This window comes from Erinaceus europaeus, unplaced genomic scaffold (assembly GCF_950295315.1).
Source record: "Erinaceus europaeus unplaced genomic scaffold, mEriEur2.1 scaffold_834, whole genome shotgun sequence".
In the NCBI taxonomy this organism is placed as follows: domain Eukaryota; kingdom Metazoa; phylum Chordata; class Mammalia; order Eulipotyphla; family Erinaceidae; genus Erinaceus; species Erinaceus europaeus.
Genome location: NW_026648057.1, coordinates 1 through 56660, shown reverse-complemented (window position 1 = coordinate 56660; position 56660 = coordinate 1). Strand labels below are relative to the sequence as shown.

At 42.1% G+C, this 56660-nt stretch overlaps 1 protein-coding gene and 1 pseudogene across 2 annotated transcripts; both read right to left on the bottom strand.

The window, feature by feature from the left end:
• Nucleotides 1–14800: 14800 nt before the first annotated feature.
• Nucleotides 14801–43133, bottom strand: LOC103110315 (glycine N-acyltransferase-like). Of its 2 annotated transcripts, none has more exons than XM_016186641.2 (5): nucleotides 43005–43133; nucleotides 23910–24017; nucleotides 21637–21763; nucleotides 16696–16867; nucleotides 14801–15305 (listed from the first exon to the last, which is right to left on the bottom strand). In XM_016186641.2, exons 2-5 carry the CDS (start codon nucleotides 23994–23996, stop codon nucleotides 14903–14905), a joined length of 789 nt encoding a protein of 262 aa, XP_016042127.1. In that variant the 5' UTR covers nucleotides 23997–24017; nucleotides 43005–43133; the 3' UTR covers nucleotides 14801–14902. The 2 variants fall into 2 exon arrangements, with proteins under 2 accessions (XP_016042127.1, XP_060040670.1); XM_060184687.1 differs by lacking the exon at nucleotides 43005–43133 and adding an exon at nucleotides 26477–26561.
• A 3658-nt stretch (nucleotides 43134–46791) lies between these two features.
• Nucleotides 46792–52844, bottom strand: LOC103110423 (glycine N-acyltransferase-like; annotated as a pseudogene).
• Nucleotides 52845–56660: the final 3816 nt, after the last annotated feature.

Here is a 56660-nt window from a genome sequence, read left to right as displayed (position 1 = left end):
CATTATATATATATGGGGAGAGAGAGAGAGAGAGTGTTTAGAGGAAGAGGAAGATTCAGTTCTGGCATATATGGTCTTAGAGATGGAATTAAAGTTTCAGGCATGCAAGCCCTGTGCTCTCGCCCTGAGCTATCTCCCTGACATACAGTCTATTAGACTGGATATTCTTTTTTTTATTTAAAGATTTTACTTATTAATGAGAAAGATAGGAAGAGAGAGAAAGAACCAGACATCACTCTGGCACATGTGCTGCCAGGGATCGAACTCGGAACCTTATGCTTGAGAGTCCAAAGCTTTATCACTGCGCCCCACCCCCTGGGGCATTAGACTGGATATTCTAAGGGTTCAGAAATGATTTGTCAAGATCTAAAGGTCATGGGCCAGCCTTGTGCTTGGACTGGGTAGGGTTCGAACAGCCCAGGATTACTGAGTGAATGAATCCTCTACTGTCCAGGCATGTTTAAGAACAGAGTAAAAGGTGAACAGAAACCACCCCCCCCCACAACATCCCATAGAAAGGAGCTAAAGATGAAACATTCCTGGAAATGTCCAAAGAAAAGAAAATCCATTCTTAGTCAGACTTTGAGGTCTGTGAGACGTCTTCTCCCAGTGAAGGGCTTTTCCTGCGGTGACCACAGACAGGTTTCCTTCCGGAAGTGGGCTTGGCAGACAGCCATGTTCTTCCGGTGTTTGAACCGCGTGTGGGCTCCTGGAGGGAGGTGGGTGCTGCAGGCAGAGTCCCGAACAGTAACAGAGGAACACTAGGGTCCGCCGCAGAGAGAGAGGCCTGAGAGTGAGCCACAGGGAGGCAGCGACGCCTGAACAACGGTCAGAGAGGATGGTGTCCAGATGCAGCCTGGGAGCAAAATAGTTGAGAACAGTCGGCTTCCAGACAGGTGTGGGACTCGAACCTGGGAGAGAGTGTCACCTCCCATCTCACCCATTACTCTGGCCCTGATATATATTTTTCTTTTTTTTTTTTTAATTTCTTTTTTTTATTTAAGAAAGGATAAATTAACAAAACCATAGGGTAGGAGGGGTACAATTCCACACAATTCCCACCACCCAATCTCCATATCCCATCCCCTCCCCAACAGCTTTCCCATTCTCTATCTCTCTGGGAGCATGGACCCAGGGTCATTGAGGGTTGCAGAAGGTGGAAGGTCTGGCTTCTGTAACTGCTTCCCCGCTGAACATGGGCGTTGACTGGTCGGTCCATACTCCCAGTCTGCCTCTCTCTTTCCCTAGTAGGGTGGGTCTCTGGGGAAGCAGAGCTCCAGGACACATTGGTGGGGTCTTCAGTCCAGGGAAGCCTGGCTGGCATCCTGATGGCATCTGGAACCTGGTGGCTGAAAAGAGAGTTAACATACAAAGCCAAACAAATTGTAGAGCAATCATGGACCCAAATGTTGGAATAGTGGAGAGGAAGTGTTAGAGGGGGGTACTCACTGCAAACTCTGGTGTACTTCTGCTTTCAGGTATATATTTTGCAGTAGTTTATGGATACGTGTGAACATATGCTCTCTCTCACAGAACCTGGTGTAAATCTAGGTTTTGGGACTTTGTTAGAAAGTGAACCACCTGAGATGGAATTAGAGTATACTATGAAAGGAAAGGTCTCACCCGAGTAATGAAGCTGAAGGGTTGTGATTCCACACCTGAAGTCTCTGGACACTGTCTGCGCTGAAGCTTGTTGAGGTGGCAGTCATTGCATTGATTAGGTTGTGATCGGCTGATGCAATATTATTTGATATGGATTGGGAGAGGCATGCGGGAAAGTGGGCCCTATCCTAAGGTTCCAGGACTGGGAGAAATATAGGCTCTATAGTGGAGATGTGAGGTTCCTGCTGTCTTAGGGTTCAAAAAGACAATGGATAGTTAATGTTATCATCACATTATTTGGTAGTTGGGTTAACTTTGAAAAGTCCTTTTGTTAGGGTTTGCTGTATACTACCCAGTATCTTGTAAATAGCTGTGCCACTGGTTGCCTCTGATCTACTTAGTCTAGGCTTTTGAGAGAGTCCGCATATCAAATACACAGCCTATATATTAAGAAGACTCAGTCTGTGTTTTAAAACTTTGAGGCATACTATTAATTTCCCCCCTCTCATATTAATTAGCTAGTGATTTATATGACTACACTTTACTAGGAGTGTACATAAACACCATTCCCACCACCAAAAGACTGTGTCCCATCCCACCCACCCCCCCCACCCCCCACCGGCCCAGGAAGCTGCATGTCTACCCCTCACCACAGTGTTTTTACTTTGGTGCTCTACTTTCAATTTAGTCAGATCCTGCTTTTAGTTTCCCTTTCAGATATTCTTTCTCAACTTCTGTTGAGTGGGATCATTCCATACTCATCTTTATCTTTCTGACTTAGCTCACTTAACATAATTCCTTCTAGCTCTGTCCAAGATGGGTCAGAGAAGGTGGGTTCATTGTTCTTGATAGCTGTATAGTATTCCATTGTGTATATATACCACAGCTTTCTCAGCCACTCATCTGTTGTTGGGCACCTGGGTTGCTTCCAGGTTTTAGCTATTATGAATTGTGCTGCTATGAACATAGGAGTACATATCTCTTTTTGGTTGGGCATTATGGAGTCCTTGGGGTATATCCCCAGGAGAGGAATTACTGGATCACATAGAAGGTCCATGTCTAGCCTTCTGAGAGTTTTCCAGACTGCTCTCCACAGAGGCTGTACCAATTTATATTCCCACCAGCAATGCAAAAGGGTTCCTCTGTCCCCACATCCTCTCCAGCATTTGTTGCTGCTGTCCTTTTTGATGTATGCCATTCTTATAGGAGTGAGGTGGTATCTCAATGTTGTCTTAATTTGCATTTCTCTGACAATCAGTGACCTGGAGCAGTTTTTCATCTGTTTTTTAGCCTTTTGGATCTCCTCTGAGGTGAATGTTTTGTTCATATCCTCTGCCCATTTTTGGATGGGGTCATTTGCTTTTTTGGTTATATTTTTCTTTTTTGTCATCTTATTAAAAAATTAGTGATTTAATATTGATTTTAAAAATTATGACATAACAGGGGTATAAATTCCACACTGTTCTCACCACCAGAGTTCTGTGCCCCCATTTCCTCCACTGGAAATTGCAGTAGTTCTCCCAAGGTCACAGACATGGGTTGGCTTTCTCTCCCTCTCTCTCTCTCTCTCTTGCCCATTTCCCCCTAAGGTCCTACTTTTACTTCCTTTCTAAATCACACCTATATCTGTTGTTATTACTTTCAAGTGTCTTTCCTTTTTCTGCTCTTCAATCTCAGATAAAAGAAGCAGTGCCTGGCTTCCTCTGTTGTTTTCCAGATCTGCTTCCATTTCAGTGATGGTCTAACACTAACAACAAGATTCCTGGTGACAGACACTTTGGGTCCTGGTGGACTTCTGGCTCAGAGCCCTCTGGTCATCTTTCTCTATCAGTCACGTCTCTGGGAGTATGGACCAAGATCCTTTATGGGGTGCAGAAGGGGGGATTTCTGGCTTCTGTAATTGCTTTGCTGGTGAACACAGACATTGGCATATCAATCTATATTACCCTGGTATTTTTTGAAAAATTTTCTTAAATTATCTTTATTTATTGAATAGAGACAGCCAGAAATTGAGAGGGTAGGGGAGATATCTATCTATCTATATATATAGAGAGAGAGAGAAAGAGAGAGAGAGACACACACCTGCAGACCTGCTTCACCACTTGTGAAGCTTTCCCCCTGCAGATGGGTACTAGGGGCTCGAACCTGGGTCCTTGAGTACTGTAATATGTGTGCTCAACCAGGTGCGTCACTACCCGACCCTATATATATATATATATATATAAATTATATATTGTATTTATTTTATGAGAGAGAGTTGCTGAGACTCCAGAACCCTATTCAGCTTGGCTTATCGTGGTGCTGGGGATTGAACCTGGGACCTCAGAGTCTCAGGCATGAAAGTCTTTTGCAGAAACATTATGCTGTCTCCCCCCTGGTTCTGATTTTTAATCAGAACAGTCACCAGACACTCCAATCTGCTTAACTGACAGTGTAACATCATCATGTCTATTGATCCTGCAATGACCCTGACAAATCAAAAAATTATGGGCACTGATATTATTTTTTTTAATTAAAATTTATTTATTTATTTTTACCAGATCACTGCTCAACTCTGTCTAGGGATTGAACCTGGGACCTTGGGACCTCAGACATGAACGCTGCTACTACTAGGCATTGGGTGGTGGCACACCTGACTGTATGAACATCTTGCCTTGTGAAAAGACCCAGGTTTAAGCCCCCCCCACCTGCGGGGGGGAAGCTTCAGAAATGGTGAAGCAGGTTGGCAGATGTCTGTCTTTCTCTTTCCATATATATATATCTCCTTCTCTCCTCCCAATTTCTCTCTGTCTTGTCAAATAAAGTCAAAGGGAAGAAATCAATCAATCAATCAACCAATCAATCAGTAAAAAGGAAAAAAATGCTACAGGGAGTGGTGGATTCATACTGTCGGCACCAAGCCACTGCCGTAACCTTGATGGCAATTAAAAAGAGGAAGGAAAAGAAGGAAAAGAAAAAGAAAAAGAAAAAACAAGAGAGAAAGAATTGCTACTAATTCTGAAAGAAGACCCCAGTGTGCATAGTGGTCCATCTGAGGAAACAGGAAGAACAAACATGACTGATGTACAATGAACAGTCTGCATCTCAGGGGGTGAAAACTACTCAGACCATCTGGGAAGATTATTAGTTGCAAAAAGGCAAATACTTTAGGCTTCCTCAGATATTTCAGAGCAACCCTCGGTGTTGGAAATGAAGGAAGTGATCTACCCAGCTCAGAGGGGAAAGGATGTACTCTATAGATATCGCAACGAGTCAGACCACTGTTTAGACGTCAGGTCTGCAGGAAGGCCCTCTGAGATCTGTACCCACTCAGGAAGTGCATCTCGTGCAGGCATTGTAGCTGACAGAGAGGGTGAAGGCACAATTTGGTTCGATGAGAAATCAATCAAATTCAAGAAAGAGGGCTGGGTGGTGATACACCTGGCTCAGGCGGACTTGCTACAGTGCGTAGTGACTCAAGTTCAAGCCCTCAGTCTCCACTTGCACGTGAACGTTGAAACAGTGCTGCAGGCCTCTCTCTCTCTCTCTCCCTCTTTCCCCCTTCACCTCCCCTCTCTTACCTCCCCTCTCTTTTCAGTTTCTCTGTCTTTATCAAAGATACATAAACTAATATTGAAAAAAATCAAGAAAGCAAGAATTGGTAAACCATAGTGAAGAGATGAGAACTGAAACGGAGAAAATGCAGAATTAAACTTAATCACGTGTCTTAGAGAAGATAATAAAACAGCATGTGGGCACCAAGAAGTTATTCTCAGAAAATGGACCCAAGTATGCGATATAGATAAACTTGCAGTAATAATTTAATCCAAACTCTCATATTTCAATTTTAGAAAAAAAACAACAACAAGGTTATTAAATTGGTATAAATTGTGTTGGATTTTTATTTCCCCAGTACGGGGTGTCAGGTGTTCTTTTATTCTTTATTTTGGTGATTGAATAATATGTATATTTAATATTTATTTATTTACTGTGGATAGAGACAGAGAGAAGTTGAGAGAGAAGGGGTAGATAAAGCAGGGAAGAGAAGTACCTGCCGTACTATTTCACTGCTTGTGAAGCTTCCCTCCTGCAGGTGGGGACCAGGGGCTTGAACCTGGGTCCTTGTGCACTGTAATGTGTGCACCCAATCAGGTATGCTCCTGCCTGGCCCCAGCACTAGTGCAGTGCTTTGCATCTGTGCAACCTAGGTTTGGGCCCAGTCCCTACTGCATTGGATGAAACTTTCAGTGCTACTGTCGCTTTCATATTATCTCCATCTTTGTCTCTATCTCTCTAGCTACAAAAAAGTCACTACAGAGCATTGAAACCCCAGTGATGATAAACAAACTAAAACAAAAGCAGAAAAAAAAAAAAAAGGCGAATACTCACGGAACCCAAAACAGAATCTTCAATTTTGAAATTGCTTTGAAGACAGAAAACAGCTTTGGTGGGGAGGTGACCTGAGGGGGGAGGGGAGAGTGGAGAACTTGCATGTGTGAGGCCCTGGGTTCCATCCCCAGCACCACAGATACGAGAGCTGTACACTGGCTCCCTCCCTCTCTCTCATATATAAATAAATAAACAAACAAACAAACAAACAAAGAAAGAAGACATCTTTGAATTGAGGGAAAGAAACAAGACCACAGCCAGTAACACAGAGAGAAAACACAGTGTATTTCCTCCTTCATTTCTTGCTACCACTGAGGTCTTTACATGCTCTCCCCCCCCCCCCCCGCTAAATTTTATTTAATTAAAACCTGCCTACCAGCAATCCACCAAACTACCTCTTCATCTAAAACAAAGTATTTAACCTGCTTTGGATGGCGAACTATTTGCAGTCTGGGAAGTCTTTGGGAACCCCTTTGGATCATGGATCAGAGCTGCATTAAGTGAATAAAAGAATGTACAAAGATTATGAAGGAAGCACAATTAAACCCAATATAGTCATCTAAATATTCCTAAAACGGTGATTAAGTCATTGACTCGAGTTCTTGCCGCATGCCGAGTAATAGATGCAATTATCCAATGTGTAATTATGCATTCTATAATTACTTTCAATAGGATAATAAATATGTCAAGTTTTCCTTAACAACTGTAATCAGAGAGATTATCTGATTGCTATCCATGAAAAAGTCAGAGGCAATACACATCTGCTTTAACCTATGTCTTAATGAAAGGAAATGAGAAATTATGTCTGGTACTCCAAGAAAATTAAGATGCAATTGTTTCTCTTGATGTTCAGAGAAATAAAAAGAATTTAAGGGAGTTGGGCGGTAGTGCAGAGGGTTAAGCACAGGTGGCTCAAAGCCCAAGGACTGGCGGAAGGATCCCGGTTCCAGCCCCCGGCTCCCCACCTACAGGGGAATCGCTTCACAAGCAGTGCAGCAGGTGTGCAGGTGTCTATCTTTCTCTTCCCCTCTCTGTCTCCCTCCCCCTCTCCATTTCTCTCTGTCCTATCCAACAACAATGACATCAATAACTACAACAATAAAGCAACAAGGAAAACAAAAGCAATAAATACATAAATAAATAAAAGAATTTAAAAAAACATATAGGCTAGAAACAGTGAAATTACCCATTAACACACTAAAAATAGGTAAATAAATGAATACATCCTGTTTTGATATATATATTTTTTTCTTCTTTTTTTTCTTAGCAAATCATAGCTCAACTCTGGTGTTTGGTGGTGTGAGAGATTAAACCTGGAGCTTTGGAGCCTCAGGCATGAAAATCTTCTTGCACAACCATTATACTATCTTTCCCACAATAAGTCTAGTGTTGTAAAGTTACTTTCTGAAGCAAAAGATGTCTCGTTGGTGTATGTCTAGTCTGCAGGAAAGAGCTTCCTGCAAGACCTGACTTCTGCAGCCTGCTTTCTTAGAAAATGTGTATTGAGCACTGAGCCATATGCTCAGCAGATCTGGCCTGGACTGATAGCTTCTGGAGGGAGTACAGTTATTCTGCTGTCATAGCAGAGGACTTGGCTTGCCACAGGCAAAAAGAGAGCATATTGGATAAAGGCAGAAAGGCCTGCTTATTGTGGGCCCCTATAGGACCTTGCCCTCAATGTGAATCCACAATGGTAGGGAATGTTCCATTCTCCAAAGGGAGGTTGGGCAACATGCTCTACCTACTACCCGAGGAAGATGGGTCCTGAAATTTGTGCAGCCTGGTATGTTCTTAGCCATGACCACAGAATGCAAGCTCAGACCTACAGGGATGCAGAGGTTACACAGGCTCCTGTGCTGACTATGGGCCCCAGATCAAATCGATGGGGTTTACAGTTAACAATAACAATATTTATATACTTTTCTCATATTTGGGAGCTACTCTCTTCCCTGATTCAGATTTCTAGTTCATTTTCCAAATATGACACCATCTCCTCAGACAATAACCTGAGTCCACCTGAATGTTAGATGTAAGGCTCAGGCAAAAACTAGTAAAGTCATGGGCCTTTTGAATATACCTGAAATAAACCTACTAGCTTTTTCCAAAATGGAGACCTCAAATCTTCATCTGCAATGTTCTTGCTTTTAGGTTCATGGTTAGTCAACAATTTGCTCTGCTTTCTATCTTAACTATTTTTCAGCCACCAGGTTCCAGATGATACCATGATGCCAACCTGACTTCCCTGGGCAGTCAACCACACCAATGTGTCCTGGAGCCCTGCTTTCCCAGAGCCCCACCCCACTAGGGAAATAGAAAGACAGGCTGGGAGTATGGATCGACCTGTCAACACCCATGTTTAGTGGAGAAACAATTACAGAAGCCAGACCTTCTACTTTCTGCATCCCACAATGACCTTGGGTCCATACTCCCAGAAGGTTAAAGAATAAGAAAGCTATCAGGGGAGGGGATGGGATACAGAATTTTCTGGTGGTAGGAGTTGTGTGAAGTTGTATCCCTCTTATCCTATAGCCTTGTCAATATTTCCATTTTATAAATAAATATTTTAAAAAAGAAGATAATTAAAAATGAAGAAAGGCCTATTTAGGGAGTAACAACAACAACACAGTCATTGAAATGCATTTTAAAATGAGGAGAGGGATTCACAGGTGTGTGTGTGTGTGTGTGTGTGTGTGTGTGTGTGTGTGTAGGCAGGTTGAAGATTCCTATCTGCATAAGGATTTCCTTCCAGGACAGAAGTGGAAACACATTTAATTTATTTTAGAATTCTTTATTTGAGAGGGGAAGAGAGAGAGAGAGAGAGAGAAAGAGAGCAAGAGTCAGAGCATCACCCTGGCACAGGGTGGTACTGCTGGGATCAGACTAGGGACCTCATGCCTGCCAGTCCAATGCAATATCCACTGCATCAGCTTCTGGAACCACAAAACTCATATTCTTTTTTAAAAAATATTTATTAATTTATTCCCTTTTGTTGCCCTTGTCTTATTATTGTAGTTATTACTGATGTCATTGTTGGATAGGACAGAGAGAAATGGAGAGACAGAGAAATGGGAAGACAGAGAGGGGGAGAGAAAGACAGACACCTGCAGACCTGCTTCACTGCCTGTGAAGTGACTCCCCTGCAGGTGAGGCACTGGAGGCTTGAACCAGGATCCTTATTCCAGTCCTTGTGCTTTGCGCCACCTGCACTTAACCCACTAGGCTACCGCCCAACTCTCCAAAATTCATATTCTTACTGACAGTAAACAGTATGGACTCGCTTCCCCTCCATGGCTCTGGGGGGCCCCTAGTGAGCAGCTATTGCCACTGACTTTTGCTTGTGTCTGGTGAGAACAGAGCTTTCAAGAGAACCAAGGCAATTATATATTGAAATGACCTAGTTTGTTGTTGTTAAACACGGGCAATGAACCAGTCACCTTTTAAAACACCAAATGTGCAGCCTTCCATAGCCATGTTGAGAGCTTGGGAGAGGAGTGCTAGAAGAAGGCACACTTCCTCTCCATGTCCTCCCAGGTACTCATTCAGTGGACATTTGGTCAACCTATCTGCTAAGCATCTTCCCTTCACGTGTTCCTGCCTAGAATGCCACATTACCCCTGGGGTGTGGTTGCAGGAGTGGAGCAAACACCAGCAGGAACAAGAGGGCTTGATGATTTCAAAGAACTCATGGTATCGTCATAAAAGAATTATGGACATTACTAAAAGTTGAACAGATGGACAAGTTCTCTCCCAAACACTCCAAAAACTTTCAAAGAGGAGAGATTCTTAGAAGAATTATTGTACTGTTTCTACAAGTGATTTCTTTATCCTTTTTATCCTTTACTTATTTATTGGATAAAGACAGAAAGGAAATCGAGAGGGAAGGGGTGATAGAGACGAAGAGAAACAGAGAGACACCTGCAGCCTTGCTTCACCACTTGTGAAGCTTTCCCCTTGTAGGTGGACTGGGGTCTAGAACCTTGGTCCTTGTGCATTGTGACATGTGTGCTCCATCAGGTACACCACCACCTGCTCCCAACACTTTTTTCTTTTCTAATTGAGTTACTCAAAAGCTTTTGACAAGACAGCATGGTGGGACTTGAATTAGTGATAAAGAAGATGCACTTTTCTCTGCAGGGTAGATGAAGATTTGTTGTTATATAGTAGAGGAAGAAGAGCAAAGTGAGGGAAAAAAGTGACAGTAGACGAGGGGCACTGAATGTGTGACACATGCAGCTAGTAAGGCTACTAAACGAAGACAAGGGAGGGCACTTGTTCAGTCACTTGGTGTTCTTCGTTACTGCAAATATTTAGACATTCAAAAACAGAATTCTTGTGTAATTTTAAATATTTAATATTTGCCAATGAGGAAAGGAGCTGAGCTCGCAAGAAGTCCTGCAGGATAGGGAGACTATGGAAGGACAGTGAGAAAGTACAATTTGCATGAATTCAGGGAGGCAGAGCTTGGTGCTTATTTCCATGAAGTACTTGGAGAATCTTGGCCTAGCAAGATATTGTAGCTCACCCTAACCCTAACCCTAACCCTAACCCTAACCCTAACCCTAACCCTAACCCTAACCCTAACCTTAACCCTAACAACGTTTGAACACCAGCTCCCATGGTACTAGAGGAAACTTCAGTGCTGTTCTCTCTCTCTCTCTCTCTCTCTCTCTCTCTCTCTCTCTCTGCCTCCAGGGTTATGGCTGGGGTTTGGTGCCAGCACTACAAACCCACTGTGCCTGGTGACCATTTTTTTAAAAATTGGATATGACAGAGAGAAATTGAGAGAGGAGAGGAGATAATGAGGGAGAGAGATAGACATCTGCAGACCGGCTTCACTGTTTGTGAAGTGACCACACTGCAGGTGGGGAAACAGGGGGCCTGAACCAGGGGGCTTGAACTGGGGGCTTGAACCAGGATCCTTGTGTGGGTCCTTGCATTTTGTGCTATGTGTGTTTAATCTGGCGAGCTACTATCTGACCCCCCTTCACCCTCTGTCTTTCTATTGACATAGACTATAAAAATAATTGCAAATATTTGTTCCAGGTCTAAAGGACATCTGTTAATTAAACGTTTATTTCCCTTCCATTTCTAGTGTTTGCCTGGTCTTGAGGGCTTTTAAGCTGTTAACATTTAAAAAAAAAGATTTTTTAATTTATATTTAATTTATATTTTAATTACTGGATAGAGAAAGAAAGAAATTGAGAGAGGTGGGGAGATAGAAAGGGTGAGAGACAGACACCTGCAGCCCTGCTTCACCACTCATAAAACTCTTTCTCTCACTTCCCCTCTCTTCTTAAAATGAAATAAATAAAATATTAAAAACTTGGTGTGTGTCCTATCTGAGGAGTTGATATGAGAGAATCATACATTCATGTCCATAACAAAGGTTCTATGTGTCTTTCTTGGTGTGTTTTCCACTAGAGTAGGGAGATTATGTTTCTTAACCTTGCTGATATCTTTTTTTTTTTAATTTTTACCAGAGCACTGACGAGCTCTGTCTTATGGTGGTGCAGGGGAATGAACCTGGGACTTTGGTGCCTGGTGCCTGAGCATGAGAGTCGCCTTGCATAATCATTATGCTATCCAAAAGAAATGCACTCAAAAGGGATTATGAACTAATTCCAGATAGAGTTCCCTTGTCTCCTGCTTCTACCATCTAGTATGGGAAGAATATGGAAGGTATGTGGGGATTGAATGTAAACCTTATCCCTGGACCGGAGCAGAATCAACCCACAGAGCTTAAGAAAGACACAGCAATGAATGGTGTAGTCATCCCATTTTTTTCCCCATGCTTTGTCAGAAAGCATTAATATAGCAAAACCTAACACATAGATGAAATGAATCTGAGATCAAAAGGGGAGTTCAGACAATGAATGAAGAAAAGTTCCAATATTTCAGTGAGGAAGACCTACCTATTTTAGATCAAGGTAGAATCCATGGAGCCTTAAGTTGACATACAGAAAAGTCCCAGAACCATCCATTCTGTGAATATCCCCAAATTTTCCTGGCTTACAATTGGGAAAATACCCCAAAACTTGATTTTTTTTTCTTATTCACCAGTGTTATTGAAACAATAGAATATGAACATATTTCTGAATTGTGCTTCTTCAAATCCATGTCAAACCCACTTCACCACATGTTGATAGATATATAAACAGTTGTGCAAGATGCAGTGGTGTAATACTGTAGTTTTCTTAGCCATTTTTTTCTTTTTATATGAGCTCATTTATCATTGGCTTACAACACTGCAGAATTTCAGAGGAATGCTCTTATGTCTTTACATAGCCATATTTTATTATTATTTTTTTGCCTTCAGGGTTATTGTTGGGGCTCAGTGCCTGCACTATGAATCCATTGCTCCTGAGGCCATTTCCCCCCCTTTTGTTGCCCTTGTTGTTGTAGCCTTGTTGTGGCTATTATTGTTATTGTTGATGTCGTTCGTTGTTGGATAGGACAGAGAAAAATGGAGAGAGGAAGGGAAGACAGAGAGCGGGAGAGAAAGATATATACCTGCAGACCTGCTTCACCGCCTGTGAAGCGACTCCCCTGGAGGTGGGGAGCCGGGGGCTCCAATGGGGATCCTTACTCGGGTCCTTGAGCTTTGTGCCACGTGTGCTTAACCCGCTGCATTACCGCCCAACCCCCCATAACCATGTTTTAAGGAGAGTGACAACAATAAAGACACAAAACCGCCTGCAGGAAAACAAAAGACAGGGGCTGGGTGGTGACGCACATGGTTAAATGCACATAGTACAAAGCACAAGGATCCCGGTTTGAGCACCTGGCACCCCACCTGCAGGGGGTCGCTTCACAAGTGGTAAAGCAGGTCTAAGGGGGTCTCTATCTTTCTTTCTCCCTTACTATCCCCCCCCCTTCCTCTCAATTTCTCTCTGTCCTGTTCAATAAAAATGGAAAAAATGGCAGCCAGGAGCAGTGAATCTGTAGTGCTGGCACCGAGCCCCAGAGATAACACTAGAGGCAAAAAACAACAAACAAACAAACAAACTAGAATTTTAAGCAGAAAATATTCAATAGGCAACTACTGTGAAACTAAGCTGGAGTTCCATGAATAAAATAATAAGGTTCCAGAATAGAAATACAAGACACAGAATTGGAAAGCCTAGCCAAACGTTTAGAAGAGCCATCATAATGAAGCTAAACAAAGTTAGATAATTACTAAGAAACACAGAAAAGTATGTCCAGTGCGGGGGTGGCTGGGTGGGGAGAACTACAAGAGCAAAGGAAATGGTCAGAAAAGAGAAAGGAGATATTAAAAAATTCCCAGTAGAGGCAAATAGCACATCAGTTTAGGTGACAGACTGCCACACATCTGGACAAGGTTTCTACAAAGATTGCTAGCTTAATGCGTGGAATGTGGACCTTGCTCTTCTAAACATTGGAGTATGGGATCCAGAGGCAACTAGCCCTTGGGGTTACATCTTAAGGGTGTTGCTGATGCAAGTTTGAGAGTCAGGAAGTGTCCCCGAGTTTGATCCCTGATCCTCCCACTCACAAGTTGTGTGTCTTCGGTCTAGTTATCTGATCTCCTTGTGCCTCAGTTTCTTCACCTATAAGTAAGTTGTATAGTACTGAAGACTATTGCTGATTTATTTATTTATTATTGTTGTAGTTATTATTGTTGTTGTCATTGATGTCATTGTTGTTGGATAGGACAGAGAGAAATGGAGAGAGAAGGGAAGACAGAGAGAAAGACGTGACACCTGCAGACCTGCTTCACTACCTGTGAAGTGGGGACAAAGGGCTCAAACTGGCATCCCTAACGCCTGTCCTTGCGCTTTGTGCCACCTGTGCTTAACCCGCTGGCTAATTTATTTTTAAAGTTAAATGGACTAACATGTTATAATTTTTAATGCTTAGACAGGCACTCGAAAAGCAGAATATTCCTCTCCTTTCTTCTTTCCCCCTTCCCCTCCTCCTCCTTGTCCTTCTCCTCCATCTTCTTTTCCTTTCTCCTCCTCTTTCTTCTTTTCCCTTCTCCTTCTTCTCCATCATCATAATCATCAATCTTCTTCTACTCCTCCTCCTCCTTCTTCTTCTCCTTCTCCTCCTCCTCCTTCTTCTTTGCCTTCAGGATTCTTGCTGGGTCTTGGTGCCTGCACTACAAACGCACTGCTCCTGGAAGCTATTTTTCCCTTTTGTTGTACTTGTTTATTATTGTCATTGTTATTATTGTTTAGTTATTGCTGTCATTATTGTTGCATAGGATAGAGAGAAATGGAGCAAGGAGGGGAAGACAGAGAGGGGGAGAGAAAGATAGACACCTGAAGATCTGCTTCACCACTTGTGAAGTGACTCCCCTGCAGGTGGGGAGCCGGGGGCTGGAACCTGGATCCTTATACAGGTCCTTGAGCTTTAAGCCACCTGTGCTTAACCCAATGTGCTACCACTCGGCCACCCCTCCCTCCCTCTTCCTCCTCTTCTCCATCATCATCTTTTTTTGCCACTAGAATTATCACTGGGGCTTTCTACCTGCATTACTCAACATTCCTAGTGACCATATCCTTCTTTCCTTCCTCCATTCCTTCCTCTTTCCCTCCCTCTCTCCCTTCCTTCATTCCTTCCTTCATTCTTCACACACACACACACACACACACACACACACACACACACACGGAGGGAGAGAGGGACAAATAGCAGAGACACACCACAGGTGGGGACTGGAGCTTTGAATCTGGGTCCTCTGAATGTTAACGTGTGCGCTCTACTGGGTGAACTACCATACATTTCCACTGCCACATCTTAAAACAAGGAAACCTGGTGGTCCTGGGAATCATTCACACTGCTTCCCCAGAGTCCACACACTGCTCGGTTTTTCACTGAGGATCAGAATTTATTATTTCTCTCTGCCCACCCATTTGCACCTTTAGCCACATGTCCAGACTCATCCACTCAGCCTCGAGTTCAAGGTACTTCACACGGGGACACAGAGCCACTGGCTCCAGTCAGAGGGCATGCGGAGGTGATGTAAGTTGTGACTCATCTTCTGCATGATTTCATTACTCTTGCTGGTATGGGAATAGACAGGGAAGCCGAGCTTGTGTAGAGCTTGGGTCTGGGAATAGATGACATAGGAGACAAGGCCCTGGGCCCGGTACTCAGGCACAGTGCCAGCCATCCGCACCTCTCCTGTCTGGTCCATCAGGTCCCAAGACACAGGGGTTCCCTCGGGTCCCAGCAGACAGAACGTGGGGAAGGATCTGATACAGCGCTCGATGAATCGCAAGCTTCTCTCATTGCCTCCAAAAAGCCAGAACTGGTTCACCAAGGCGGCATGGCTGACATCCAGAGAGGAGAGTTTAAATATGGCATGGTTGCTATGGAAGGCCCAAGACAAAAACACAGTCCGTGAGCGTGAAGGTTCACATCCATCTTTTTCTTTTTTAAAAATATCGGATGCATATATTTTAAGACTGATAAAATAATGGGGGAGTCGGGCGGTAGCACAGCGGGTTAAGTGCACATGGCGCAAAGCGCAAGGACCGGCGGAAGGATCCTGGTTCTAGTCCCCGGCTCCCCACCTGCAGGGGAGTCGCTTCACAAGCAGTGAAGCAGGTCTGCAGGTGTCTATCTTTCTCTCCCCCCTCTGTCTTCCCCTCCTCTCTCCATTTCTCTCTGTCCTGTCCAACAACAATGACATCAATAACAACAACAATAACTTCAAAAACAATAAAACAACAAGGGCAACAAAAGGGAAAGATAAACAACATTAAAATTTTTTTTAAATATTGGAAAATAGGGAAGCAAATTGTGCAATGATCAAGGTATTAATCAGCCAAAGAGATACAACACTCATTAATAGCTTAGCACCAAATCAAAAAAATATATCAGTCATCTATTAATCGAATTGAAGAGGTACATCAATAACAATACAGTAACACATTTTAGCACTCCACTCCCAAAACTGACCCATCAAGCAACAATGAAAATTAATAACAAGGGCCTTAAATGAGGAGAAAGGTGGGTGAAAGATACTTAGGAAACTATTTTCAGAGCTCTTCAGCACCGTGAATGTTGAATAAGCACACTTCTCATGTCCTCATGGAACACTATAAGGATAGATTGTATGCTAGGTTACAGATAGTGTCCATAAATTCAGGGGCATTGCAGTAAGTCACTGCATTTTCTTATTCTTCAGCCATAGTGGAATTAAACTTAAGTGATTAACTGGGATATCTCTCCCAAATATCTTCAATACAATGTGCTGATAAAAACTATTTTTTTATTGCCAAGTATGTAAGATTGGAAAAAATAAATTTCCAAGTATTAAACATAAAACATAAAATAAAAAGGGGGAAACTTTGAAATTAGGAATGACATATATAGTTTTCTCATAAATTAGTTCCCAGTACCGAGACACCGAGAGAACAGAGGAAATAACTAATGTCAAGGCCTTGAGTCTGGGTGAACATGTGATGACAGACAAAAGGCGACAAAAGGCCAGTGTGGCTGGAGAAAGTGAAGGGGGAAAGAAGGACAACACAGGTTGAAGAAGTCAACAAATGTCAAAGAGATTCCAGATAAGACAGGAAATGGTGTTGGTGCTGAAACTGGGAAAAACCTGGTGGGATTTCCATTCTAAATATTATCCTGGCTGCTTTGAGATTATGACTCTGGGGAGGTGACAAAGAAAGGAGGGAGAGAGGCTGGGAGGCCAGTGCAGTGCTGAGAATGTGATTAGAGCAGAATGGCTTTGATCCAACTCACATGTCCTTAGGTTTGCCACCACCAGGGGCTAATTTCTTTCCTTCCAGCAGAGGAGGAGCCAGTTTCCTCGCTGTCTCTGCCATCATGAAGAGGTAGTTTTGTGTCAGCTCAGCTTTGAAGGATTTAGTGGCTGCAAGTTTCTGGATCACTTCATCAAGGCCAGACTGCGAGCCTAGAATGAAATCACAAAGAGATAGGGGCCAGGCGGTGGCATACTTGGTTGAGTGTACATAGCACTAAGCATAATAACCCACTCAGCATATGGACCCACTCAGCATACAGGCACACTCTAGGATCCAGGTTCAAGTCCCCAGCCTTCCACTTGCAGGGGGGACACTTCAAAAGCCGTGAAGCAGGTCTGCAGGTGTCTTACTCCCTCTCTATCTCCCCATTGTCACTCAATTTTTCCAATAAAATGGAACAAATGGCTGCCAGGAGCAGTGAATTCATAGTGCCAGCACTGAGCCCCAGTGATAACCCTGTTCTCAAGAGAGGGAGAGAGAGATGAGAGAGAGAGAGAGTGGGAAAGAAAGAAGGAAGAGGAAGAGGAGAAGGTGGCTGAGGAGGAAGAGGAGGAAAGGGAATACTTTACCAAACTTCTAGAGGAGAATTCTGTAGTGAAATAAGAAATGTCTGTGTGGGGGTGTGTGTGTGTGGAGCCAAGATGGCGACTTGGAGACAACACCTGGTGTGAACTCCAGAATAAAGCAGCTTCAACCTGGGACTCTCTTGAGAGAGAAGGATTTCTGATCATCAGTGATAAGGGAGAGCAAGGGGTAGTCAGAGTGACACCAAAAAAGAGTCCTATAACCCATTGTTGGGCTGGCAAACAGAGGCCAAAAGGACAAAAGAAAGGAAGATGTGGTATGTTTCATACTGATTTGCCCCCCTTCCCCCTACCTCTGAGAGAAATGGTTTGGCCCTTGCTAGTTTCCCGCCCCTCTTTCTCCCCGCCCCATATGCTAAGGACGGGCAGAGTCCCAGCAGCAGCAGCAGCTGAGGAAGAATGATTGGGGAGCACATGGTGTGGTGATTTGCCCATTTGTGAATAAAGATTAAACTGCAGCTTCTCAGCCCAGCCGTGTGTCTCTGGTCGTCTCTGTTACCCGCCCATGAAGCTAGCCCGGCCAGCTGGAGCCCCCGAAATTTTAACAACAGAAAGATCTTTGACTTGGCTATTTCTGAATTCACCCTGCCCTCTCACCCCAAAACCAGCCCCCACAGGCTGGCCAGCTGCTCCTAGCAGGCTTCCAGTGGAGATTCTTCCTTTCTTTCTTTCTTTCTTTCTTTCTTTCTTTCTTTCTTTCTTTCTTTCTTTCTTTTTTAAAGATTTTATATATTTTTTAATGAGAAACATAGGAGGAGAGAGAAAGAACCAGGCATCACCCTGGTACATGTGCTGCCAGGGATCGAACTGAGGACCTCGTGCTTGAGAGTCTGATGCTTTATCCACTGCACCATCTCCCGGATCACTAGAGATATTTTCTTTACCAAGATTCTTAGCCCAGCAGGGGTGGGGTGTCATTTCAATCCTTGTTTTTTCTTTTTGAAGGGGGCTGGAGCTATTTGAGTGACAGGATACTTGACTAATCGGGGCCTCAGCCCTGCCTAGGAAAGACCAGCTGGAGTTTTTTTTTTTTTTTGATAATTCTTACAATTGGTTGTCTTTGCTTTTTTTTTTTGTTTTGTTTTGGTTTTTTTTGTTTTTTTTTAAGTAAGGGGACCAGGCTGTCTGCAGCCAGTCTGGAGGGGTCCAACCTGCAGACTGACTTTTAGGGTTTTTTTTTTTTTACTCTATTTGATTTTATTATTACTCTCACACTTAGACAAATAAACTAAGCAGAGAATCAACAAAGAAATAAGAGAATTAAACAAAGAGGTGGGTAGACTAGATCTCCTTTAAATTTTCAGAGTTCTTCACCCCCAAAAGTGGAAAACACATTCCTTTCAAATCCACACAGCACATCCTCAAGTATAGACCACATATTAGGCCACAAAGACAGTATCAACAAATTCAAGAGCATTGAATTCATCTCAAGTATCTTCTCAGACCACAGTGGAATAAGGCTAACATTCAACAACAAACAAAAAATTACTAAATGTCACCAACTTTGGAAACTCAACAACATGCTGTTTAATAACTGCTGGGTCAAAGTGGCACTCAAGCAAGAAATTCAAATTTTCCTGGAAACAAATGAAAATGAAGATAAAATCTACCAAAATATTTGGGACACAGCTAAAGCAGTACTGAGAGGAAAACTCATAGCCATACAAGCATACTTTAGCGAACAAGAAAAAGCTCAAATAAATTACCTTCCTGTACACACTAAGGACTTAGAGGAAGAGAAACAAAATAAGCCTAAAGCAACCAGATGGATGGAAATCACTAAAATTAGAGCAGAAATAAACAACATATAAAATAAGAGAACCATGCAAAAGATCAATGAAGCCAAATGTTGGTTCTTTGAGAAATTAAACAAAATTGACAAACCTCTAGTCAGACTCACTGAAAAAAAGGGAGAAGACTCAAATAAATAGAATTATAAACAATAGAGGAGATATCACAACAGACACCACAGAAATCCAGAAAATCATGCTAAACTTTTATGAAGAACTATATGCCATTAAGCTGAGAATCTGGAAGAAATGGAAGAATTCCTAGAAACATATACCCTTCCAAAACTGAACCAGGAAGAACTAAAAACCTAAATGCACCAGTCACAGACAAAGAAATTGAAACATTTATTTATTTATTTATTTTTAATTTCCTTATTGGGGAATTAATGTTTCACATTCGACAGTAAATACAATAGTTTGTACATGCATAATATTTCCTAGTTTTCCATATAATAATACAACCCCCACTAGGTCCTCTGTCATCCGTTTTGGACCTGTATTTCTCCCCACCCACCCCAGAGACTTTTACTTTGGTACAATTCGCCAATTCCATTTCAGGTTCTACTTGTGTTTTCTCTTCTGATCTTGTTTTTCATCTTTTGCCTGAGAGTGAGATCATCCCATATTCATCCTTCTGTTGAAACTGAAAGTTATTAAAAGCCTTCCTGTCAACTAAAGTCCTGGATCAGATGGCTTTACAAATTAATTCTACAAATCTTTCAGGAAACAGATAATACCTATACTTCTAAAGCTCTTCCAAAAGATCAAAGAAACAGGAACACTCCCTTCCACCTTCTTTCATGAAGTCAATATCACCCTGATAACCAAAGCAGATAGGGGCACAACAAAAAAGGAAAACTACAGACCAATATCTCTGATGAACATAGATGTCAAAATATTGAACAAGATCCTGGCCAACTGGATACAGCAGTATATCAAAAAGACTGTTCATCACGACTAACTAGAATTTATCCCAGTAATGCAAGGCTAGTTCAATATACATAAGTGAATAAATATCATTCACCACATCAGTAAAACCAAAACCAAAAACCACATGATTATCTCAGTGGATGCAGAGAAAGCCTTTGAAAAAATCCAACACCCATTCATGCTCAAAACACTACAAAAATGGGAATAGATGGGAAATTCCTCAAGATAGTGGAGTCCATATATAGCAAACCTACAGCTAACTTCATCCTTAACAGACAGAAGCTGAAAACATTCACCCTCAGATTGGGGACTAGACAGGGCTGTCCATTATCACCACTAGTCTTCAACATAGTGTTGGAAGTTCTTGCCATATTAATCAGGCAAGAGAAAGGAATCAAAGAAATACAGATTGGAAAGGAAGAAGTCAAGCTCTCACTATTTGCAGATGATATGATAGTATACATAGAAAAACCTAAAGAATCCAGCAGAGAGCTACTGAAAGTTATAAAGTAATATAGCAAGGTGTCAGGCTACAAAATTAATGTACAAAAATCAATGGCATTTCTTTATGCAAACACTAAATCTGAAGTAGAGAATATCAAGGAATGTCTGGGTTTGAAGTCAAGAAGTCTTTGTTCTGGACTTGGAGCAACCAAGCCTTGTTGCGACCAGTTTGCAGAGTCAACATTTGAGCCACTGTCCCTGTGTTATATAACTGAAACACACTGCCACATGAGTAAACCCAGGTGAGACCAGCCCTAAAACTGCCTGGGGAAGTCTAGTCCAAATGGTGGAATCATGCCCAGAACTTTGAGGTTTGTTGTGCATTAAAATTTCCATGACACATTCAAATATTGTGTGCAGTAATTCCTGTTCAAGATTTCATTTGATCTTCTCAGTGACCCTATGTTTAAAGATTTTAATATATTTATTTATTATTGAATAGACAGTGAGAAATTGAGGGGGGAAGAGGGAAAGAGATAGAGAGACACCTGCAGCCTTCCTTCACCACTTGTGGAGCTTTCCCCTGCAGGTGGGGACCAAGGTCTTGAACCTGAGTCCTTGCACACTGGAATGTGAGCATTTAACCAGGTGTGCCACTGCCTGGCTCCACTCAATGACTCTACGTTTAGATGCTATGATTACTCTCAGTTTTATTTATGGAAATCTTGGAGAGAATAGGGCATATGACTAGGTTCACAGAGCAAGTCATAGGCAGATGACATCATAGGGAGTCTTACTGTGGAGGGTAGGCTGGTAACAACAGTTGTTCTTCATTCCTTTCTGACTTGGGAAGTGCTCCTGTACAAGTTGGTATTCTAATCATGGAAGTTACCAGAAGTCCTGCCCCTGGTACTCAGAGATCCTAGGGGATCCTGGATACATTGGCAAAAGAAATCCTTGCCAATCAAGGAATTGTGCTATGATTTTTTTTTTAATGAAATGTGTTTTCTGTAAAGTTTTGAAAGTGTTCCCCTTTTCAAATCCATTATAGAGCTATAGCTTCACTTGAGTCAAAGCATGACAGTTGACTAAAGCTCACAGGAAAGAGACCTGAGTTGTAGACTTTTTCGGGGTAGAGAGGTCAGAGAGATTATATCCCATTTATCTTACTTTGAATCTGCAAATTTTGTTTCCAGTTGATGACTTCTGGTAGGCTAAGGAATTCCTCACAATTCTTGAGGTCCTTGGAGTAGATTTGGTAAGTATTTGTGTAGTGATCTAGATCATCTGTCATCTCCTGGTATCAACAGAAGAGGGGATTTAAACATTCTTTCATATTTCATCATAAAAATATTTTTTTCTATAGCCTATTATGTTGTGACAATACCAAGACACTGAGACATTGCTATATTTGTTGGTGCAGTACATTTCTGAGCTCTCAAAATCAGAATGAGACTCATGTACTTAATTAATGTTGGGGAATTGTAGATTAATACTATATTCATATATGGCATTAAAATTTGAACTAGTAAACACAACTGTTATGAACTATTCTTTTATTTATCATCAGGGTTATAATTAAGGCTGAGTACCTGTATGATCAATTCAGTACTCCTGGAAGCCAGTTTTCTCTCTCTCTTTTTTTTATAGAGACAGAGAAATTTAAGGTGAAGGGGGAAATAGAGAGGGAGAGATAAAGAGAGACATTTGTAATACTGCTTTACCACTCATGAAGCTTCTACCCTGAGGGTAGGCACCAGAGGCTTGGACCTGGGTCTTTGCATATGGTAATATGTACACTCTATTGCGTGTGCCACTGCCCAACCTGAAGTATTATACTATACCTCCATCAGTATCAATATGAAGAGAGAAGGAAATAGGGGCCAGAGATAAATATAAATATGTATTTACATATGGGCCCTGGAGCAGGTGGGTGGAAGTAAATAGTTAATTTTAGCCATATATATTTTAAATAAGTGTAGGAGCTACTTCCTGTCCTAATCCAACTTTCTAGCCCTTTTCTCTATTCTGAACCATTGTCTCAGACAATATTCTCATCTAACCTCAGGCTAGCTACCAAAGTCAAGCAAAACTACTATAGTAGTTTTGCCCCTAGGAAGATGCCTAAAATGGTTCTCCTAGCTTTCTTCTACCCTAAAATCCCTAATCTCATCTACTCTGATCTTACTTTTTGGTTCCTGTTCATTAACCATCTTGTCTCAGCTTAGGTCATGCCACCTTCCAGACACCAAGTTACAAATGCTACCACGACTCCACTCTGACTTCTCTGGGCAGACACATGTCACCAATGTGTCTTGGATCCATGCACCTCCAGAGCTCTAGTCTACCAGGGAATGGTAAAAACAGGATGGGGGTGTGGCTTGACCTGTCAATGCCCATGCTCTGCAGAGAAGCAGCTACAGAAGCCAGAGCTCTTACCTTCTGCTCCCCATAAACAACCTTGATCCATACTCCCAGCGGGGGAGATGTGATAAGATGAACATAAGAGGAGTCTGCACTCCAGCTTCATTATTACCCAGAAAGAGAGAGAAGGAAAAGGAGAGGGACAATGGAGGTAGTTATGTTGTCATGAGTGGCTTAGAGGGGAAGAGAGGATTGAGACAGAAAAAGAAGGGGCAACTATGTATAAATGTGGACAGACAGTTGTAGAGAAGATGGTTGGCCCATGTCTACAACTTTAGGGCAACTGTGGTGGGTTGCAGTGGGGAGAGTGAAGATTCAGAACTCTGGTGGTGGGAATGGTGTGGATTCAACCCCCTGTTGACATATTATTCTGTAATATAAAAACTGAAAAAAATAAAATAAAAAAAGAGGAAATGGGGGCCAGATGATAGCCACTCAGTTAAGTACATGTAGTACCAAGAGCAAGGACCGGCACCAGGACCTGGGTTTGAGCCCTTGTCTCCTCATCTGGGGGGGGGGGCTCTTCACAAGCAATGAAGCACATCTGCAGGTGTCTCTCTTACTCTTTATCTCCTCCTCCTATCTCAATTTCTCTCTGTTCTGTCCAATAAAATGGAAAATAATGGCAGCCAGGAGCAATGGATTCATAGTGCCAGCACCAAGCCCCAGTGATAACCCTGGAGTCTTGCATTAAAAAAAAGAGAAATAAAGAAGAAAGAAAGAAATCAACAAGGCAAAGTTTCACCAAGAAGTATCTCTGATCTTACTTTACAACTTCTATTTCCAACCTCTGTCATTTAATCAGTTGCTTCCTGAGTTCTCTCTGTATTCTGTCCATGGTTTTGTACTTTTCACACTGTAATTCAGTTTCTTATCTATATTTTCCTCTGTGATGTAAGGTCCTTAAAGATAGGGACAGGCTCACTGTCACTGTGATTCATATCTCTGACCCACACTGACAGGCTTATGGGAAGTACCTACTGATATGAACAGTAAAATGTCTTCACCTAGAACCTTACCTGCTCCTGAGGGTGGATCACCACTGTGCTAAAATCAGGCCACTTGTCCACCAGGGCCTTTAAGTTGAATGGGTTTCCCTGGTTCATGTGGAAGACGGTCCCATACACCTATAGGGGCAGAGAAAGGGGACAGTAAGTTTATAGAAAGGGAGGCCTCAGTGCTTTGTGCACGGTCAGGACAAAAAAAAAAAAGATTATTTCTGTGAAGTCAAAATCTATACGTCAAGGTTAAAGGACCAAATAGTCAGTGTAACTAGTTAAAACTCTTTCTGGGGAGCCAAGTGGAAACTCACTTAGTAGAGTGCAGACATTACCATGCATGAGGACCTGGTTTCAAGCCCTCTAGTTTCCCTTTCTTTCTTTCTTTCTTTCTTTCTTTCTTTCTTTCTTTCTTTCTTCCTTCCTCTCTCTCTCTCTCTCTCTCTCTCTCTCTCTCTCCCTCCCTCCCTCCAGGGTTATTTCTGGGGCTTGGTGCCTTCACTATGAATCCACAGCTTCTGGAGGCCATTTGTCCTATTTTTGTTGTCCTTGTTGTTGTTATTGCTATTGTTGACTAGGACAGAGAGAAATCAAGATAGAAGAGGAAGACAGAGAGGGGGAGAGAAAGATAGAAACCTGCAGACCTGTTTCAACAGTTGTGAAGTGACCCCCCCATGCAGGTAGGGAGCCAGGGGCTCGAACTGAGTTCCTTGTGTGATGTCCTTGTGCTTTGTGTCATGTGCACTTAACCCGCTGCCCTACTGCCTGGCCCCCAGCCCTCTACTTTCTACCTGTAAGGGAGAAGCTTTATGAGTGGTGGAATAGTGCTGCAGGTGTCTCTCCTCTATGATTTTCTTCTCTATCTTCCTGTCTCTCCCTTTATCAAAAGAACTAAAAAAAAAAAGGTCACCAGGTGAAGACATCATGCAGGCACCAAGCCTGAGTGAGGATGATGGTGGAATAAACAAACAAAGCCCCAAACCCAGTGTTTCATCCTAAGAACTCAAGACTATTGTGAAATTTCAGACAACTAAGCTGACACACACAACAAATCATATTAAATATATAACAGAAAAATGGAAAGCTTTATCTGAATGAGGATTCAAGTAAGGGGGCTGGGTGGTGGTATACTCGATTGAGCGTTCATGTTACAGTTCCTAAGGACCCCGGTTCAAACCCCTGGTCTCCACCTGCAGTGGGAAAGCTTTACAAGGGAGGCAGCAGTGCTGCAGGTGTCTCTATTTCTCCCTCCCTTTCTCCTCTTTCCATTTCAGTTTCTTTCCATCTCTATCCAAGAAATGAATAAATAGATAAAATAAAATCTAAAAAAAGAGATTGAAGTAAGTATTCTAAGTTGCACCTTATGAAAAGTCATTGATAAATAAATATTCTATACTATTAGAACAACTGTGTATCTAATAGGTAACACACACACACACACACACATACATACACACACACACACAACACACACACACAGTCACTGGGTTTACTTTTGCGTCCATTCTGGATGAAGATCTTCATGAGTATGCTTTAATTTCTCCTGAGATTTTGAACTTATTTTACTTGATTCAAAGTGTTAAGTGGGACTCAGTCACAGAGTAGTTCTACTCATACAGATTAGAAAATGACTTACGTAATTTAAATGAAGAATTGTCATGGTTAACCTCTTATATATCACACGCTCATTTACTTATTTTTACTATTGTTATTCTTTGTCACCAGGATTATGATTGGGGCTTGGTGCCTGTATGACAAATTCACCATTCTTGGATGTCATCCCCCCACCTCTCTTATTCTTCTTTCTTTTATTTGTTAAAACAGAGAAAAACTGTCCAGGATGTAGCACAGTGGATAAAGCATGAGGTCCTGAGTTCTATCCCTGGCAGCACATGTATCAGAGTGATGTTTGGTTCTTTCTTTCTCTCTCTCTCTTATCATTTCTCATAAATAAATAAATAATATCTAAGAAAAAAAAGAACAGGGAAATATTGAGAAATGAGGGGGTAGGCAGAGGAGAGAGAAAGAGAGACACTGGCAGCCTTGCTTCCCTGCTCATGAAGTTCATCCCCCTCAGCCCCAACTCCTGCAAGTGGAGACCCGGGCCTTGAACCTGGGTACTTTCACATGGTATTGTGTGCACTCAGCTAGGTATGCCACCACCCAGTCTCCATATGCTCTTTTAAGGACAACGAGTTAATGTGAATATATAGTTTCAGCCAACTTTGGAGGAAAATTATGGGTAACTATCTAGCACTATTATAGAATGTTTCTTAGAAAGGAACAGGGGGATCTCTTTTTTAAAAATCACAAGAGAAAAAGACTGGATTAAGTTTCAGACACCACTAAATTCGTACCATCTTACTGTGACTATCTGCACAGTTACTGGGCAGATCATTGAGCCTCTGTTTGCCCAACTGGAAGTAGTTTCCTAGCCAACGTCTTGCAGACAGGTAATATAAGCTACATTGAAAGGGAGTCTACAACTGTACCTGGCAGAGAATAGGGACCCCACAACTGTCGTCTCTCCTCCTCTTCTTTCCCAGGCAGTGCCTAATCTTGCTACTCTCAGAATGGTCTACTCTCACCTTCAAGGATGCAGGCAGCCTCTTCCTCAAGGCTTTCTCCAGTGTCTGCAGCATCTGGGCACCTTGGAGTTGGAGCATCGTGAAGGAAACCTTAGTCTAGAGGGTTAACAAAGAAACATCCATGAATCAGAGGAGCTGGAAAAGACTAAGAGACAAGAGTACAAGTTCAGTAGTTATGGTTGGTCCTTCTCAGTGTCTCTTTACTAAGGTCCTCACTAACTCCAAGGAAGGAAGGAAGGGATTGTCAGGAAATCATACTGATTTATGTTTATAAAATTTCATTGGTTTCACCATTAGCTTTCTTTGATTATTATTATTATTTTGTTAGTATCTTTTGCCATTTTTTTTACTTTAATTATTATTATTTTGTGATTTAATAATATTTCCCTCCTAGTCCCCACCTGCAGGGGGAAAGCTTCACGAGCAGTGAAGCAGGTCTGCAGGTGTTTCTGTCTCTCTTCTTTTTAAAAATTGATTTATAAAAAATAAAAAATAATCGACAAAAACATAGGATAAGAGGGGTACAATTCCACACAGATCTCACCACCAGAGTTCTGTATCCCTTTTGAGATCATTCCATATGTCTCTGTTGTTGTTTTCAGCATCTCCCAGTCTCTTTTTGAGCACTTTTACCTCTTTCTTAGTTTTCTTTAGCTCATCCTCTGTCTGGCTAATTCTGTTTTCTGCTTCTGTTAGTCTGCTTTCCCTTCCCTCAGCTTCTTTCTTCAGTTCAGCTATTTCAGCTTTCAGTTCTCTAATTACCTCGAGGTAGTTAGTATTTCCCTTGAGGGTCTCATCTGTTGTTTCCCTAATACTGCTAGCCCTTTCCTCCAAAGTTGTTTTCATTTCTGTGATTAATAAGTTTATTATTGCTTGCATACTTTTGTTGTCTATGGTTACTTCTGGCTGACTTATAGCTTCTTCTGGGCTTTTGTCTTCATTCATTGTAGTAGCAGTTTTATTAGCTCTTGGTTTAACCATTTTTTAAAATTGATGTGTTTTTTATTTTTATGTTCTGTTGTTCCTCAGCTGTTGTGTTTTGAGTACAAGCCACGCTATACTAAATACCTTCATGACAAATGCAACCACCAACCTCAGAAATTACAGTAGTAACTGAAGCAAGGACTGAAGCAGTTTAACCAATACCAGTTAGCCAAACAATGTCTCCAGCCCGAGAAAAAATAACAACCAAATCCAAGTGAAGAAAGAGAAAGGAAAAAAGGGATAGCAAGAATAGACAATTATGCAAATCTACTGTCCACTGTATATTCTAGGGGTAGCAAGAGGAGAAAGGGAGGAAGAGCAGAGACACACACAAAGAGAGTGAATTCAGAAAGCCGAAGAAGGAGGAAGGAAGAAAGGAAGACAAGAATGAGAAAAAGAAAAAAAAGAAAAAGAGAGAGAGAATAGAAAAAAAAACAGTAAAAAAAAAAGAGCAGTGAAAGGAAAGAGTTATTCATTTATTTTTAATTAGCTAGGAGGAGGGAGAAGGGGGAGAGTGGATAGGAGAGGTAGGAAGAGTGAAACAAGTTCATTTCACAATGGGTAAGACACCCAGTCACCTAACAATGGAAAATACACTGAGTTAATTTTGGTCAACCTGAAGGAGGAGGGGAAAGGGACATGCGTATATATAATATTAATAATAAAATAGAACAGAGTAAAAAAAAACCCTAACATGCCGGGATAGCCTGAGGGTACTTCTTCCCGAGCCGGTGCTCTCTGGGTTGGAGAGAACTCAACTGGAGCTGATCTAGGCTGCTGTGTGGGAGAGGGATCAGGAACGCGTGCTGCACCAACTTCCGCAGGAGATACACTCTGGAACTCTCGGAGCCGGAAAGCAATTTCCAAGTGTCTTTAATCAGAAGAGCAGCTGTTTTTATACTCTCCAAGTAGGGTGGAAACAGGATGTGATATAGAGAGGGTGGAGAGAAAAGTGACTGGTGAAAATCAGAGTGTGACAAGGAGGGGGTGGAACAGGCGAGAATCCTATAACTGAACCACCAATGCCCTGGAGTGCTTTATGTAAAAGTGATTTATGTAAATAGACCAAACCTTTGGATCAGTAAATCCCTATATAGGCATATGGATAAGAAGAAGCCAGGGGGAGATGGCAACTACCCAACATCTCCCCCTTTCTTTTTAACTTTTTGCCATAGTATCAGGAGTGTGGGGCACTTTGTGAGGCAGGGAGACTGATAAGAGGCACACCTTTTTTGGGGTTCTACTGTCCCTCCTTGCTCAACCTCTCCGTGGAGAGAGAGACTAACAGGATTGACACACCCCTCAGGCTCAAGCCCTTCCAAGCTCAACCATATCCTCACAATTCCCCAACATCTTCCTCTTACTTAATGGCCATATATAACTGGGTCAATGTCTGTAAAAGGCTTCATCTCTGTCAGGGGAATAGCAGTGTAGGGGTGAACGGAAACCTGTTGGGAAGAAAGCAGAATGATAGTGTGTAAGTGTCTTTAAAAAGAACTAGCACAAGACGGAGGGATAAGTAAGAGTAGCAAGAGACAGAGTGAGCCTGATGGGTGGAGGAGTGGGGGCCTGATAAGCCGAGGGGCTAGAGGGGTGATCTGGCATTGCAAAATCCTGAGTCAGCCTGCTACAGTCATTCTTCAAGAAGTCCAGGAGTATAAAAGGAGTGTCCAGCAAGTTCTATAGAAGCATCAGTCCAATGTCAACGGCCAGGAAATAAATGCCACACGTCTATCTTGATGGAGGAGGACGGCCACCGGAACTTTTCTTCTCTGTAGAGAGTGACCTGGAACCGCCAAAACATGATGGGCGAAACAGAAGCAGGAAGAGCAGACACCGATGGTTGAGAGAAAGGCAGTAGGAAAGTCTTGTCTTTCGGAGTCTGTGAATCAGGTTCTCCAGATCGTGTCAGGTCACATCATGGGTTTCTGGGGATGGCTGTAATTGTGGGTGATGTCAGAGGTCAGGGGTCCAAGATGGATTTCTGGGGATTCTATATGAGCAGATGCTTTTTTATGCGAAGGCTTATAGTCAATTACTTATGAAAAAACTTTGTAACAAATTAGAAGTTTACTACAATTGATAACTCAATGATTATAACTGGTTTAGGTATCTTTATAATTTTGTGTAAAGGTCATCTTACGTGACCTCATGTAGCAGTCTTTATATAGCAAAGTTTTCATACCGAGTTTAAGTTACATATATTGATTCTTGACTATTTTTACATTGGGTTTTTAAGCAAACTCAGGTTACTAGAGTTAACACATTTTAGTGACAATTTTTTTTTTTTTTGGTACATTTACAATATCAGATTGATGCCAAATTTGTTGTGGATTAATTTCCACAAGATAGCTTACAGGACATTTTTGGGGGCCCTCCAAAAATGTCCTGTATAGAGAATTTGTATTTTAACTTAGGAGATGATGAATTGTCACATTGAATATTTAGAGTTTTACCTTAAACACTCAGTTACTTAAATGAATTGATTTTACCTCTTCTCGTAAAAATGTAACTTCGAAGTTACGATTTAACTGTCAAGTTAATGTTTACCAAACTTGAAACACGCATATTAAATATATAGTTTATAACACACAGGAGGAGAAAAACTTGTAAATAAGATATATCATTTCAAATGTGAATTTAGAACTACTGTCATAGTTGAACCATCTTTACTCACACAGTTTAAGACTAAACATTTCATATTGATATCAAGACGTAAAAAAGAAATCAAAAGGGGGAATGAACAATTTTTGGACTGTTTCTGGACGTCTCCAGAAACCATGGCTGCGTCCAGCCGTTTGATATAAAGTCAGTTAACTTTCAGAGTACTCTGAGCACAATGGGTCATACAAAAATTTTGGTCACTCAACTCACTCAATTTTTTTTTTTTCACTCACTCACTCACAAAACACAACTGGCCAGTCATAGCATAAGACATTCATTCGGGGGGGGGGGAGAGTTCTGTGAATCAGATTTTTTTTTTTTTTTATTCTGCCATGCTGTATTATGGATCCTGGGGTGCATCCTGTAGCCAGTCCTCTTGCAGCCAGTCTTCTTGCAGTGTTTCTTGTTCTTCAGGGATATCAGCACCATCATGTGGGTATTGCCGGACATGGCGGGCAGGAACCCAAACAGGCTTGGAGTAATTTTGTGGAAAAATACATGCGAAACCCCTCCCCATAGTCAACAGGGGGTCAGGTCCTTTCCAAATTTTATCAAGTGGGTCTTTCCATTTGACTTTAATAGCTGGGAGGGTGGGTGGTGTTTGCCAATGAAGAATTATAGGAGGTTGGTCAGAGTTTTTGTAAATATTAAAGAGATTTAATGTAGTTAAGGCTTTTGCCAGCTGGATATTAGGGGGGTACATTTCCCCTTTTTCTTTATTTAATTGAGCCTTAAGAGTTTGATGGGCCCTCTCAACAATGCCTTGTCCCTGTGGATTATACGGAATGCCTGTAGTATGAGTAATGTTCCAGAGGGAACAAAAATCTTTAAATTGTTTGCTGGTAAAAGCAGGTCCATTATCCGTTTTAAGTTGAAGAGGTAAGCCCATTACAGCAAAACAGGAGAGCATATGGCTTATAAGCTTTTTTGAGTTTTCTCCAGTCTGAGCTGTAGCCCACATAAACTTAGAGAAGGTATCAATTGAGACGAACACATATTTTTGTTTGCCAAAGTTAGGTATGTGGGTAACATCAATTTGCCAAAGAGTGTTGGCTTTTAAACCTCGAGGATTAACCCCCAGAGTCTGAATAGCAGGTGTTTTGATTAGACCTGCACAGGAGGAACATGTAGCAAGAATACGTTTTAACTGTGGCAGAGGAATATCAGGAAATCGAGCTCGAAGACCTTTAAGATTAACATGGGTTAGGGAATGAAAGTCAGCAGGATTAGAGACAGAGGCTAGGAGAATTCCTGTGGAGGCAAGGCGGTCAGCTGCAGCATTCCCTTCGGACAGGGGACCAGGAAGAGGGCTGTGGGAACGTAGGTGCTGAACATACAGTGGATGGGTTCGAGAACAGAGCATAGAGGCAATTTGAATTAAAAGAGGAGAAAGTGGGTTGTCATCAATTCTTACATAACATCGAGCAAGCCATGGAAGTAAGTTAACAGTATACACACTGTCAGAAAAAAGGTTGAAGGATTCTGGTACAGCTTTTAATGCAAGGAAAACAGCATAAAGTTCTTTGTACTGAGGGGAATTATCAGGAAGTTCAGTAAAGAGAGGTTTGGGGTATTGCTGGTCTGGATAATATATAAGGGCAGCAGCTCCCTTTTTTCCACCATCAGTGAACACTGTAGGAGCAGAGGGGATGGGATCTCGAGAGAAAAGTTTAGGTACTAGTAGAGGCAACAGAGGTAAAGAAGCTATCAAATTATTAGAGGGAAAATGATTATCTAATTGTCCTGGAAAACCCATTAAACTTATGGCAAAACGAGAATGGTGGCGTATGAGCCATTCTGTATCAGTGAGAGAAAAGGGAAGAATGATTGAATCTAGTTCCCTTCCTAAGACCTGAACCGATCTGTTTCTTCCTTGGCGAACCATAAATGCTAAGGCATCAATCTCGGTAAGGAGTCTTGGAGCTCCGCCTACTGGCGTATGAAGCCATTCGAGAACGCCATGTTTCTGCCACAATGCCCCCACTACCGTGGGGGTGGAGTTAAAGATTAGAAGATTTACTGGAGAGGAGGGGGAGAATCGAACGAGGTGCATGTCCTGGAGAGCCTGGTTAACTTTTTCCAGAGCCAAGGATGCTTCGGGGGTTAACATACGCTTTGAGGAGGGCTGTTTGTTTCCTTTTAACAGATCGAACAGTGGTTGCAGGCAGCTCGTAGGCAGATAAAGATACTGCCTAAGCCAATTCAAATTTCCAAGAAAACTTTGTAAAGAAGCAAGAGTGAGATTAGAAGGAAAAGTAACACAAGGTTTTAAAGGACGAATCTGCGTTAGGGAAATCTCTGAGCCTAAGAAAGATATTGGAGGGATTAGCTGTATCTTCTCAGGAGCTACATTAAGTCCACTTCTCTTTAAGGCAGGGATTAGAAAATCACGTAGGGCGGAGAGATCTGTATCTAATTCTCCCCATATTAACACGTCATCCATATAATGAAAAACCTTAAGGCCCTTATGAATATATGGAAAAAGGGCAGATTTAACAACCTCTTGACAAATAGTAGGACTATTAGCCATGCCCTGGGGCAGTACCACCCATTCAAATCTATCGGCAGGGCTGGCATTATTAATAGAAGGAACAGAGAAAGCAAAACGTTTACAATCTTGTGGGTGTAAGGGAATAGAGAAAAAACAATCCTGTATATCAATAGCTATGATTGGAATTCCTGTGGGAATTGCGGAAGCAAGAGACAAACCCCTTTGGGGGGAGCCCCAAACCTGCATGGTTTTATTAACTGCACGAAGATCTTGGAGGAGGCGCCATTTTCCTGAGCGCTTTTTAATTACAAAGACTGGAGTATTCCATGGGCTCCGAGAATGACGAATGTGTCCCAACGATAACTGCTCTTGGACGAGTTTTTTAAAAATTTTTAGCTTCTCCCTAGGCAAAGGCCACTGTTCCACCCAGACAGGCTCATTAGAAAGCCAATCTAAGCAGGGAGTTCTGTTACGAACAGTGGCAGTTAGTATTGGGGGTGCTGGTTGGGTCTAGCAGTCTCACAGGAGTGAGTGTGGTGTCCTGCAGAGGTGTCTGAGGATATCACTACATCTAAAGATTCCAGCAAGTCTCTTCCCAATAAATTGGTGCTTATATCAGCTATTAAAGGCTGAAAGCGTCCGGTAGTCCCTTCTGGATCTTCCCACACAAGGGAATCTCGTGTGCGGAATGCCTGAGTCAATCCTCCAACACCATGTAAGCGTGGTCCTGGGAGGAGTTCCCAACTCTGGGGAACCTCTGCTTGTCTTAATATTGTCTTATCTGCTCCCGTGTCAATCAAACACTTAAAAGGAATATTACCAATCTTTACTGTCATAGTTGGGTGACCCCTTTCTAAAACAGGGGTGGTCCATAAAATCTCAGGCTCTGAATTCGAGCTGTTCTCATGCTCCAGCCGGTTATTTCTATGCTGGAAGTTCCCACATACCACGGGTTCCTCCTTCTGCTCACCCTCTGTTATTGTTACTTGGCGTGGTGGGTATAGCGATGGATTGGGTCCCAAGCTGGGCTTCTGTTTGTGGAAGAAGGGCACAGCACCAAGCGGGCGACCTGCTTCCTTCCCTCTTGGGGGCGGGGCTAAGGGAAGCCCCATACCTAGTTTAAATCCCTGTTTACATTTGGCAGAGGCGTGCCGTTCCTATGGAACCTTGACCAACAATCTCTCCTCCAGTGAAATCCTTTCTGGCATCTGGGACAAGGCATTCGTGGTCTCTGATTCCCTGTCTGGAGGCGGGGTTGCCCTGATTGGAGGCGGGGTTGCCCTGATTGGAGGTGGGGTCGCCCTGACTGGAGGTGGGGTCGCCCTGACTGGAGGCGGGGTCGCGGTCTATTTTCTGGACATTGGTTACGCCAATGCCCTTGGCGACCGCACTGAAAGCAAGCTCCTTTTTGCTTATGTAAGGTAGCTGCATAGGCCTGTAACATAGGTCCTTGAAAAGAGCTTGATCTGAGATCCTGTGTAGCTAGAATCCAAGTATCTGGGTGTTCATTTTTAAGAGTGATACAGGCCTGTCGAAAATGCGGAAGCATTCCATCCCAGACTATGGATCGCAGTAGGAGAAAACGAGCGTCAGGATTATAAATCTTCCTTTCCAAACTCGACTGGACCCTGGCAATGAATTTAGCGAGGGATTCATCAGGTTCTTGTTGCAGGGAGAGAATGGGGGCTGAGGCTGCTCCCATGGGTGGTGTTAATCGCTCCCATGCTTTTAATGCACACAGGCGTACTTGATCAAAATACCCCGCTGGAAACTTGGCTTCCGCCTGTTGAATCCCTGTTTCTAATTGGCCTGTTCCAAACAATGCATCAAAATTACCCTCTGGCTGATTTTGAATATTTTTCCGCGATTGTTGTAAACATTCATCGCGAAAGAATGCCTCCCATTGCAGGAAGAGGGGGCCTGGGAGCGTAGCACGAGTCACATCTCTCCAATCTTGAGGGGTATTAAGGTTCTGAAGCAGGCCTTGTAAAATGGACCTGGTCCATGGGGCATGAACACCGTCATCTTTGATAGCCTGGCGTAGTTCCTTCAGGTCTGTGGCGGAATATGGATACCAGGCCTGAGGTTTTTGTCTATTGGGGGCAACATTGACTGGAAATGTGTGGACTTCCTCTGATAAGTGTGTAGCGGTAGGAGGAGTCACTGAAGTGGAAGCTTCTGGACAAGTGGCCGAAGAAGTGGTTTTGGAGGCTACAGGAGAATTCGGACATGTGTCTATCAAAATAGGGTGGGGTGAAGAAGCAGCCGTGGAGGCAGCAGGAGGTTCCGGACACGTTTCTGCCAAAGTGGGGGTGGCCGAAGAAGTGGCTGTGGAGTCCAAAGGAGAATTCGGACACGTGTCTGCCAAAATAGGGGCCTCAGGGCAAGATGCCAAAATAGGGGCCTCAGGGCAAGATGCAGAGGAATTAGGGTGGGTCAAGATCACGACAGGCCTTTGCTTCTTCTTGTTTTTAAGGTGCTGGTTAAGTTCTATGATTACTTCCTTTATCTCTTGGACCTCAGCCTCTAGTTTCTTAAGCCTTTTGAGAGGTTGCCCTATATATCCCTTAAAAGCTGCTATGATGATCAACAGGATATAAGGTGAAGCCCCGAGAAAAATGTCCCAGATATATAAAAATTGTATACTGGAAAAAGAATGCAGGATTTGGAAAAGATTTTCCATGGTGGAAAGATCTCCGGAAAACAATAAAAAAGAAAAAAAAATCACAGTGCCTTAACACAATATTGCAGATACCCAAAAGGTGTGTACTTATCTAAGATGTCTTCTTGTAAATCTGCTGCTTACGGGTCCCTGTTCCGGGCGCCAGATGCCGGGATAGCCTGAGGGTACTTCTTCCCGAGCCGGTGCTCTCTGGGTTGGAGAGAACTCAACTGGAGCTGATCTAGGCTGCTGTGTGGGAGAGGGATCAGGAACGCGTGCTGCACCAACTTCCGCAGGAGATACACTCTGGAACTCTCGGAGCCGGAAAGCAATTTCCAAGTGTCTTTAATCAGAAGAGCAGCTGTTTTTATACTCTCCAAGTAGGGTGGAAACAGGATGTGATATAGAGAGGGTGGAGAGAAAAGTGACTGGTGAAAATCAGAGTGTGACAAGGAGGGGGCGGAACAGGCGAGAATCCTATAACTGAACCACCAATGCCCTGGAGTGCTTTATGTAAAAGTGATTTATGTAAATAGACCAAACCTTTGGATCAGTAAATCCCTATATAGCCATATGGATAAGAAGAAGCCAGGGGGAGATGGCAACTACCCAACACTAACAGTCATGTCTGCAGCTTGGATGACTCCAGATTGGCTCAGGATGCCTGAGCAGATGTAGCCGACTGTTAAAAAAACAAAACAAAACAAAAAAAGAACCTCCAGGCAATCTTTCCCAGGCAGGGTGAGGTTCTGCTTGGTCAAATTTTTGTAGCTCCAACTGGCCATTTAGAGAGAAAAAAAAAGTGCAAAGGGATTCAGAAAGGAACAGGATTGGAATGACACCCCTGATGAGGCAGGAATCTTGGTAAAGAAAAGATCTCAGTGGGGAGACTGAAAGGAGCAGTTCTCCAGCCCCCAGGTTCTGGTTATAGGGGTGGGGGGCAGAGGGGTGCACTTCAGGAATAATAAAAATTTCCTTTCTTTTTTCTCTATTTTCTTACCCAAATTGAGTTATAGTCACCTCCTTGGTGTGACACTTAGAACTCCTTGTTCCCTGTCCTGCTGAAGGCCAGGAATTCTACCATTTCCAGCAGTTGTTGTGGGAGCTCAAGCCAGCAGCTGCTTCCAAGTCGTCATCTTGGATCCACCCCCTCTCGGTAGCCCATCCCTCCCTTTGAAAGCTTTCCTATTCTTTATTCCTCCGGGAGCATGGGCCCAAGATCTTTATGGGCTCAAACCTGGGTCATTGTGCATTGTAACATGTGCACTCAACTCATGGCCACTACCTGGCCCCCCATCCCATCCTTTTTATCCATTTTGCCTTGCTACCTCCTTCTCTCCATTTGCGTGAGTGAGCTGTCTAATTTGTGATAGTTTGATGTGGGCTTTTTAATGTAGGGCATTTTGAGATGGCTTAATATATAAATTAATCTTTTAATTTTCAAATGACCAAACCACCCCCAAACCTGCAATTCTTATTCCATCACCAAGCCTTTCTATACTCCAGAGTCTGACTCTTATCTCTTTGTCTCATCCTGGCATCTGTGACACACATTGTACCATCTATCAGGTGGCATAAAAACAACATTCATGGGTCCTGGTTGTGCACACTGGATTGAATACACACGTTACCATGCACAAGGACCAGGGTTCAAACCCCTGATCCTCTTTTACAGGAGCAGGTAGGGGAAGCTCCCCAAATGGTGAAGCAAGGTTGCAAGAGTCTTTCTTCCCCCTCACTCTCTATTTCTCCCTCCTCTCTCAGGTTATCTAAGTATCTGATAGTTTCTGGTCTAACATCCAAGTCCTTGATCCACTTGGAATTTACTTTTGTATTTGGTGAAAATATAGTGGTTCAGTTTCATTCTTTTGTATTTGGTGAAATATAGTGGTTCAGTTTCATTCTTCTGCATGTTTCAACCCAGTTTTTCCAACACCATTTGTTGAAGAGAATCTGCTTTCCCCATTTAATAGTCTGGGCACCTTTGTAAAAGATTAGATGTCCATAGGTGTGGGGCTTACTTCTGGGCTCTCAATTCTATTCCACTCTTCAGTGTGTCTATTCATGTTCCAGTACCAAGCAGTTTTGATGACAATGGCTCTATAATACAATGTGAGATCTGGGAGTGTGATGCCTCCAGTTCTGTTGTTTCTTCTCAAGATTGTTTTGGCAATTCTAGGTCTTTTCTGGTTCCAGATAAACATTTTTAGCATTTGTTCTATTCTTCTAAAAAATGTTATTGGGATCTTGATGGGGATAGCATTAAATTTGACTATGGCTCTGTGTAGTATATTCATTTTGATAATGTTAATTCTTCCAACCCATGAACATGGGATATCTTTCCACTTAAAAAAAAATTTATTTACTTATTTATTTCCTTTTGTTGCCCTTGTTTTATCAGTGTAGTTATTATTGACGTTGTTGTTGTTGGATAGGACAAAGAGAAATGGAGAGGGGAGGGGAAGATAAAGAGGAGGAGAGAAAGATAGACACCTGCACACCTGCTTCACTGCTTGTGAAGCAACTCCCCTGCAGGTGGGGAGCCAGGGGCTTGAACCAGGATCCTTACACCAGTCCTTGTGCTTTGCACCACCTGCACTTACTGCCTGACTCCCAACACTTCTTTGTGTCTTTTTCAATTTCCTTGAGTAGTGACTCATAGTTTTCAGTATAGAAGTCTCACTTCTTTGGTTAAGTTTATTCCTAGGTATTTTATTGTTTTTGTTGCTATAGTAATAGGAATTGACTTCTGGGTTTCAACTTCTTCTAACTTAGTGTTTGCATAGAGGAATGCCACTGACTTTTGAATGTTAATTTTGTAGCCTGACACCTTACTGTATTGCCTGACGATTTCCAAAAGCTTCTTGCTATGTATTCTATCATGTCATCTGCAAATAGGGAGAGTTTGACTTCTTCTCTTCCAATCTGTATCTCTTTAATTCCTTGCTCCTGTCTGGTTGCTACGACAAGAACTTCCAACAATACTATGTTGAATCGTAATGGTGATAGTGGGCAGCCCTGATGTGAGGGGAAATGCTTCCAGTTTTTCACCATTGAATATGATGTTGGCTTGTAGGTTTGCTATATATAGACTCCACTATCTTCAGGAATTTTCCATCTATTCCCACTTTTTTTGAGAGAAACACAGCTGCTGCTTCTCCATAGCCCCACCTCTGGAAGTTTTCTTTTTCTTTTCTTTCTTTCTTTCTTTCTTTCTTTCTTTCTTTCTTTCTTTCTTTCTTTTTTTTTATTGCTGTTGTTGCCAGATAGGACAGAGAGAAATCAAGAGAGGAGGGGAAGACAGAGAAGGGGAGTGAAAGATAGACACCCACAGACCTGCCTCACCATTGTGAAGCAACATTGCTGCAGGTGGGGAGCGGGGGGGGCTTGAACAGGGGTCCTTATACAGGCCCTTGCGCTTTGCACCATATGCACTTAACCCACTGCACTACCATCTGGTCCCCTTTCTTAATTTCCTTCTGTCTTATCCAGTAAAATAGAAAGAAGAAAAAGAAAACAAACAAACAAACAAAAAACCACAAAAGAAGCAAAACAACAACGACAACAACAAAAAAGACAAAACAAACAAACAAACCAACAGGGGGAAAGATGGTGGCCAGAAGCCTTGGGTTTGTAGTCCTGGCGCTGAGCTCTCCCCTGCGTATTCATGTCTCCATCGCAGCACCTGCTTGAGTAGTTACATTTCTTTTTGGGAACGTGAACTCCCCTGGGCAATGAAGCTCTTCTTCCTATTCAGTTTAACCAGTATTCTCACCACAGCATCTGAACCAGAGTATATCCTCAGCAAGTGGGTCACCGATATCTTGACTGCGTGAAATGCTTGTGGTAAGGCTGTATGTCCGCTTTCTAAATACACGGTTTTCATCCCTTCATTTCACTCCTTTGTATCGAGTTCATGGTTGACTGAGTGGGGAAAGGTTTTCAGCTGCTTTGTCCCAACTCAAGTGTTAAAGATAAACCCAGACCCTGGTAGAGGCAGACTTGCCTTATAGTTTCTTAAGTTCCACATTAAAAAAAATAATAATAATAATAACTACTCTGCCCTGATCCAGCTTTCTAGTCCTTTTTTCAACTCTGATATATATTATCTTCCAAAACAATACCATTAGCCAATCTGCACATTAGCTTTTGGACTCAGGCAAAAATTAGTAAAGTCATGGGACCATTGGAATATACCCAATAGACCCACTACTTTTTTAAAAAAAAATTATTTATTTCTATTAGATAGAGACAGAAATTGAGAGTAGAGGAAGAGATAGAGAGAGAAAGAAACAGAGAGACACGTGCATCCCTGCTTCACTATTCATGAAGAAATTGAGAGTAGCGGAAGAGATATAGAGAGAAAGAAACAGAGACACTTGCAGTGCTGCTTCACTATTCATGAAGCTTTCCCCCTGCAGGTGGGGACCAGGGGCTTGAACCCAGGTCCTTGCACACCATAGGGTTTACGCTTAACCAGGTACACCACTGCCTGTCCTGATCTACTAATTTTTTCCAAAATGGAGACCCCCAAACATTTTCTATATTCTTGCCTTTAGTTTCTTGATTATTAAACAATTTGTTCTGCTTTATATCTTAATGCTTTTCAGCCACCAAGTTGCAGATGCTACCATGACACCAACTTGACTTCCCTGGTCAAATGACCAACGTGTCCTGGAACCTCACCTCTCCAGAGCTCTACCCCACTAGGGAAAGATAGAAACAGGCTGGGAGTATGGATCAACCTGCAACACCCATGTTCAATGGAGAAGTAATTAGAGAAGCCAGACCTTCCACCTTCTGCACCTCACAATGATCATGGGTTTATACTCCCAGAGGGATAAAGAATAGGAAAGCTTTCAAGGCAAGGGGCTGGGATATGGGACTCTGGTGGTGGGAACTGTGTGGAATTGTAATCCCCCTTATCCTATGGTCTTGTTGGTATTTTTTAAATTTTATAAATAAATTAATAATAAAATAATAACAATAATCTCATCTTTTTCACTAAAGGAGACTCACAGTGAAGCTTCACGAAGACAAGCTACGACAGAATCTGACGTCAAGTCTTGGAGCTGCAAATTTATTCTCCCTCTTGAAAACTAAAGAGTGTGGGACCATTTTCCAACAAGGCACAAACTAACACCCAGCAATGAACAGTGAATTTTCAGGACATCTGACACAGTCACTGTAAGTTGGCTGAACTGGGTGACCGGTAACATCCCAGCGAGTGGACTTCAGGACTTTTGACCTAGGCATTTCAGAAGTAAACATTAAACCAAAAAAAGAAAAATTTCAAGAGAAGGAAACTGTCCTAGACAGGATCTGAAAGGCTTATAGTCATAAGTAAGGAATAAATAAAATTTCAGTGTATAAGAATGGGGAAAGGTAATATGAAATGAGGTCTATTTCTGATTCACCTTTAAGACATTAGCCAAATGTCTACAGATATGGGCATATGGGAAAGTGTAAAACTAAGAAAATATATGACTTTAAGCAGTTCATATAGCATAGATTTATTTAGGCATAACTTTGTAAAGAAGGAAAGATAAATATACAATAGTTAGTGGTAGCACAGCTGAGATTTCTGAATTTGCTTATCATATGATATAAATAAGCATGAAATCTAGTCTGCATTTAAAAAATTTTATTTATTTATTTCATGTTGTTGCCCTTATTTTTTATTATTATAGTTATTGTTGTTGTTGTTATTGCTGTCATTCTTGTTGGACAGGACAGAGAGAAATAGAGAGAGGAAGGGAAGGCAGAGAAGGCGAGAGAGATAGACACCTGCAGGCCTGCTTCATCGCTTGTGAAGCGACTCCCCTGCAGGTGGGGAGCAGGAGGCTTGAACCGGGATCCTTACGCCGGTCCTTGTGCTTTGTGCCACCTGTGCTCAACCTGCTGAGCTACCTCCTGACTCCCTTGCACTTTTTTTCTTAATAGAGTCAGACAGGCTTTCAGAGTGAGAGTAAATTACATCACAGTACAAAAGCTTCCCTCAGTGTGGCTGGGATTGGGCTGGATGATGGGTTGTGCACATGGCAAAGCATTGCACTATCTCAGTGTTGTTCTTTTTAAAGAAATTATTATTTTTGTTGCCACCAGGGTGACTGCTGGGGCTTGGGACCAGCACTACAATATGAATCCACTGCTCTCTGTGGCCATTTTTTTCCCTATTGCTTTCTATTATATTTGATAGGGCGGAGAGGAATTGAGGAGGGAAGGGAGATAGACACCTGCAGACCTGCTTCGCGGCTTGTGAAGCACATCCCTGAACGTGGTGAGGGGGAGACGGAACCAGGCCCCTTGCGTCTGGTAATATGTGCACTTACCTGGGTGTGTCACTGCCTGACACCCCCCCCCCCCGTCTGGATTCTTGCCCCTGCTCACTTACATGCTGCTTTCTGACTTTGATACAACCTTCTTATCATTTGTTCAGGATAAAAAAAAAATGACCTGCCTTGTAATTGAAAGAGTTAAATGTGACAGTGTCTGTATTGTGCCTAGACATTTGGTCCTCTCTTCACCAACCTGTTTCTGGAAGGTGCTCGAATTTTCTTTTTTCTTTTTTTTTTTTATAATTTTTTTTTATTTAAGAAAGGATTAATGAACAAAACCATAGGGTAGGAGGGGTACAATTCCACACAGTTCCCACCACCCAGTCTCCATATCCCACTCCCTCCCCTGATAGCTTTCCCATTCTCTATCCCTCTGGGAGCATGGACCCAGGGTCATGGAGGGTTGCAGAAGGTGGAAGGTCTGGTTTCTGTAATTGCTTCCCCGCTGAACATGGGCGTTGACTGGTCGGTCCATACTACCAGTCTGCCTCTCTCTTTCCCTAGTAGGATGGGGCTCTGGGGAAGCAGGGTGCTCGAATTTTCAACCAGTCTTGCACTAGTTCAAATAGGAAGCCTCCAAGACATTCTCATAGTATCTAACAAGGTGGCTTATAAAGAACAGATTTAAGAGAATATGTTTCTTAAGATAGGTTGCAAACTTTCCTTAGATATAGTTGCCATCATAGTCTAAGAAAAACATGGTATGAGCATTTTGACTTGTCACATTTGAATAGGCATTATGTCTCAAAGTAATGAGTATCTCTTAAAAATATTTTTGATTTATTCCTTTATAGGATGTCACAGAAACTAGCACAGAAGGAGGAGACAGAGAGGGAGAGAGAAAGAAAGACACCTATAGCATTGCCTCACCACTTGTGAAGCTTTCCCCTTACAGATAGGGACTGGGGGCTTGAACCTGGGTCCATGCACATTGTAACATGTACACTCAACCAAGTGTGCCACCACTCACCCCCCTTTTTCTTCCTTTCTTCCTCCCTTCCTTCCTTTATTTCTGGCACCTGAGAGACATGAGAGTTGACACGCACCCACCCACCCCTTTATTTCTTTCTTCCTCCCTCCTTCCTTCTTTCCTCCCTCCTTTCCTTCTTTCCTTCCTTCCTTCCTTCCTTCTTTCCTTCCTTCCTTCCTCTTTTTCTCCTTCTTTTCCATATATATTCTTTTAAATTTTAGATAGAGACAGAGAAATTGAGAGGGAAGAGCAGAGATACAGATACCTGTTGACCTGCTTCACTGCTTACAAAGCTTCCCCCCTGCAGGTGGGGACTGAGGGCTTAAACCTGAGTTCTTGAGCACTGGAATATGTATGCTCAACCAGGTGTGCCCCCAACCAGCCCTGAGTATCTTTATTTTCTGGACATAGGTTCTTACCTGGAAAGCTGTCTCAAAATTAATCTGCAGCCTTCCCCAGGATCACCTGAAGAGGATCCAATTTCTAAATGGTGGACTGACCTTCTGATGCACACAGTCCAGCAGGGTCTTATAGGGAGGATTTTATCTAGTCTTCTTGCATTTTAATGAACTGTGACTGGTTAACTGGACTTTGCACTAAACTGTCAAACATGCTGTGTCATCTCTCTTGGGATCCAGCCCTTTTTCTCTGGCCCTCCTGTTCAGGGACTTGACTCTGCAAGTATAGGAGTGTCTAGTGTACCATCAGAGCTTCTCTGCTCCAAATACCAGGTTCTACCTTCTCTCTTCAAACCCAAGCCGTGCAGAAACCAACAGGGCCAGATACCACAGGAATCCACAAGAACACCTTATGAGAAATTCTTGGGGTCATGTTCACAGGTTTTTTTTCCCTTTTGCCTCTAGGATTATCTCTGGGGCTGGATGCTAGCATTATGAATCCACTGCTCTTGGTGGCCAATTTTTTTCATGTTATTGGGTAGGACAGAGAGAACTTGAGAGAGGAAGGGGTAGACAGAGAGGGTAGACATAGCTTGTGAAGCATCCCCCCTGCAGGTGGGAAGTAGGAGCTGGAACCCAGATCCATGTGCAGGTCCTTGTGCTTCACACTATGTGCACTTAACAGGCCATGCCACTGCCCAGCCCCCGAGTTCAGAAATTTGTATTTCAACAATATTCTATGTGATTCAGGTACCTGAGAAATACTACTTTAAACTAGTGCTTGTCACCAGAGTTGATTTTTCTTCTCCCAGGTAGATATGTCACTGTCTGGAGAAATCTTTAGTTGACATAACTTGGACGGAGGCTACAGCTGGCCCCTGGAGTAGAGAGACCATGATAACACTAAGTATTCTATAACCGAGAAGGACAGAATCCAGACCAAACTGTGTAGTCTAACATCTCTGAGCCAAGGTGAAGATTTTTCACCTCTATTTAAACTTGTGTGTGTGTGTGTGTGTGTGTGTGTGTATGTGTGTGTGTATACTTTGTCCCCAATTCCATTGTCTAATCCCAGTATTGGTGTCCCTCAAGAGAACAGATATGTAATCCAGCTGTTACATCTATTAATTGATTTTTTAAAAATACTTTTCATTTATTTTAATGAGAGAGAGATATAGAGAGAAAGATTAGAGCACTGCTCAGCTCTGGCTTATGGTGGTGCTGGGGATTGAACCTAGGACTACAGAACCTCAGGCATGAAAGTCTTTTGCATAACTGCTGTGCGGTCTCCCCAGATCTAATTAATTTTTTTAAAGATTGATTTATTTATGAGAAAGAAAGAGAAGCCAGAGCACTACTCTGGTACAGTTGGTGTTAGGAATTGAACTAGGATCCTTAGGCATACAACAGCACTATTTCCTTGGCTCCTGGTCTAAGGCACACAGCAATGTGATTTCCACAACTATTTCCCTAGTTCTTCTTTCTTCAAATTACTTTCCTGTGGAGATAGTGATTGACAGTGCAGTTGCTGACACTTGGATACAATTTCTCATCTCTGTGTGATAGGTGTCCGCAAAACACTCTCACCCTGCCAGGAGCCATTTCTCTGCTTTATAGATGATAAGCTTTGAGACAACGGAACCCCTCAAGACAAATGTTAATTCCCCCCTGGGCAGGCCATTTCCCCTTAGGTAAACCATTTATCAGTAATCAAGTGAGTCAACACAAGTGAGTCAACACACAGTTTGGTTCCTGCCATTTGTTGCAAGGAACATTCCTCTTTGAAGTTTGCTCCCCCTTCCCCTCCTCCAGCATTCCCTCTCCTTCCCCAAAGCCTTATAATGCCTGTATTCTCAATAAAATTTAGAGCTTGATCAGAAACTTGACTTGCTCTCGTTCTTCGTGTCTCTTGTCCCTATCATTTCAGGTTTCATTGGGTTCCTAGCCCCTGTTCACCGCCCTGCTGGTCGGGGCATCACCCTCAACTTAGATTCTTTTCTACCATGACACATAGGGCACCCAGTTTTTTTTTTCTTTCCTTATTTGGGGCAGAAAATTCCCTCAGCTAATCTTTCCCAACCAGATAAAGTATTCATACATGCCAAAAAAAAAAAAAATCAAACTTTCCTGTGAGACTGTAGGATAATTGTGAAAGCATGTTAAGAGTATAGGGGAACTCCCATCATAAAGATGGAGGTCTGAAAAGATACCCCACCTGTCAGCCTCTCCCTTTCAGGGGTCGAGAATTGAGGGAAAAGCTTTCCTGACTCAGTTTTCTCTTGTCAGACTCCCAAGCTTCACAAAGACCTATTATACCCCCTAACAGTTAACTCATTCCCTTGTTACAAACCAAATGGTTGCCTGCTTAAAGTTCACTATAAGTTCACCATCTTTGATCACCTACAAACTATACTCCATCATCCTGCCTTGTCAGTAGTATAACAGTAGGGCCCACACTCTATTTCCTTGTTCTTTGATCACTACTCCTTGTATCAATATTCTGCCTTTCTCTGTTTACCTCTCCCTTGCTGCTATGATTAACATGTTTTTCTAAATACCTTTAGTTAATTAACTCTCTTGTCCCACAGCCACTAATCACCCTGAACTCTCCTCTACCCCTTCCACTTCTTTTCATTCCTTAGATCCATGAGGGTTCTGACCTTTAAAAACTCATCATCATTGTCACATGTGAAAAGTGTTCTTTGTTCCATTCTGCTATGTAAATGCTGCCTCCTGTACAATAAAGTGGATTTGTTCATAGCTGAATTATCCCCTGGTTTCATTCTGTTTTTATAGTCTCTAGCGCTAGCACGGGAAATCAGTTGGTTTACTCTGTCGCAAGGCCACCCACGCGAGTGCCAGCATGAGACAATATTTGAACTGCATGGGATTCGGGAACCCTGAGATAATGTGTCAGTGTCCAGTGGAATAATAGATGTGCATGTTGTATTACTTTCTCACTCAACCTCTTTCATCAGTATGTACCATCTTAGTTCTGGGTCCACACTCCTCTCTCGATGTACTTAACTCATGCCTTCTCCACCATGAGCTATTTAACTTCAGCCTGTACACAGAAACACAAAAATCATTTCATTTGAGGTGGGAGATTTGGAAACTTCTGTTTAAAGAAACAATACTGAATTATTTCCCTTGGGGTCAGAGTAAGGGCAGGCAAATATAAATTAATTTTTTCCCTTAATACTCTTCCTTGTTTATTACATTCATTATGTTTAATTTAATACAACATAATTATTAATGAATAATATATGTAGTTCCAAGGCAGCCACAGAGAGAAGGACAATCACTAGAGACCACTTGAGAGTCTTATTGTTGATAGTAGTGGGGAAGTCCATAAAGAGAAGAATAAGCTACAATGTCCATAAAGTATTATGCTCTCCTCCCTGGAAAAATTGGCAAAAGTTCACCAACAAATGTATTGAGAGTTTCCAGAAGTCTTTGGGGGGTAACATGGAACTTCAGCCATAGAGAGAACTAGAAATAAGAGAGTTACATTTGGTAGGGTCACTTGACAGGTGGAGTAGAGAGACCATGATAACACTAAGTAGTCTACAATAGAATTTATTGCTGATAGTGACAATCTCAGGAAACCCTTTAGAGATTTGAGTGCAAGATTCATTTACACTGCTTACTCCCTGTAGACACAAGCAATGTTTATTCTTTTCCTGTTGACTAGAATATATTCAATCTCTCTGTCCATCCATTTTCACATTGAGTCACAGACATAGTAGTCAAACACTTCCCAGACTTCAGGGTGCTTCACATGGTTACACAGTGCCACTGACTCCAGTCACAGGACATGAGACATGAGGAGGTGATGCAGGTTGTGAATCACATTCTTCATGATTTCATTACTCTTGTTGATGTAAGCATATATGGGAAATCCAAACTTGTGTAGAGCTTGGGTCTTGGAATAGATGACAGAAGAGACAAGGCCCTGGATCCAGTACTCAGGCACGTTGCTGGCCATCTGCACCTCTTCTGTCTGGTCCATTAGGTTCCAAGACACAGGGGTTCCCTCAGGTCCTAGAACGTGGGGAAGGATCTGGTACAGCACTCAATGAATCTTAGGCTTCTCTCACTGCCACCAAAAAGCCAGAATTGGTTCACCAAGGTGGTGTGGCTGACATCTAGGGAGGAGAGTTTAAATCTGGTGTGGTTGCTATGGAGGGACCAAGAGAAAAATACAGTCCATGAGCATGAAGGTTCACATCCATTCTTTACTATCTTGAGACACAGAAGACAGAGGAAATAGCAGATGCCAAGTCCTGGGGTGAGCATGTGATGACAGACAAAGGAAGGCCAGTGTGGCTGGAGAAAGTGAAGGGGGAAAGAAGGACAACACAGGTTGAAGAAGTCAACAAATGTCAAAGAGATTCCAGATAAGACAGGAAATGGTGTTGGTGCTGAAACTGGGAAAAACCTGGTGGGATTTCCATTCTAAATATTATTCTGGCTGCTTTGAGATTATGACTCTGGGGAGGTGACAAAGAAAGGAGGGAGAGAGGCTGGGAGGCCAGTGCAGTGCTGAGAATGTGATTAGAGCAGAATGGCTTTGATCCAACTCACATGTCCTTGGGATTACCACCACCAGGGGCTAAATTCTTTCCTTCCAGAAGAGAAGGAGCCAATTTCCTTGCTGTCTCTACTTGAATACAGATGATATGTTTTTTTTTTGTTATCCCACCTCTGAAGAACTTAGTGGCTATAAGATCCTGGATTACTTCATCAAGGCCAGATTGTGAACCTAGAATGGTATTACAAGATGAGAGAGACAGAGGAAACAAAAAGAGTGATTTAAATATATTCCAGTGAGTAGCTCTGCAGATATAGAAAGCTTCTGGGTTTGTAGTCAGAAGAACTTGGTTCTGGACGTGTCTTGACTGGGTGCCAGCAAAAGGGCCAGAGAAGGAAATTAACACAGGTCTCATTTCTCTTTCTTACTTTTGATTTGCAGATGTTGTTTCCAGTTGATAATTTTGGGTAAGGTAAGGAATTCCTGACAATTTTTGAGGTCCTTAGAGTAGATTTGGTAGGTACTGGTATAGTGATCAAGGTTGTTTATCATTTCCTGTCTCTGGTGGGAAAAGTGGATAAAACAAATTCATCATGTGTCATGATTGCAAGCCTTTTTCTCCCCTCTAAACTCCATTATCTTATTAATTTAGCTTTTATGAATTTAAATATTAGTGGACCCTTTCCTAATTCATTTAAATCATGAAATCACAATAAGAGAAAAAAGTTTTTGTTTTATAATTAAAATTACAAAATAATCCTTTTTTCTATTCATATATTATATTCATAGCTAACTGAAGAAAATGACTTGGTCTGTACTTAATGAAATCAAAGAAGATGAAATCCAATTATCAATATTTTCTTAAAGCAGTATATAATTTAAAAATCACAGTCTTAGAAAATGAATATAAACATGCAATTTATTTTTGAAAGATTGCTTCAAATTATTGAAGAATTCATAAGATTATTTGGAGGAAGAAGTCATAGGAAAATATTGCCACCATCAATACAGAAGTAGAAACCCTCTTTTTAATTTAACTTAATTAATTAATTTTTATTTTATTTTATTTCTTACCAGAACACTGAGTTCTGGCTTCAGGAGGGGGAATTGTACCTGGAACCTCACAGCCACAGGCATGAGAATCTCTCTTTCTCTCTCTCTCTCTTTTTAATGTCCTTTATTTTATTTTATTTTTTTGCCTCCAAGGTTATCTCTGGGGCTTGGTGCCTGCACTATGAATCCACTGCATCTGGAGGGTATTTCCCCCCTTTTGTTGTTTATCATTGTTGTTGTTAGTATTATTGTTGTTACTGCTGTCAGATAGGACAGAGAGACATTGAGAGAGAACAGGAAGACAGAGAGGTAGAGAGAAAGACACCTGCAGACCCGTTTCACCGCTTGTGAAGGGGGTGGCAGGGGCTCTAACCAGGGTCCTTACCCTGGTCCTTGCGCTTTGTGCCATGTGTGCTTAACCTGCTGCACTACCACCAAGTCCCCCTAAAAATACTTTTATTTATAATTGGATAGAGACAGAGAGAAATTGAGAGGGGTGATGGAGATACAGAGTGAGAAAGACAGAAACACCTGTAACCCTGCTTGATGTGTGAGGCTTACTCCTCACAGGTGGGGATCCAGGGGCTTGAACTTGGGTGATTGTGCACTGTAATGTGCGCGCTTCACCATGTGCACCACTGCCTGGCCCAGAGAGTCTCTTTGCATAACCATTATGTTATCTCCCCCACTCAAACCCTCTTTTTTAAACAGTTGAAAAAATATTGCACAGAATAAACAGCAGTGATTGGTATTACTACCTTAATTTTCCAAGATCACTTTAATAATGAAATTCAATTCATCTTTTATTCACTTCAGTTTTTAAATCTAAATTTCTTTATTTAATACATTAATTTATTGATCTTATTCTTCTTCTAGCGTTTGCCCTTCTTCCATAGCCAGTCAACAGCGTCAGGTTGAGCCTGATGTAAAGTTTCGAGACCTCCTTTGAATCTGGAGAGGTGGCAGTCATTGACTATGTGGGTCATAGTCTGTCTGTAGCCACAGGGGCAGTTCGGGTCGTCTCTGGCTCCCCAGTGATGGAACATAGTGGTGCACCAGCCATGGCCTGTTCGATAGCGATTGAGGAGGGCCAATCATTTATTGATCTTAAGACAAAGACTTAAGTTTCCTTGAAGTAATGTGGGTGTGTCTGAGTAAAATAGGTGAGCCATTTCTCCTCAGTTCAAATTGTGTTTTGCCATATTGTGTTCCAAATAATATTTTATGAAATTTTATGTTATGGAGTATTTACATTTTATGAAAATATGTCTAACTATGTGCTTGAAAAAAGGCGTAGGAATTATTGTCTTGGGGAGTTGGGTGGTAGAACAGTGGATTAAGCATACACAAGTGGCGCAAAGTGCAAGGACCAGCTTAAGGATCACGGTTTGAGCCCCTAGCTCCCCACCTGCAGGGGAGTTGCTTCACAAGCAGTGAAGCAAGTCTGTAGGTGTCTTTCTCTCCCATGCTCTGTCTTTCCCTATGCTCTCCATTTCTCTCTGTCCTATCCAACAATGATGACATCAATAACTACAACAGTAAAACAACAAGGGCTGCTGGGGCTCATGTGGGGTGGCTCCAGCCAGGAGGTAAGCTTACCGATCCTCTCTCACCAATTCTAGTGACTGTGTGATAAAGAAAGAGTACTTGGGGTGCATTCTGGTACAAACACTCGTTTATTGGAAGGTGGGTTTGGGTTAATATAGAAAGTTAAACAAAGAACAAAACACATCAGAATTCACAGGTTTCTTAAAGGTCAGCTTGCCCCTATGGTAGGGGGCTGGTATGACAAGAATTGATGCGATACATAAAGGTCAAAACTATTAGTCTCCTGATGCAGGCATTTAATTATCCAAAGGCATTTGAGAGAAGAATAAGGGTTGAATCAGGAAGGTGAGATAGAGAAGGAAGAATAAGGATTGATGTAAATTAAGGACATCAAAGAACACCAGGAAATAAGATTTTGGGGGCTTTTCACCGTCTGGTGTTAGGAGTGTGTGACAGGATGTATTCTTCTTTTGTGATCAAAAGGTGAAGTAGATGTGTGAACTTTGAGTGAGTGAACCTTAAAGCAGGCAACCATTTGGCTGACAGCAGGGGGAACTAAGTGTGAGAGGCCTGTAAGATTTCTGTGAGCTTGAGAGACTAACAAGGAGAAACTGAGTCTGGGAGACTTTTCCCTCTTGGCTCATCTCTATAAGGAGAGAGGCTAACAAGTGGGGTGTCTTTTCAGACCTCCATCCGAGGATGGGGGGAGCTTCCCTAAGCTCTACCAAGCTTTCACATAGTCCCACAAAGGGCAATAAAATAAAATAAATAAATATTAAAAAATTATTGTCTTTTGGAAGTACTATTTTATTCCATCAATAGTACAATATTTTCCTATAATGAGCAAAATCCCAGTAATATACATTTGCTTTTTTAATTATTTATTTAAGAAAGGAGACATTAACAAAACCGTAGGATAAGAGGGATACAGCTCCACACAATCCCCATAACCCTATCTCCATATCCCATCCCCTCTCCTGATAGCTTTCCCATTCTCTCTCTCTCCGGGAGTGTGGATCCAGGGTTGTTGTGGGTTGCAGAAGGTGGGAGGTCTGGCTTCTGTAATTGCTTCCCCACTGAACATGGGCATTGACTGGTTGACCCATACTCCCAGTCTGCCTCTCTCTTTCCCTAGTAGGGTGGGTCTCTGAGGAAGCGGAGCTCCAGGACACATTGGTGGGGTTGTCAGTCCTGGAAAGTCTGGTCAGCATCACCGGAACCTGGTGGCTGAAAAGAGAGTTAACATACACAGCCAAACAAATTGTTGAACAGTTATGAACCTAAAGGCTGGAATAGTGCAGATGAAGTGTTAGGGGTACTCCCTGCAGACTCTTGTGTACTTCTGCTTTCAGGTATATATTTTTCCCTGGTTTATGGGCACGTGTGAACATATGCTTTATCTCAGGGGACCTAGACTATATCTAGGTTTGGGGACTTTATTGGGGAGTGGACCACCTGGGATGGAATTAGAGAATACTATGAAAGTAAAGGTCTCACCAGAGTGATGAAGCTGAAGGGTTGTCATTCCACACATGAAGTCTCTGGACACAGTCTGAAGTGAAGCATGTTGGGGTGGCACTCATTGCATTGATTAGATTATGATCCACAGATGCAATATTATTTGGTATGAAGTGGAGAGAAGCATGCAGGAAAGTGGGCCTCACCCTAAGGTTCCAGGACTGGGGGAAATATAGGCTCTAAAGTGGAAATGTGAGGTTCCTGCTGTCTTAGGGTTCAAGAAGACAATGGATAGTTATTGTTATCATCTCATTATTTGGTAATTGGGTTAACTTTGAAAAGTCCCTTTGTTAGGGTTTGCTATATAATACTCAGCATCTTGTATATAGCTGTGCTACCTACCAGTTGCTTCTGTTCTCCCCAGTCTAGGCTTTTGAGAGAGTCGACATATCGAAGACTCAGCCCATGTATTCAAAAGACTCAGTCTGTGTTTTAAAAGGTTTGAGACATATGATCAATTTATGCTCTCTACCTCCACCTCTATTTTTTAAAATCTGAAATGAATTCCTGGCATTAGCTATTATGTAGACTAACAAGCACATTTTTGAATAAATACAACTTTAAAAAAAATACAGTTATTATCAATGATTCCCTGATGCCACCTGTAGTATGCTGTATAAACCTGGGAAAGTTACTTGTTTAACCTTGTTCTGCTTTGGTTTCCTTATAGGAAAGTGGGATAATTAATTAGCTAATTATTTCCTTTTTTGCCTCCAGGTTATTACTGGGGTTTGGTGCCAGCATTATGAATCCACTGTTCCTGGTGTTCATTTTCTCTTTATTGAATAGGACAGAGAGAAATTGAGAGAGGAGGGGAGATAGAACGGGAGAGAGAAAGATAGATACCTACATGCCTGCTTTGACGCTTGTGAAGTGTTTCCCCCTGCAAGTGGGGAGCCAGAGGATTAAACCCAGATCTGTATATTTCATACTATGTGCGCATAGCTGAGTGAGCCACCACCCAGCCTCCATAAATGGAATAATTAATAACACCATCTTACTTGTGGAATTCTTGAGAAGATGAGATGGTATAAATTCATGCACAAAGCTAGTGTCTGTCATGTAGTAAGCAGTGGATATGTGTTAAAGACTGCAACTCTGTTCTCTGATCCTTCTGATTCGTTTTCTTCCTCTCTTTGTCTTCCCACTTGAATTAAAGGGCTGTCTGTTACCTGATACTTTTCTGTAGCCATCTTGATGTAGGGCATTTTGAAGTGGTCTTAAGGATAAACAACTAGCTCATTTTTAATTGACTGGTCATCTCCAAAGGTGGTCTTTTCACCCAGTCACTGAGTCTCACCCCTTTTTTTTTGTTTTTCAATTTCAGAAATTAAGTTCTTCCAGGAAACAGAATTATTTTGAGGGGACTTTTTAAATTACTATTTATTTTCTCTCTTGTTATCCTTGTTGCGTTGTTGTTGTTGTCGTTGTTGTATAGGACAGAGAAAAATGGAGAAAGGAGGGGAAGACAGAGAGGGGGAAAGAGAGACACCTGCAGACCTGCTTCACTGCTCGTGAAGTGACTCCCCTGTAGGTGGGGAGCCAGGGTTCCAACAGGGATCCTTATGCCAGTCCTTGCGCTTTGCACCACGTGCGCTTAACCTGCTGTGCTATGCCTGACCCCCTCTCATCCTGTTTTTAAGCCTTACTTCATCCCTAAGCCTCACTCTTGGATCTGAATTTGGGACACAAGCTTGTATGTAGCAAGCTATATTACTTTTGTATTTTTGACCCACTGTGTTAAATTAGGATCAGTCAAACATGGCATAAAATCCGTGACAAATGAACAAAAGAAAGTGCTGAAGTGCTCTGCTTTGACACTGTAATCTTCTGAACAGGGCATAGGTTCCTCTGAGTGAAGGCATCATAGTTATCTGAGACGTTGCATTAGAACCATGTACAAATGCTGTGCTCCAGGACAGAAATGAGCAATTGAATTCAGAACTGCAGGGAAATAAATGTCTGCTTCTAACCAAGAGAGTGTAACAGGATCTGGGACTACCTTCCCATCTGAAACAAACAAGCACACAACCAAAACAGAATTAAACAAAATGACAGAATTGGGTAACCAGTAAACAGCTTCCCGGGCGGACTTCTGAACTTTGGGCCCAGTCATGTCAGAAGTAAAAATTTCAAACCACAGAAAGCATTTCAACACAAGACCAACTTGACTAGATTCCATCTGATAGAGACATAGAAACATAAAGACTGGAGAAAATCCAGATGAACAGTAATGGGAAAGGAAAACTAAAATCTCATCTACTTGTGGTATATATTTTTAGGGCATTTGATGACCTTTACACATCAACAGAAATGAAAAAAAGAAATGAAAAAAAGTAGCGTGTGTAACAGTTCATCTGCCACACTTATGTAAATATACACACAGACAAGTGAAAAATAGACGAGAAGTTGCAGTCCAGTCGAGGTGAAATCTTTAAGGTCTAAGAGTTCACCGTATGATGTGAACAAGCACTAAGCCTGGTCTATATTCTAATATAACACAATAGAATTCATAGTCATTTATCTACATTTTTCTTTTCTGACTTTTAGTATGGCAACCACGTTCCTAGGGTGATAATCACTTGCCTTATCATAAAACCAGCAGAATTCATTGTGGCAACATGGACAGTATTGCTTGCCAATATCTTAATCCTCCACTCACCTCATTACCTAGATTCCCCTTCTTGTTTGTGCATTAATTCTGGACAGAAACCTTCCAGAATTTTCCATAGTCCCTAACAAGCTGCCCTTTACAGAGTAGATTCCAGGCCTATGAGTCTTAAATAGGATTGTCAGTCAGTTTTCCTACGGGGTATTTGGCATCATATTCTGAGGAGAAGACAACATAATCATCCTGATCAATCCCATGCAGGTCGATAGGATGTCACAAAATAATGGATATCTCTTTTTTTTTTTTTCCCATGTACAATTCTCACCTGAAAAACTATCGCACACCAGTCTTTTTTTTTTTTTTTTAACATAACGTTTCTCAGTTTTCCACATAACAGTACAACCTCCACTAGGTCCTCTGTCATAGTTTTCTAGGACCTGTACTCTCCCCCTGTCCCACCTCAGAGTATTTTCCTTTGGTGCAATACACCAACTCCAGTCCAGGTTCTACTTAGTGTTTTCTCTTCTGATCTTGTTTTTCAACTTCTGCCTGTGAATGAGATCATCCCATATTCGTCCTCCTGTTTCTGACTTATATGATTTCTTCAAGCTCCATCCAAGATGGGCTGAAAATGGTGAAATCACCATTCTTAATACCTAAGTAGTATTTTACTGTGTATATATGCCACAATTTGCTCAGCCACTCATCTGTTGTTGAACTTCTGGTTTGCTTCCAGGTTTTGGCTATTACAAATTGTGCTGCTATGAACATGGGTACACACAAATCTTTTCGGATGGGTGTGTTGGGTTCCTTAGGAGATACCCCCAGGACAGGAATTGTAGGGTCATAGTGTACGTCCATTTATAGCCTGAGAGTTCTCTAAATTGCTCTCTATAGAAGTTGGACCAATTTACATTCCTGCCAACAGTGCAGGAGGGATCCTTTATTCTGGTTCAAGCCCCAGGCTTCCCCACTTCTTTCAAATTCTCTCTGCTCTATCCAAAAAACTGAGGGGAAAAATGGCCTCAGGAGCAGTGGATTTGTAGTGCAGGCACTGAATCCCAGTGATAACCCTGGAGGAAAAAAAAGTATTTGAGTCCCAATATACAACATGAAATGAGGAGGAAAGTATTTATCTTTTTAGATTCTTTTTTATTTATTAATGAGACAGGAAGAAAGAAAGAAAGAAAGAAAGAAAGAAAGAGAGAACCAGACATCATTCTGATACATGTGCTGCTGAGGATCGAACTTAGGACTTCATGCTTGAGAGCCTAATTCCTTATCCACTACACCACCTCCCAGACCACAAGTCTGACATCTTCTGGGACCTTGCTCTCACCACCATTATCTGTGTATACCACATTAGTTAATCTTTTCCTTCCTTTCTTTCCTTCCTTCCTTCCTTCCTTCCATCTTTCGTTTTTCTTGCCCAGGGCTATCCTTGAGTATGCCTGCATGACAACACCATTCCTGGCAGCCATTTATTTTCTTTTTCTTTATAGAGACAAAGAGAAACAGAGAAAGGAGAAGAGAAGGTGAGAGACGCCTGCTGCATTGTTCCACTGCTTGAGAAGCTTCCCCCTGGGTCTTGACCTGGGCTTTCACACACGGTAACATGTGCACTCTACCTGGTGCAAAACAGCCTGCCACCACATTTGTTAGCATTTTCATTAGAAGGGGAAAAAAAAGATACTCTGACCACAGGAGCTTCAGGAAAACATTTGGAAATCATATATTCCACAGGGGGTTAATATTCAGAATGAATTAGGAGCTCATAACTCAAGAACAAAACTAGAGCAAAACATAACATATAACACATAATCCTAATAAAAATGGATAGAGGACTGGAAAAGACATTTTTTTTTTCTATAGAAGACGTACCAGTGACCAAACGGTGTATTAAAAGATGCATCACATCTCCCCCACTCTTGTCAGAAGATCTGTTATCAAGGACAAGAGGCGTGGAGACAACTCACTGCGTTAAGTGTGTGCGTGTGACCCCACTGTGAGTCCAGCCCTGCAAATGAGGAGCTATGGCAGAAGAGGAAGTTTCAGTGCTGTGGTGATTTTCACCTCTTTATTTCTCTCTTTCTTTCTTTCTCTCTCTCTTTCTCTCTCTCTCTCTGAATAAAATGGGACCCTGAGTGGTGACTCACAAGTGTTTAAGTACCAGGATAAACTCCTACCCAAAAAAAGACATTTTTATTTCTGTTTTATTTTTTATTATTAGGATTTTGATATTTTTTCACTTTATATATATATATATATTTTTAATTATCTTTATTTATTGGATAGAGACAGCCAGAAATTGAGAGGATGGGGGAGACAGAGAGACAGACAGACACCTGCAGCCCTGCCTCATCACCTGCAAAGCTTCCTCTGCAGGTGGGGGCCAGGAGCTCAAATCCAAATC

Coding starts and splice junctions, on each gene's coding strand:
- LOC103110315 (XM_060184687.1), bottom strand. CDS start 26,554: ATGCTCCAACTCCAAGGTGCCCAGATGCTGCAGACACTGGAGAAAGCC. Junction 24,018..26,476: donor GGCTGCCTGCATCCTTGAAG/GTGAGAGTAGAC, acceptor CTGCCCCTATAG/GTGTATGGGACCGTCTTCCA. Junction 16,868..21,636: donor ACAAAATTTGCAGATTCAAA/GTAAGATAAATG, acceptor ATTTCATTCTAG/GCTCGCAGTCTGGCCTTGAT.